A 72,089-nucleotide genomic window follows, 5' to 3' on the forward strand; every position below is an offset into this window, starting at 1 on the left:
CCACACAGACACTGCTGAGAACACTGAGGACACTCGTCACTTGTGGCCATATCTTTGGCAGCCACCAAATGCCAACATCAAGGTCACTCAGAAAACATGTGGCCCAGTGGGCTTTAAACCTGGCAGCCAGGCCCAGAGCCTGAGCTGGTTGCCAATGGGATAAACACATCTGGTGATGCTTTGCACATCTGCACAGGTGTGGGTGCTGGGCATTCCAGATGGGTGCAGAGGCTTTCTGGCTGCTGTCTGGGACCTGCTGGGAGAATGGATTTGTGATCAGACCACCAGATCCAACTACAAGGACACTCAGCCTACTGTGCGCAGGGCAGGCTGTCAGCCTCCCCCTCTCTTCACTCCTTTTTCCTTCTCTTCTTTCATTTCTTCTCTCTTCTAGTCTGTCCTATCCCATCCATCCCATCCTATCCAATTTATCCCATTTTACTTTTATTCTGAAACAAGTGATGTTAAAGTAAATGATTGCCCATACATTTAAAGATTTAGAAGATACACAATTTAAGAACTCACTTAGAGATAGATTTTCCCCAAAATCAAATTTTAAGCATTGGGCAACCTGAGTTCCCTTCTAAGCTGATTTCACTACGGGGTCATAAACCTCAATTTTAGCACCATTGCACTCGAGTTATTGATTTCATTAAAAACAAACGAGAGAGGGCGGGAATGTAGCTCAGTGGTAGAGCACTTGCCTCTAGCTGTCAGTTCAGCCTCTAGCACTCCCACCCCAAATAGACAGCCAATGGTACTGGAACAAAAAAAAACTGTTTTGTGCTGGACTCCATCCATGAACTGCCAATTTATGGCCTTTTCTTTAAAAACTTGATACACTGATTAGTGAATTGGTCGACTCAACTGCAATATGGGAGGAGGCAGGGAGAACTTCTTTGGCTTAGATTTTAATGAAAGCATGAACTCTAAGCATCTAGTACAGTGCCTGGCACACAATAGGTGCTCAATAAATATTTAAGGGCAGCTGAAAACTGACAGTTTTCCTTAGTTCCCTGGTTCTGTTGCAGGTCTCACTGGAGACGGGTATGGGGTGGAAAGGGATCAACATCCAGGTGGCTGGGCCCCGTAGCTCCTCACACTCCATTCTGCCCGCCTCCCCCTCCCGGACTCCATTTATCACCATCCTCATAAACACCCAGACAGGCTTTGTTTCCACATCAACCAGCATGGCCCTCCCCCCCCCCCCCCATCTCTCATTTGGCAGTGCTATTTGTTAAACTGCAAAAACATACAAAACACGGCTCTGTGGTTATAGGGTACAAGGAAGGAAAAGATGGAAAAGGGGGAGAGAAAAAGAGACGCTTTTTCAACTTTGCCTCTAATGTCTTCGTTAATTGAACTCATCAGCTAAAATCATTTGTGGAAATAAAAAAAAGAGAGAGAGAGAGAAAAGGAACTGATCATATGCAGGAGAAATAACTCAGATGTGAAAATCCTTCAGACTAGGAGATTGCACTATTTATTCACCCAAGTGTCCTGCTGTGTCTCTGAAATGCAGTGATTTAATGAGGTGCTGCAAAGGTATTTGTTATTAAGAAATTCTGTCTCTGCTTATTCTCCTCTGTGTGATTAGGACGGAGCCCGGCGGAAGCTCCTAACCGGCACGCTATTAAAGATTTAGGAGGCTGCTGCTCTCCCCATTGCCCCCCTCTCACAAGCGCCTTTTGAAATGGTTCCAAAATTAAATATTGTACAAGCCGATCAGCCTTGTTTAACGCAGATGCTGAGTGAGATTTAAAAAGAAATTAGAAAAGCATTTGTGTTAACAGATGTTCTTCCTTCTCTCTCTTGGAGCTGAGATGATTGGGGCTGGGTCCCTCCCGAGTCACGCAAGAACCAAGAGGCATGAGCCCCAAATTGGTAGAGAGAGGGGCCGAGCAGGCTGAAGGAATCTGAAAGGGGCACCTGGGCCCTCAGCCACTGTGTTAGTGAGGCCCCATGGGACACTGCAGGAAGCAACAGAGCAAGCCGCCTGGCTGCAAGGTTTTCCCCAAAAGTGCCAGGATCTTGCTGGGTGGAGTCTCTCCCAAGGTGAGGGCTTTCAGCAGGTGTTCTCTGGGAATCTGCAGCCACGCAAACACCATTACCCAGAGCTTCTGGCGAATCAGCAGTGGAGCAGATTTCTCTGTTCCCCAACTCACTCAGCTGTTGACCCTGGCAATCAAGTGCTCCTGAGACCTCTAATCCAGGCCCTTCATTCACACTAAACCAGCTCTGATCCAGCTCCCCAGTAAGTTAGATGCCCACTTCCTTTCTCTTCTACTGTTTCTTTCCTTTAACTCTAGTTCTGGTGTCTATTTGTGCTTGGTAAATTCTTGGTAAGTTCTGGCTGATGTCTTAAATCTTTCTTGAATAGACTTTTTGCTCTGTTGACTCTGAATAAATGGGGGCTGTCCTTCCTATGAACAAAATCATCCAAGTGTCCTGCACGCTGAGGCTTCTGATAGCACCTATGCCTGCTCTGTGGTTAGATCCCTCGACCTCCTCAAGGCACGGAGTTCAGTCATGGCAGTATTAGGAAGGGACAGAACTGGAACTAGAGCCAGGGCCCCTCACAGTGAACTGTCCTTTCTGATTTGCTGCAAATATGGAGTGATATTGTTTCAATCCTTGCAACGTTGGTCTTATTTGTTGTTGGGGAGACACGAGACACAGAGGTGACTTGTTCGTGAGTGCCCAGAGCCACAGAGACAGAATCAGACACAAACCTCCTCCCACAGGTCCCACGGGGTGCTCCTCCCAGTGGTCAGCCTACTGTTCCCCCTACAGGTGTTTATCAAGCACCTGCTCACTGGCTGTGCAAGAGGCACTGAGGATTCGGAGAGGAACAAACTGGACCCTCCAGGAGGCCCCCATGTCTGAGAGGAAGCAAACTGTGCTTAAATAGTGACAAAAGGATTTTCAAGAAGTGGGCACTGGTGGGAGTGTGTAAGAAGAGAAGTAGAAGTCTGCCTCCACTGGCCCTGAGGTAAGGTGACCGAAGAAGTGATGCCTTTCACCACAGCCAAGACACTAACTGCAGAGCGGGGTCCAGGCCTGCTGCTGGCCATCCCTACCACCCCGGGGCATCTTCGCCATATCCAACCGGCTCCTAGGGGAGTGATCCTCTGGGTCCCTCCCACCAACCCCCGCCCCATTAGTTGTCAAACACTGACCTTCTTATCCCATCCCTACCCCCAAACATGGATGGCCTCCACCTCACCATCCCCACCATATTGGGTCATTTCTTCTCTGCATTCCCAGCCCTGCATGCCAGCCCCAGGAGCAAGGAGAAACGCAAGCAAAAATGAGAACCCGGCAAGTTCCTAATGAACACTCTTGGGAAAAGCCGGACCTGCCCCGCACACAAATGAAGAAAGGCACCCAGAGTCACAGAGTCTTCCTCCTTGTTGTTGGCTGTGTGAGGTTTTGCCATCGTCTGAGTAACTGGCAGAGGGCGGGGTGGTGTGCTGACATGGAGGTGGCTTTGCACCAGGCTGGGTGGGGCAGGGGTCTGAATGACAGTGACGCTAGAATAAGCTGCAGGGCCTGGACAAAGCTCTCCATTCTCTGGGTCTTATCTGTTCATCTGAAAGTGAGGAGTTAGTCCTATGCCACCTGAGATCTGGTGACTCAATTGTCCTATCAGGCCTCTCCCTGCACCCCAAGGCCCTCCCCTTGTGCTGGGGAGTTGGGCCAACAACTCCAGGCAGGCACCCTCCTCTTCATCTATGTCAGGGCTCACTCTCCTCTTCCTTGGCTCTAAAATACCTCAGGGGGTATCAGAATCACTCAGTGAGCTGTCACTAAAGGCAGGTGACTGAGTGCCACCCGCAGATTCTGGACCCCAGCATCAACTTTGCTTATCTCAGCTATTGTAGTGGCCTAAAAACATGGAGAACGCTTAACAAGTTAGGAGGACTAGAGGTCCTCCCTGGAGGCACAGCGGACCCTTCTGGGTGTTCCTTCTTTGGGTCCTCCTACTGACACCTCTGGAATTCCATAATAGAGCCCAGGGCAGGGAAGAATTAAGAAGCAGTAAGATTCTCAAGCTCCTGTATGTGCTTTCTTCTAATCTAGATTACCTTGTCTCCTCAATCTCTCTTCTTCAAAGAGTTCTCCCATGAGGTCTTCCACAACCCCCACCCCAGCCAAATCCATCGATCTTTCCACAATGATTGCCCCTTACACATCTGTCACCCTCAGTGCCTCCTGTCTTGCCTTTTAGTTAGCTGGTGATGTATCTGCATTTCTCTCTAGACCATAAATTCTCTAAGAGGGAAACTGTGTCTTATTCATCTCTTTATCCTCCTGACACCAAAGCCTTGCATAGTGCTTTGAACATAATAGGAGTTCAGAGTCTTTAGTTGGGGAAACAATAGTCACACACATGAAATGAATAGAAGACCATATGATACATCATTTCAGAGAGGCAAAATAGCCTTAGCCTAGGAGTCAGGAAGGTGGCATCCCGGTTCTGTACATTCTGAGCAAACCCAGAACATCTCCAGGTCTTGGCTTTTTCATCTATAAAAGCAGGAGGCTGGATTCAACCATCTCTAGGCTACTTTTCCACCTCTCATATTTTGTTTCTCTCATTCCAAGCCTCCAATTGCCTCTAGACATTCAAAGAAGTAGCCCAGACTTGAAGATTGAAACAAAAATCACTGCTTCATGTGTTTGCAGCTTGGGACATGACTAGAAAAGTACCAGGACACTGGGAGTAGAGGTTTCCCTTCTCTTAAAAAAATTAAATCAATAAACACACACGTGTTGGCACACACATATCCATCACATCTGTCTTTGTCTATATTAAATCTCTATTCTCATGCTCTGCAAAATCAGGACGTCACCAAGTTAACACCAACAATGTCTTTGAAGTGGACCAAAATGTACCATGCTAGTGGGATTATATTTTAAAAGTCTCAGGATACAAACTGTTCCAGAGATGAAGTTCTCTGCCTTTGTCTGAAGAAGAACAACAAAACACACGGAAACTTGTTTGTGTACTAGTAAAGACCTGCAGCCTCAGGTGCTTTCTGGACAGGGAAATCCTCAAGCTGAAGTCCGGGAGGTATAGTCTGGCAACCAGTGTAGAGATGAATGAGTTATGGTAAAGGTGGCTGGTTGTTTCCCAATAGATCTTTTCTTCTGTTTTCTTAGTAAAAGAGCAGAATCTTGACCTTTAACTAGACACCTAGATAAAAGATGACATTTTCAGCCTCCCATTTAACTAATGTGATCATAGACTAAGCTCTAGCCAGTAAGTCATAAGTAGTATACGAAACCTCCAAACGTGTTCTTAAAAGGAAGGTCCTCCTCCTTCCAGCTGCGGGATGTACTGGGTAGAGCTCCTGGGCACCACCTTAGACTACAAGGTGAACTTGGGAAAGAAGCCTCCCATGGCAAAATGACATCACAAAGAATCTTGGTCTCTAATGCTATGAAGTTGCCATACTTCATTTATTTTACATCAGAGTGGTCTTCCATATTGATTTTCATTTATTTCCCATCTGATTTGCTTGTTTCTGATTTATTTTTCATCAGAGAGTAGTCTTATATTGTACAATCATGGTTTGGGGGTGTATGCTACTCAAACCAAGTCCTAATTGATACTGCAGATGAAATGGACAGGACACTGGACTGGGAGAATCCTGGGTCTGCCATTAGAGAGTTGGCTATGACCTTGGGCCAGGCTCTACATTTTTCTGGCCTGAGTTTCATTATCTATAAAATGAGTCCAGGCAGAAAAGGGAATGAATTACAATCTCAAAGGTCCCTCCAATTTCTAAACTTTGTTCAAATCTCAAGATATTCCTGTGACCTGGCATTGACCAGTTGGAGGCCCTGCTCTGAAGTCTACCGTGAGGATATTTTCTTACACAAAGATGCCATGAATATGTCTAGGGCAAGACACCACCAGGGGCACTCAGGAAACCCAAGACAACAGACTTCAGTATCAGATCAGCTCAACCTTGTGATCTACTAACTCTGGGACCTTGGACAAGTCACCAATCCTCATTCTTAAAATGGGACAAATTATACCAAATATCACAGGAATTTCTGGGTAAATTCATAGGTATGCAAACATCAAGCTCTCCCAGGACATCAAAGTGGCACAGTTCATCTATGTAGATTGTGCCAAAGCAAACTGGATGCCTGGAGAAAATGCCAGTTACACTGGGCAAATGTCCTCGGTTCTCATGGGTCCCCAGGATGGGACCGCCATCTGCATTGAGTCCACACAATGTTAATGGAGAAGGACAGCCCAGGTTTCATTTCTCTCCATAATGGAAAAGAAGGGGGAAAATCACAAAGAGAGAAAGAGATAAAATTGAGGAGCTGAGATTTGGGTTTGTGAGCACTTGGGCAAGAAAACAAATATCTTTATTGGCTCTGGACAGTCTGCCAATCAGCTACAAAATTACCAGCTTCTCTCTCCTCCCAGAAGGGCCTCGCCGCTGCACACAAAAGCTGCCGAAGGAACTTCGGGACCTGGAGAATAAAAGCCCCTCTCTGCCGAGCACAGACTGATTTGCAATGCATTGCTTTAGCATAATTTCCCAACTCTGCAACCACACAAAAGCATTTCTGTCCCTATCTATGAGTTTAATAATTTCTATTTCCTACACCTCACATTCATAATGCATCCTCCCAACATGGGCTTGGGCTGGGCGCTGGCCTCGGGCCCCGGGCATGTCAGCCGCCCTTTCTAGAAGCCCTGGACTGCAACATCATTTATAAGACATTTATTTATCTTCCCAGGTGCAGCAGCAGAAAGCAGGCTGCCTGACCTCCTGGAAATGTAACTTGTGCCTACCTTGCCCTTCACAACTTTTTCTTTTCATTTTGTTAATTAATTAATTAATTAATTAATTTCATACAGCACCTACTTTGTGGGAGACATTGTTTTGGGCATTCTGAAACTGTTTTCTTATCACCAATTGCACAGCACTGATAAAGTGATAGAGATGTTGATATAGTATAGATAGATATTGCATAGATAGTACATGTATATCATATCCATATATATACACATACATATGTAGTCATGCATTACTTAATAACAGGGATGTGTTCTGAGAAGTGCATCCTTAGATTATTTCATCATTGTCTACATCATAGAGTGTACTTAGAAAAACTAAAATAGCTACAAAGTCACTAGGTATGTATGGGGCCACCATCATACATACAGTTCATTGTTGATCAAAATGTCACTATGTGGTACATACCCACATCTAGAGAGAGCAAGAGTTGAGATTCAATATGAGAAATGCACTTGACCATGACTCTGTGAGTATTGTCACCAAGTCTATTTAGGTTCATTTTTGTTAAACCTAGGACTTGATGATACCTGAACATAAGAAGAACTCAATTATAGTTGATGGATATTGAGTGAAAATATAATGAATGCCAAAACCAATAAGTGTAATAGAAAACAATTGGTTTGGTTTGGTTTGGTGGGGAGAAAAGCAAGGGAGGAGCAGGTTACAGGAGCCCTTAAAAGCAAAAGTTGCTATGAAGCTGGCCCTTATAGAAATTAGTTGCACAGAAAAAAAGGGCTTCCAGAAGACACAAGAATAACAGGGTATAAAAGATATAAAGGCCCTGGGGCTGCTTAAACTGGGTAGGAAAGCAAGCTACAGGAATATGTCAGCCCCAGTGATGCTGGTCTCACTCCCAGCAGGCCAGGAATAAGAGAGAAGTCAGATAAGCCCACGTTTAAGTTTCAGTTCCATCACTTACCAGCTGCAAGCCTGTGGTCAAGACATCAAACCCTGCTGAACCTCCGTTTTTCCACCACAGAATACAGTCATTACCAGTACTTCAGCTTCCAAATGTGTTATGAGGATGAGGAGAGATGGTAGCACACATAAAGTGTGGAGTACAGCACCAGGCATAGCAGGTTGGTAGGTTTCAATTAGAAGCCAGAACCTGCTTTTAGAGGGAGCCTGACAATTCTGATTCAGGTGTATATTAGTCAAGGTTCTCTAGAGAAACAGAACCAATAGGATATACGAGAAATATACAGAGAGAGAGTTACCACGAGGGATTAGCTCCTGCAATTTTGGAGACTGAGAAGTTCCACAATCTACCATTTGCAAGATGCAGACTCAGGGGAGCTGGTGGTATAGTTCCAGTTCAGGCCCAAAGGCCTGAAACCAGTGAAGCCAGTGATATAAGTCCCAGTTTGAGTCTGAAGGCCCAAGAAACAGGATTGCCAATGTACAAGGTAGAAAAACTGGATGTCCCATTTGACAGGAACTAAATTCACACTTCCTCTACCTTTTTGTTTTAATTGGACCCTCAACAGATTGGATGATTGCACTAGAAGGGAGACATTCTTTCCTAAGTCTATCAATTCAAATGCTAATATGTACACAGAGACAATCTCTTGGACATAACCAGATATCATGCCTTAACCTAGTCAAGTTGATAAAAAGTAACCATCACAAGGTGGTTCTGAGGCTGGGTGGCAAACTGCATGCCACTCATGGATTCTCATCTCCCCTTTCCTTTGGCAGACACCAGCAAGATATATTACCATACCCCCAGCCCTATAGGAAGAGTCAGTTCAGCCAAATAACAGTTCCAGGCACAAAGGATCTGAGCAAACCAAGAGCTGGATGATACTATTCAGAGAAAATACTAGTTGGGGGATCATGGCCTAACTTCTGGGGATTCATGCAACCCAGGCACTTACCTTAGCAGGCAGCCCATTCTTCCTTTCTCAGATGGCTTTCTTGTGCACACTCTCCTTCTTCTGACAGAGGGAAGGGAGACCCTCTTCCTCTTGTCCTCCATTAGCCATATCATAGACAGCTTTCTCTGATTTCAGTGAGCTTTTCTCATCTTTTTTTGTACCCCTCATGGTGGTACAATCAATAAAACTAGCCCACTGCTGAGCAAAATGTGAAGCATTAGATCTGAAGTGGATCTTAAATCTACCTTTATGTGCAGAAGAGAAGACTGAAACTCAGAAAGGTCATGTGATCTGCCAAGGTAACACACTGACTTAGGGGTGTATTTGCTAGGAAGCTTCTAGACTTCGAGGACTCCACTGCAGCCCCCATGGTGCCTCATGGGTTAGAATAGACCTAGTGTGCTTGGTTGGATTGCTGCAAGACTTGCCCTCGGAGTCTGAGGGAAGCCAGCTTTCCCTGAAGTGCATGGGTGCAGGAGAACTAGACAAAGGAAAGGTTCTACTAGTGAAGCAGAAGCTGGGGACCAACTGGAATGCAGGCAACCAACAACCGATGTGCTGCCTAGTTGCAATTGCTGGTTCCCAGCTTCCAGAAGACAATACACAAACAACTTTTGCAGGCATGCAGGGGTCTGTCATCACTTGTTATAGCCTATGTTTTTGCTTTGCTCCTTCTTTACCAGGAACCGAGGCACAGAGCTAAACCACCAAATGCAATGCTGTCTGAACTTGTCCAATTGAGCTAGCACCTTTTCATCATAGAACAGACTCCGCAGCCTACCCCACTCTGTACCCCAATCCTTAGCACAACACCCCAACACATACAAGATGCTCAAAACTGTTGTTAAGTAAATGAATAAAATCCATAAGCCTAGGGTGATTATTCCTCTCTTATAGGACTATAACTGGAATCCAGTGTGATAATGTAGAGAAAAGCACTTTGTCAAACATGCAAGGAGGTGTTCATATCTTCATGATTCCCCTCTCTTCTCTTTCCCCTGCACCTCAGAAAGTATGATTCCATATAGAAAGCTCCACCAGGACTTTCCTGGCTCAGGAAACTTAGGTGATTCTGAGTAGCGTAGAGAATATTAGAAGACAAGTCCAAGGTCAAAGTCTGTCTTAGTTGGGCTCAGGCTGCCATAAAAAATACCACAGATTTGAGTTTAAGGCTTAAACAACAAATGGAATGTCTCAGAGTTCTGGAGACTAGAATTCCAAGGTCAAAGCACCATCAGGGCTGGTTTCTGGTGAGGCTTCTCTTCCTGGCTTGTAGGTGGCACCTTCTTGTTGTGTCTTCACATGGGTTTTTCTCTAGGTGCACATGGAGAAAGGGAAATCTCTGGTGTCATTTTCTCTTTTTATAAGGCCACCAGTCCAATGAATGAGGACCCCTACCCTATGACCTCATTTAATCTTAATTAGGTCCCCAAAGGCCCTGTCTCCAAATACCTTGGGGTTGGGCTTCAATGTATGAATTTTAGAGGAACACAATTCAGTCCATAACACCAGTAATACTGGTTTAGGGCACACTCTAGTGCCTTAATTTTAACCTGACTACCTCTGTAACTACCCTATTTCACTAGGTCACTTTCTGAGGTGATGTGGTTAATACTTCAATGTGTGAATTTTGAAGGAACAGAATTCAGTCTACAAAATGGTCTAAGAAGGCTCCTAGGATTGTTCCTCTGACCTTGAGACCTTAAACATAGCCTGCTATGCTTTGATCTATGTTCTGCAGAACATCAGCATGACAGTATCATATGACCCAGCAATATTCTCAGATTTCACCAACTAATACTCTTCCTCCTGTTATCACTCCTAGGCTCACTCGTCCCCAGCTCTATATACATCTGCTTTTTCTCTCCTCAGGCCACTTATACAAGGGTCCAGTAGCCCAACCAGACTCCAGTTTTTGGTTTGCTAACCTTGGTCCTCTCCTGAAGCAAAAGGATCTGCATACTCCTTTTTGTCATCATTCATTAGGATAGATTAGATTGTGCTATAGTTATTAACAAGTGCAAAAATCTCAGTCACTTAAGACAGCAAATTTATTTCTCACTAATCTCTATATCCAACACTGCTGGGCATGGGGCTGTGCTCCACACAGTCATTTAGGGATCCAGGATAATTTAGATTCCACCATATTCTAACTATTATCACTATTTTAGAATTCTCTGCCAGGAGGGTAGAGGGAAGTTGAGAAATACACACTAACTCTTAAATGCTCATATATTGTTCCTTTTATACTCTATTGGCTGGAAGTAGTCTTCTATTCCTGACTCTTTCATGTAAACAGGAAACGGAGAGATTTGGAAATTCTGGTGAGCACTAACAATTTCTATTACTCATATCCCTGAAAATCATGATCCCTCCCCAGCCAGGAGAGCCTCCACACTCCCTTCTCCCCCTGCCAAAAGCAGAATGCATATTTAACATGCCCAACCAACAGGCAAAGACCCATCCGTTATTTCTGAGTCAATCATTTCAACATATTTCTAATTTGCCTCTCAGTGATGAAAAGGGGCGACTCTCACTCTCACCTGTCCAGAAATGGGAAGTGCCCTGCCTTCCTAGAGACCTGTCCTATAGCAAAGAGCTCAGTGGTTGGGAGAACCATCAAGGAAAATGTCTCCAGCCCTGATGCTGCCCCTCATCCCCAGGATAGCCTTAGCTGGGGAGCACTAACATGCACCCAGTTTCCCCTCCTCCCAGGGACCCAGTCCCACTGGGTCAAGGGACCCAGAGATAAATAATTCAAGCCAAGACATGCTGCTGTGCTGCTGCTGTTGCTGGGGGATTTAGTGCACACATCGCTCACGCTCCTCTTGCTGCCACAAGAAAAATTACAAATTGATCCACCAGACACAACTCCCTGCTCATACTTCTCCTGGGCTGCCATTGCTTCTTCTCTCAATAAGTAATGGCTAAGCTGGTGACAGTAGGATTTAGGTCTGGTATGAGGATGGGGAGATGCTGGGGCAGTAAGCAGAGAGTATGAGGGCAGACAGTGAGAAGGGGTGAGGCTAAATAATTAGTTGACCACAGTGCAACATGCTGGGCTACCCAACCGTGAGTTCCCATGGAGAAATAAGGAAAGCACCTTGCTGCTCAGTGGGCAGAGTCTTTGTCTTCTGCCTTCTTTAGAGTGAGAACTAAAAATATTATTAACCACCATTTCTCCAGTCTTAATTTTGTGTTAAGAACTGTTCTGAATACTGTATATGCAACAACTCATTTGAACTAATTAGAATTGGGCTTGGCTTGGAGTGAGAGCAAACCCAAAATAACAGTGGTTAAGCAAGATAGACAGCTCCAGATGTTAAGCTGTCCAGGGTTTTTATATGCATCCCAGGGTTCAGGACCAAGGTTCCTTCTCTCTTGTTGATCTGCCTGCCTGCCCTCCATTTCCAAAGTCATTTTAGGTTCCAAGGTGATGGTTCCATCTCTAGCGACAGGATGGAAAAGGAAAAGAGCAGGATCCCTCTTTGTAGGGCACTTCCTGGAAGGTGCACATACTTCCATTTGAATTACATGGGCCTGAATTATTCCTGTGGCTGCACTGGCGAAGGGGAGGCTGGGAAATGTAGTCCTGATTCCCAGCAGCCATAAGGTCAACTAGCATTTGGGATTCCTATTACTGTAAGAGACATGGAGAGAACAGTGACTGAGAGACAATGAACATCATCAATCATATCATTCATTTCATGACAACTTTTTGAAGTGGTACAGTTATTATAAATGCCTTTAACAGATCAGGTAACTGACACACAAAATTTCTGCATGAAACTCCTTGATCAAAATCATTCTTATCTTTTAAGTTACTTAATAAACATTAGTAACATTCTCCTTCGTATTAATATTAAATGTTTAACCATCAGCCACCAGGGACTCTGAGGTGCTTGATGGAAGGGCTATACATTTAATTCACCTCTCCCTGGTGCTTAATATCATGCTTAACATAAAGAGAATGTTCAGCAAATGAACATTTGTCATATTAGATCAAATGCAGTCTTTTTCTTTGCTCTATCATCATGGCCCTCATTATCAAGAACTTATTAATTAGCTGTTCCATGCACTGAGCTCTTAACTAAAGATAAATAGACATAGTATCCACTGTCCAGGAACTTCTAAATTTGGGAGAATTTCAAATGGAAAGAATAATATTCACTTCTTTCCCCACCCCATTATCTGGAGAAATGAGACCCTGCTCTCCTGGTGGAAGAGTCCTCTGCAGGCTTTCTAGCCAGAAGGAATGAATTTTTGCCTCCCTAGGGTGAGAAGCAGGGTTGCACCCAAGAATATGAAACTGCAGCTCAGCAGGCTTTTAAGACCCGCCACCCCCGGGAGCTGACGAAGCTAAGCAGTTCAGGCAGAGTTCATCTTAAGTGACTCCCTCATCGCCCCACTCGCAGCCCATTCTTTGCGGCATTTGCAATTTCTCTGCTCCGGGGGTCAAGTCTCCAGTGTGCCCTCCCTGAGTAATTGTGAAATTATTATGGTTGGTGATTTTAATTTAAATTGGATGGAGAAATGTCATACTGCGGTCGACTCATTTGCTATGGATTTTCACTTAACCAAATTGATTAGTCAACCAACTAGACTTAACTTGAGAGTTGTAATCATTCATTATTAGATCTCATTTTTCCCAACGCACCCAGATGATGTCAAGAAATTAAAACTGCAGCAAAAACTTCAGCAGTGTCTTCTCATCAAGGCAGTGGGGCCTGCCTGAAAGGCCTCAGAGATGGAAAAGGCTGTGGAAATCTATGGGAAGCAACAAGGGCCACGTGCCTGGGCGAAAAGCGCCACAGAAGAATGGGCAAGAGAAATGAGGTGGCAGTTCATCAAGAGGGAGCCAGGCTCTCAGGGACTGGTCTGCCCTCCTCCTCCCTGATTCACTTCAAACTTCCACTCACCCTCTCAAATATGCCTCTTCTTTGAAAACTTTACAATTTCCCTACAGAGTAATTTCCCAACTTTCTACTCCTATAGTGCATCTCTATCACAGAAATTGGTATGTTTTCATCTAGTTGTTCTTTAAATATCTTTTCTCTTTTAAACCATAGCTTCTTAAGGCCAGGCTCAGGTTCCATACTGTAGTGTAGCTTCTATCACTGTGCTTCACACATAATAGGCTGTCAGTCCATCTTTGCTTTGGATTGAGTGAGTGAATAGATTGCCTAAAAGATAATTCCTGTGTTTAGGCACTGGGATGAGCTCCATGGGCAAAGCAAGACTCATCACTCTGGAGTCTTGAAACTGCCCAAGATTGAGAGAGAAATGGCTCAGCTGCTACAGGTAGAAATCAAGCCTGTAGGTCAGCATGGACCTTCTGTTGAGTGTGACTCACCTGTGTGCACTGCCGTCCTGTAAAACTAAAGTGATCATCGATTGCTTCAATAACATGAAAGGATATATCCAGAAAAAAAATTGTTAGCCTCTCTGCTTCTTCCCTGGACAGACTAACCCAGAAACATTAGCTTTGAAGGACACTACTGGCAGAAACCTGGACAAAAGAGCTCCACAGGGCAAGGGTAGCTTCGTAGGCATGCAACCTGGGTAATCTCTCACAAGAGTCAGCTGTTGATGCCATCCTGAAATTATTAATGATTACTGAACAAGGGGACCTGCATTCTAATTTTGCACTAATTATGTGCATTTGATGTAGGGACTTGAGGCCGTGTCATATGAGTAAAGGATAAAGACCTAAAGTATTTCCTGGGAGAAGGGAAGCCTCAGCATGGTAACATCCTACCTTCCAATGCCTAAAGTCAGTCATACAAGAAAATAAGGCTGCCTCTGTGCTTTCCCAGGGAACAGAGCCAGAACTATTGGGTGTGAAGGCTCATTCAGGTATGGTGTTGGCATTGGCAGGAGGAGGGGGAAGTACTCCTCACTAACTAAAATTACTAGGAAAAGGCACCAGGATGGTGCTGTGCAGTCCTTGGCCAGAGAAATTCAAACCCTGACTGTATTTGGCATAGAATATTATAAAGCATGAAGCATCAGACAGGGGTTGGACTGAAGGATCATAAAGTTCCTTCCCGTGCTTTGACTTCATGCTTCTGTCTTTGTTTGTGCAACTATAACACAATCCTGCAGACTGGGTGATTTCTAATGAACAGAATTTTATTGGCTCCCAGTTTTGAAGACTGGGAAGTCCAATATCAAGGTGCCAGCATCTGGTGAAGGCCTTCTTGTCACTGCATACCATGCAGCAGGTTTGACAATGTTGGGAGGACAAAAAGAGAAAGCAAGAGGAAACATACCACTCCTGCTATGACAGCACACTTCAGTCATCAGGGTGGAGTCCTGACCCTAATCCTGCTGAAGGGCCTGACTCCCTGCATCGTTGCAGTGGGAATTTTGGAGAGGACAAATGTTCAAACCACAGCAGTTTCCTTTCTTTTTCTTCTTCTTTTTCTTAATCGACGTATGATAATTATACATATTTATGGGGTACAGTGTCTATTTATTCCATACATGTATACAATATGTAGTGATCAAATCAGGGGAATTAGCATTTTCATTTCCTTAAACATTTATCATTTCTTTGCATTAGGAAACTTGGAACTCTTCTAGTTCTCTATAAAATATATGATAAATTGCTGTGAACTATAGTCACCCCACTGTGCTGTAGAACATTAGGGCTTCTTCCTCCAAGGTAACTATATTTTGGCAGCTGTTATCTGACCTCTTTTTATCTCCTCTCCTGCTTACCCTCCCCAATCCCTTGTGACCACCATTCTACTTCTATGAAATAACTTTTCAAACTTTCGAGTGAGAACATGCAGAATTTGTCTTTCTGTGTCTGGTTTATTTCACTTAACATGATGTCCTCCAGTTACATCCATGTTGCCACAAATGGCAGGATTTTATTCTTTTTTTATGGTTAAACAATATTCCATTATGAACATTTCTTCCTTCCTTCCTTTCTTTCTTTCTTTCTTTCTTTCTTTCTTCTTTCTTTTTTTGTACTAGAGATTGAACCCAGGGTATTCTACCACTGGGATATATCTCCATCCATTTAAAAAAAAAATTTGAGATAGGCTGGACTCAAACTTGCAATCCTCCTGCCTCAGCTGCTTGAGTTGCTGAGTTTACAGGAGGCTCCACCTTGCCCGGCTAACATTTTCTTGATCCTTTTATCCATAGATGGGCACCTTGGTTGATCCCATAGCTTGGCTATTATGAATAGCAGGCCACCCATTTTCTGAAACAGAGAAGAGCCAAGTGAAAGGGAGTGGAGTGGAGGCAGAAAGAATCTACAGTCTGGGGTAAGTAGATACGGACCTCTGACCCTTGATTTATGACAGGTACAGCCAGAGGTGGAAGGTGATAGCCTCATAATTTATATATATTATATATATAAATATATATATAATATAAATATATATAAACTATATATAGAGAAAGGGCTTTCTCAACTGGGTTCTCTCCTGATGTCCACATGGGAGCTTTAGCCCCCATGGATAGGGTTACTGGTCAGTGCTTTTCTACCGTGCTGCAGTCAACAAACACCCCCCAAGTGAATTTAATCGCCCACCCAGGGTATATCTAGGAGGTGAAAAGGAGCTAGCTAGGAGTGGCTAAAGATAAGTTATGCCCATGATGGGCCCTCAGAGTTGCCCTAAATGGCTGTGATCCAGAAAGATCCAGGGAGTCTCAACACATGAAAAATAAGTTCCGGGCCAATCGCTTCCTTCCTGGCTCCTGGAATCATTTTTCCAGCCCCGCTGTCTGCACACCCCATGGGAGCTATTCATTAACGAGGGTGAGAAATGCCTAAATTACACCTCTGGTTCATGTCCAACTCATTCAGATGGTAAGAAAGTGAGATAACTCACTCCTGCATCATTTCGATTATTATCATCGAGTCATTTCCCCTTCAGCACAGAGAAGCCATTGACTGAAGGACCAAAACTGCATCCCTCCCCCCTCATTTCTGCATCCCACCTCTGACCTCTGGGTTCCTCCTTTTCATCCCTACGTTTTTTTTTAAATGAACAGATCCTGTGTTTCTCTTTCCTACCTGGACACCTGATCTTGTCTGTCTCTGCCTTGTTACATGATCAACATTAAGCCCCTTCCTTTCCATGATCTTTTCCCAGAGGAAGGCAGTTCCATGCTCCCACTCACTGGGAGATTGACAATAAAATTGGCACCTGCTTCCTTGGCCCCCCCACGCCTCCACCACCACTCCAACTTCAGATGGACTCTGAAAACGCACCACCGTTTAGGGGAAAGGAGAAGGGGGGCTCTAGAGAGGAAGGGGTGCTGAACAAAGGTTTTATTCAAACTCTTGCATGCTAACATCTCCAAAAAGCTTTTAACAGAGACCATCATTTCCCTCCAAGAATCAATGCATTTTAATTCATACGAAGATATTTGTCTGCTGTTCCCTTCCTTCAAGGCGCAGAGGCGCGTTTAACAAAACAAGTCAGCCTCGCGTGGAGACAAACGCGCTGGCTTCTCCCTGAAATTACTGGAAGTTCATTTTCAAAAGCCGTCCTGTTTTCTGGGAATCAATGCATATCAACTAAAATCAATAGCTTCTCCGTGCGGATGGGCTGAGACACCAAACTGATCTAGCGTTCCAGTGCATTTGTATCCAAATCTAGACATTCTCAACAAGTCAATGAATTTAAACGTCTGCCAGTGTCTTTTCACTTAAAACTAATCTGTTTGCTGATCGGACTGTACATTTCCAGAGTGCGTAGTAATATACTCTGTGTGTTTACCAGATCCAATGTACATTAACTCAAATCAAAATATTTCCACTTAACTTAAATTGAGTTTGTCCCAACTTCAGCAAGGCTCATGGGAATTAACTCTAGGCCTGCTCTCCAAGAGGACAAGGCTCCATTCCCTTCTTCTGGCCCCAGGGGGTGGTCTTACGGGTATGACTAATAGGTTCTGGAACAAAGTGCTTCCTGCTTCTCTGGACCATAAAACTCTAGGATTAGAAAGAACACTGAGGCATTCATTGGGTCTCCCCTTCTGCCTTCCAAACTCCCCTCTTCTGTCTTTAGAAATCACCTAGGAGAACTCCTGGGTGGCCATTCCTGTATGACATGATGTCCAACCAAGGACTGTCCTCGTCACCACTTGTTGAACACCTACTAGATTTAAGGCTCCAGGAGATCAAGGGAGTGAAAAGCTGTCCTAAAGTTCTGGTGCATTTTCTCTGTGGTGGAGTGCCCCATCCATGTTTCCATGGTCAGCCAACAGATATTTCTGGAACACATACTTGTCCAGATTCTGTGCCAAACACAGGGAGCCCATGATAACAAAGCCCAGACAAAGCCCATTCCTTGCCACCCCCTCCAAGAGAGGGCATGAAGAGAATCAGCACAAGAAACCAATTGTGTGCAAAGGACCACAGAGGTGGGGACAGGGACAAGGTGCTGGAGGAGTAAATAATAGCATCTAAGCAGAAATCAGGCAGGCGACAGGGCAGGGGCCATACCTACAACACACGGGAGCTGAGCCAGTACTGCCACCTACACTTACAGTGATTTCTTTACCTTCACAAGTCAGAAGGAGTTTAGTAACTCCTTATATCCCATTTTGCGGGTGAAGCAACTGAAACTCACAGGTTGTTTGACAGCTCTGTAAGATAACCGGCAAGTGGCATTTGTCCTATGGGGACACATTGGTGAGTGGCAGATCCCAGAACTATCAGACCCAAGGACGCACACTGTCCCCACTATGCCACCCACCTCTAACAGGTGAAGTGAGTTAACACAAGCTTTCATGTGTTCGCACGAGCAAGCCTGACCACAGAGGCAGGGGTGTGTCTGGATGTAGAAGAGGAAGGGAGCCTGAGGGCTCAGGCAGGTATCAGACAAGACTTCCTGGGAAACACGACTCAGGAACCAAGTCAGAGAAATACTAAGGAAGGGAGCATATATGGCAAGAGGCATATATGGAGCAAATTCACAAAGATAGGAATCAACACTGTCCTCGGGGAGGGCGTGAGGAGGGTGGGGGAGTCACAGGAGATGAACCTGGATAGGAAACATGACCCAGGTTCTGGAACATCTTGACCCTCTCAGTATGGTTGTGCCTTTGATTGGCTCCCAGGCCCCACAGCTGCTACTGGTCTTCCAGAAGCAGAGAGGCCAAGAAAGTACTGCAGGTCCCCAGGCCAACTCAACCAGACCTCCCTCCATTCAGCAGGGTCCCTCTTCCCCAACTACCCAGCAGCCTGGACCAGCAGCCGAGATGCTGCGAAGGAAGCCTGCTACCAGCTGCAGCCTCAAGGCATCACCATGGAGACACTACACAGGCCGCCAGCCACACAAAAGGAGCTGTGAGGCTCCTCGCTCACCTGGGACCCCAGCTAACGAGGAGGTGGCAACAGTGTTTCATTTTCTCTCTTTTTCTTGCTCTCTCTCAAAAAAGAAAAGGCAATTTGCACAGGCAAACAAACCCCACCCTGCCCCTGGAAGGAGATGGGGAAGCCCTTCCATGGTGACTACCTCTTTCTGAGAGAAGGGAGAGCCCTGTGTCGGGTCCTACAACAGGACACTCCTGGAAGAGAAAAGGGGTGGAGGGGCCAAAAGGAAACCCCTGGTCACCCCACTTTCTTCCACCCCCTTGCAGGGCCAGCTGAGTCATGTCAATTTAATGTGAGTATAAATTGAAATCTTCAGCCACTCTCATTGGAGTTTTATAATTGACTATGAAGCTTGGATCTCTTATAAGAGGATAAACAACACCAACTGGTATCTCCAATGTCTTCAGTCTCATCCCCACTCAATGGTTCCATCATGGGTCAAACATCCCAACACAGCCAGTCCCTGACGTGCAGCCCAAGAACTCTGCCTGCATGTGGAGAGGCCAGGCATGTCCTCTGGATGGTGGGAAGGGACATTTGAGAAAAGGGCCAAGGTGCCAGGACACCCAGGAACAGGCAGGGCGACCAGATGTGGAAAGCAAGGCTGTTGCCTGCGAGCAGGAGGGAGGCGCTGGCTTGCTCAGCCAGCAAGCAATCTTCACACATGCATTGTCGTTCTCCTCTGCAAAGGGGTGAGAAGAGGGGCGGGGGAGAGGTGGCGCCAAGAGAGGGAGCAAGCAGAGAGGTGAGAAATCCAGCATCTTCAGACCTGCCCACACTGCTGGCTTCTCTGCTGCGTACAATACTTCATCTCACAGTCATTAGAGAGAGCCCGCAGGATGGATGGAAGCCGGACACCCCAAAGGGTGGGAAATGAAGAGAAGGGATGCAGACAGACAGACGTGAGCCTGAACATCTTGAGAGAGATGGGCACCAGCCTGGTGCAGTCCCAGTCCCCAAGACCCAGAATCCTGGGAGTGGCCAATGGACAGGCTCGAGTATCACTCCAAAAGCCCCAGGGGCACCAGTGGCCAAAGGCCCCATGTCTGCTCTGAAGTCTTACTCTTTCCTGCTTTCTCCCATAAAGAAAGGGACTCGACTTCCCCTCCAGTGTGATGCAGACCCTTCTGTTCCCGAGCAGAGAGCTGTAAAGTGGGAGGGGGAGTCAGGCATCCTCTTGGTAGGTGGAACGCTTGCTACCAGCAACACCAGTTAGCTCCCGCCTGCTCAGAATTGTGCAAATGGTCCCATTGCATTCTGGCAAAAGCCAGTGCTTCCATTAAGGTCCCATAAAACACCCCTTTAACACATTACCTTTCTGAACTCACTGGGTGCCCTGCCTTTCGCCTGCTCTCATCCATTCGCAGTGCCAACTCTGTACTCATCAAACACATCAGACACTTTTGGGGTTCAGGACCTTTGCACCTGCTTCACTCTGCCTGGAACACACCCCCCATATGTCTTTGCACCTCATTCTTCAGGTCTGTTTCAACCCTTCTTGATCACCCTATCTAAAACTGCCACCAACCCCCCATTTCTGATCCCTCTTCCCTGGTTTGTTTTTCTTAGCTTTTACCGTCATCTTGATTTACTTATTGACCTAGTTGATTGTCTCTCTTCCTCACTGGAGTCCATACTTGCTCAAAGGCAGAGTTTTTTAACTCTTTTGTTCACAGTTGTATCCTCAGCACCTGGAAGCATCTTAGCAGATGGTAGGGGTTCAATAACAATTCATCAAATGAAAGGAACACTCTCAAGGTTGCTCCCTTGACTTCTACTCAAACCTGTATAAGCAGTGCCCCCTCTAAGTGCCTCTGAAGGTACCAACTTTTCTGGAGAATTACTTGTCCTTTGATCCAGTTGAACCCAAACAGGTGCAAGATGGCAGAGAACAACAAAATGAGGATCCAGAGGGGGCCATGCATGGGTGGGGGAGATATTTCCCCAAAGGCATCCTCACCACATGTGAACAGCCAATTGGACTTGCTTACTAGTCCCTCCTGCAGTGAGGACATACACAATTGCACACATGTGCACCCACACAACTCAGTTTCCTCCTCTGGTCATTGAGACTTGAGGAAAAGAGCTGCAGTCAGCAGACTTGGGTTCTAGTTCCTGAGTCATCATCCTCAGGCCCCATAGCCTTCAGCTCCTGAGGCCGGCAACGACTGCTCACCCTACCTGCCCATCCAAATAGGTAAGGGTCCAGGGTGGTGCCAGGTGGGAGCACTTTGAACAAATCATCCACTGAAAAGCACTCTTAATGCCTGCGTGCTTGCTGTTTGCTGCCTATAGCTGGGCTGCAGTGATAAAGAAGCAAGTGGTTCTTGTGGTGGGGGAGTGATCGCCACCCAGAATGCAAACCACGAGGCAAAGCACCAAACAGATCCAGCTGGGCTGACTTCCTGCTGGAGCAGATGCCTTTTGCAAATCTGGATTAATAATGAGTGCCACAAGCTCGGGACATTGGCTCCCAGGCGTGGACGCAGCACCCATCTACCCACCCCTGGGCTGGGCTGGTGAGACCAAAGACAAGGGCCCTCTCCTGTTTCCAGACAACTGGCAGGTGCTCATGATGCTGGAAGGTGGCTTGGGTCTGGGAGGCGCTGGCCAGAGCCTGCCTGGCTGCAGCCGGCACCCTTTGCCAGCTGGGCTAACTGGGCATTATTTATAATTGAGCTTATCGTGTGCGACTCTCACTGTCACTGTCGGTTAGAACCATTTGATGTCGTTGAGCCTTTGGAAAAAGGAGAAGGGCGGGAGGAAAGAGGCAAAGGCAAGAGAAACAAAAGGAGTTTCGTAGCAGGACTTCAAAAAAGCCAAGTGTTTGAAAAGATCTTCGCTAAGGTTCTGACCTACTTTGCATGCGGATAAGCCATCTTCTTCGCTTTAAAAGAAAAAAAAATCCCGCACAAAGTGGCCGTGGCTCTATTCAGGAGAGCCAGGGCTGTGCTGCAGAAAGGGGCTGTAGTGCTGTAATCAGAGGCCATTTAGGAGCCATGATTTGGGTAATTATATAAGATTTCAGCTTCTCTTCTTCCAGGGCCACGCATAGCTCTGAAGATGGGGCTGCCAGAGCGAGACAGCCAGGGCTGATAGAGTCAGTGTCTGGCAAACTGAACTGCAGGAAGCAAACCTCTGTGCTCTGGAGTGAGTCACGCCTGGACCAGGTGCAGACCTGGCTCTGACACCTCCTGGCTGCACAGCCTTGGGTCTTCACCTATACGCAGGGGGACTAACTTTTTCCATCATATGCATATTAGATAATGAATCAATGTGCACAAGTGGGTGCTCTCAGTCCAATGTCTGGCACATACTGGGTGCTCAGTAATGGTGACTCTCCTCCCTATTTTCTAGAATGAGTTGAGAGGAGCTATCCCATCCTGCGACCAGAATGGTCAAGGGGCCATCTCCACAGCTGAAGATCCATCCTGAAGGGGGCCCCATGGAGTCTGACATCGGAGCAACAGGAAGTGTGAGTAAGGAAGGGGACCTTCTGCAGAAAGCAGGTGGCAGTGGTGACCTTCCTCCTCCACCCCACCGCTCCTGCCTTGTGGCTTTATACCCCGAATGGTCTAGAGTTCAAAACCCTGAAGTAGAATTATTAACAATATTGAAGGAAAAAAAAAATGAGAGGAATTGAGATAGAGATTAGAAGGAACTGAGAAGGATGATTTCTGAAAGGTTGGGTTAAGTTAGCTTTATTGTCAGTTAAATAAGGCATGGCATGAATGACTTATTATTAATCCTCATAACAATCCTATGAGGCTGCACTGTTAGGAAATATTAGCATTCCCATTTTGCAGATGAGGCAGGAGAAGTTTTGAGAGAGTAAATTGTTTACAGTCCCATGGCTAGTCCATGGGGTCTGTGTCTGAATGAAGAGTCTGAGCTCTCAGTGGCTTTATATTATCTCCAAAGCCTTTGTTTACACTCAACAAATATGTGATGAGCGCCTTTTGTGGGTCCCAGGCTCCATCTCAGGCACTGGAGATGCAATGACAAACACCACCACCACAAGAGTCTGCCCTGGTGGTGCCCTCGGAATCAGCATGAGGTGGGGTGTTAGCACCACACCCCAGCCCACTCCCTGCGAGGTGTGGGCCTGCCTCAGAATGTACTCAGAGGATGCAAATCAGCCCTTCTAATCTCAGTCAAATTCAAGCATCGAAGGGTAGGTCAATCTCTTTTGAAAATCTAATCATTTCATGAATTCCAAACAAAGATGAAATTAATTGTGGATTATCCTTTGGCTTTAGGTTCCCGTGGCCTCCAAATGCAGTTATCGAAAGCTTCTCTGCCAAGGGGCTATGACTGTCTCCCTGGGCCCTGGTCAGCAGGCTCTTGAGCATTAGCCTTCCTGGCACCTGCTCAGGGCCCTTGACTAGGCTCCGGTGACTGCCCTGAGGTCCCCCGGCCCTCATCTCTTTGCTTCTCATCTAGGGGGCATCTGACCCAATGGCAGCACAGAAGAGCCAGAGCTTGGTTAATCCCTACCCCTCCAAATTCAGGCAGACTCAGCCCCCAAACAAAAAGCTCAGAGTAAATGAGCAAGGATGTCCCAAGCTAAGAAACACACGTGCTTCTTGATTCAGAATTTTTTCAAGGAATTATCAAATTAAATCCTTACATACTCTGCACTAAGACATATGTGTAAGGATGTATGGTTCAGCATTGCTTATAACAATAAGCAGTGCAAGCTCATAATTACCTATGATGAGGGAATCATGAACACCATAGTACAGCTGTACTGCAGAATAATAGACAGCTATGAAAAAGAATGAAGATTAAATAATAGACACCAATATGAAAAATCTTCAATACACATTCGGTCAAAAAAAGGTAAGCTGCAAAACAATATGCTTGGTTTAGTATTGTATTTAAAATAAACAAAACCTGTGTATGAGGGAGCATATACTATTTCAACTAAGATACATATATCCTCACTTATAACCCTCGGCTTGCTGAAGAAAAATAAATCCCAAGTTTTTGACTGCTTCCCCCTTGGCTTGGTTCTCTCTCTCTGAACCAGGTGGAAAGAGTTGACAGATTCTAAAAGAAGAGGACTAGCTGGGCTGTAACCCTTGACCAGAACCTTAGTCTTTAGTTCCCTGGCCTCCCCAACTGCACCTGAGAGGGCTAGGGTAGAAGGAAGAGGGGTTCAGTTCCTAGAAGCCAGCCCCACTCCAGCCTCCTTCCCTGTCATTGCCTGAATGCTTCCACCTACCCTGAAAGGGGTCTCCTAGCCACCTGTCAGAGGATCAGAGGCCCAGCCCATGATGTTAGCATGGGGCAGCCTTCAGCAGATTACCCCTGGAAGGTCTAGTGAGGGCAGAATGTGGATACATCACAGCTCCCCGGATGTGCCTCTGGGCAGTGAGGAGAAGGTTCTTGGGAGGCACATGGGGGACAGATTGAGCAATGGCAGCCCTTGGCCATGGATGACCCTGCTGCAGTGAGAAGTCTCAGCTCCTGGCTCAGACACTTGGCAGGACCCCAAGGGAAATGCAGGTCTCCAGGCTAGTCTTTCCTGGTCTGCTCTGTAGCCAAAAGAAACAGTTGGCTTTAACTCGTCATGGGGAAAAAAAAAAATTTAAAGCATCTTCAACAACTTCAAAATTCTTCCTACTGTCTTCATCGTATCTCACAGTGGGTGGATACGATGATCCCATTTATAGGTGAGAAACAGTGGCCTGTGGTCACACAGGGTCAAGGGCAGAAATAAAATCCATAAAAACTGACTCTTGCTCCTGATTCCTTCCCCCCAGACCAGGCCTGGGCTCAGCAGAGTGTTCCTTTCCTGACCCAGGCAATGAGATTGCACTGCCAAGATTATCCCTGCTATTGTCTAATGGCACCGAAGGGATCAAAGCACAAGATATTCTTTAAAAAAGGACATTAACGTTTTTCCAAGGGCTTAGAATAATAGAATATTCAAGATTCTCTGATCCTGTTATTTTATATTTGAGGGATGTAGGAGCCGGAGAGGTTAAATAACTTGTCCAAGGTCACAAAGCAAATAGAGCTAGGGTTTGCCCTTGAGTTGGATCAAAGTACTGGATTGTGGGCTCAGAGGAGCCCAGTCTTGCCCCCTCTCCTGGGGAGCCTGGGCAGGGCCGGTGGATGGCACTTTCTCGCCAGTCATCTTGGAGCATGTGGCGGGATGCGGGAAGAGGCAACTTTGCACTCCTCTCTCTCATTCTCACACGCCTCCTGCAGCAACGGAGACGTGTGAAGGATTTTCAGCAAGAAGATCGTAAGTGCCTGACAGTGCTCTGTGATGAACCCCACCCTCTCCAGGCAGGCCTGCTCCGACGATGCCAGGAAGCTGGGCAGAGGAGGAGGACATCCCACTCCTGTCCCACAAGCTGGAAATCCGCAGGCAGAGATGGAATTCGAGGTCCCCACTGCAGTCTCTACTTCAGTTCCTGCTCTATACTAACTTCCACTCAAAACTCTGAGACCTCCTGGGAAGAGCACTGGATTGGGAGTCCAAGAGGCCCAAATGCCAGCCTCAGCTCTGAACCTATTCTTGGGAAGCCTTGGCCAAGCCATCTAAACGTTCAGGTGTCCGTGGTCCCATCTATGAGGTGAGGTGGTCAGACCAGGTCATCTCCAAGGTCCCCTGAGCTCCACCACAATGCTCTGCCATTGTGGGAAGAAGAGAACACAAGAAGTAAAATGTAGGCCTCCGACCGGCTGGACGACGGGCATCACGTAGCCTTCCTGAAACACTGACTGCATTCTGGGAGCCCAGCTAGGGGCCTCCGCAGCCTTCCCTTTGATCCTCACAACAATCCCTGAGATACTATAATTATCTTCATTTTCTAAATGATGCAACTGAGGCTCAGAGAGATTAATAATTGTCTGAGGTCATACAGCTTGTAACCAGGGAAGTTACCACTCCCTGCTCCTCTCACTCACCTTCCCATAGCACCCACCACACACGCACGCACGCACGCATGCACGCAATACACAGGCACACGCACGCACGCGCACGTACGCGCATGCTACTTGAAGCCTGAACCTTCCAGCTGGTGGCTGCACAGATGCAGTCGAGACTCCCTCCTCCCCTGGTCAGCCTCTAGGATTAGTGTGGCCTCCCTCAGTCCTCCTCTGATATCAGTGTGGCCCTAACTTTCTGGCATATTCCCAATTTCATAGGTTCTTGCCCAAGCACAAGTCCCAGAGGAAAAGGCTCCATTCCCCTTGATCTCATTATTCCCTTCCTACCTTTTGCTCCAAATCTTCCCCTGACCTCCTCCAGGCACCGCTCATTCCTGACTCCAGCTGGTGGCCTCCCGGGAGCTCACATCTTCCCACCTGCTCCATGCTCTCTCGCCTCTCCCTGATCCTCTGATTTTAATTCCCTTCCGACTGTCTGACCTGGGTTCTTGGGCTCCTGGCTTCTGGGTGTGCCGATGCCTCCAGTCTCTCTCGGTGCTGTGAAAGTGCCATCTCCTTCTTCCATATTTTCTTGAATATGGTCCCATATGAAGCTTGGCCCTGGAGACCCAGGGAGGGGCTGACTGGTGGGCCCCGGCAACTAGCACCTGGTGAAACAATAGTGGGGAACAGGCGACCATGTGGGCTCAGCAATGGTGACTGACACATAGGGTAGGCAGCGAGGAATGGCCTTGGAGGACTAGGACAGACGCCAGCTCTATCTAAGGATAGCAGAGGGGACAGGGGCGGAAACCCCTAGGGAATGGAGAGAAGAGGAATTTTAAGGGAAAATGCCACAGGGCTTTGTTAACAGATTATAACCTGGGAGACCAGAAGGGGAAGCAGAAGATGACCGAGGCTGTGGGGGAGTCTGGAGGGGGGAGTGTGTGTGTGCGTCAGAGAGAGATGGGGAAAGGAGAGAGTAAAAACTCTTGTTTCAAACACCAGCTTTTGAAATGGCAGAGGGATTTTTCAAGTGAAAATCTGTCTGGGAGGTTGGAAAATGGGCACGAGCAGCAGGGGAAGGCCAAGGGCCCGCACCGTGCCCTGAACACTGGCTGCCTGAGGGAGAGACCCAAATCTGCTCCCCCCAGCAGAATCCACCCCACCAGGGGCCTGATTCCACAGCCCTCCATGCAAACTTGCTGAATGGAGGCAAATGTTCACCCTGAAAGTGGCCCCTATGCAGACCCCCAGGGTGGCCAGGGTGGCCATGTGATCACTAATGACAAGGTGGGCGTGTGGGACAGACCCCACAGGCAATTGCACTGAGGGTGGTCAACAGGGTCAGTCAGATCCATGGGAACTGAGGAAGGGAGAGGAGCCCAAGGAAGGAAGCAAGGAGATGATGGGTGACCTTGGAAGAGGCTCAGTGGGCAGAGGACTAGAAGAGAATGGATGCGAAGTGGCAATGGGGGATTCGGGGGGAGAGAGGGAGAGGCGGGTAATCAAACGTTAGCTGAGAAAGGTAGTCGGAAAGGTCACGATTGGTTGGTGCTTTGTTCCACTCAACTGACACTTACTGGATGCCCATTATACGCTGGGCTCTGCGCCAGGTGGTGGGACCCAGGGATGAATCAAATCCCTGCACACAGCAGGAGGAGGGAAGTCAGCACTCGTGAGCCAGGGGATGCTGCACGTCTGGGGAGCAGGGGTGACGAGAAAGGGCCCTGAAGATGCCAGGATGGTCAGCATGGTGCTTGGGCAACCAAGGTGCACGCAGGGCACAGAAGCCTCTCCCTGCCACAACCCAGCTACCTTCAGTCTTCATCAGAACGTCCAGACAACGTCTGCTTCCCAAGGCCTTAATGTGTTCCAGAGCCTAGGCAGGAGGAAAGAGTGTGGCCAACCCTCTACCCTGGCTCTTGATCTCTTTCTCCTTGTGGCAGAATTTCTCCCAGATCAGTGAACATTGTCTATGTGATGTCCCCTGTCCTCTGTGCATGTGCACACACACATGCACACGTGCACACATGCACACCTGCACACACACAAGGGTGCACACAACATTGTAGCTTAAGAGCAGCAAGAGCAGAAAGCAGAGACACTTCTACCCTGGAAAATGTCTCTGAGCAGACGTGGTGGGTGGGGAGGAGGGGAAGCGGCCCCTGGACCTCCAGAGCCTCTGTCCCCTCTCCAAAGGAAGAAAGGCACCTTCCCTTCCCCTGCCTGTCCCCAAATCAATCCTGACATCTCCTTAAATCGAAGTCAGCCACAATGAAAGGGTGGTGCAGAATTTTGTTTACCAATCCTGTCGTCTAATTAAAATTAGCTGATGGTTCTTCTAGTTGGTTTTTGTTCTGACTATTTTTAAGCCAGAGCTGCTAGATCAGTGCAGCCACTAGTAAGCTGTCAAATCAAATTTTCAAAAGCAAATTGCTTTTATAATTAATTTAATTATTATTACGGCTCCCAGTTTTGTGTTGCCTTAATGAACACAATCAGGTTTCACCCTCTGCCAACCCCCCCACACACTCTCAGCACCCCCTGCCTCCCCAGACCCACCTCCCACCTCTCCAATCCACCTCTCCAATGGAAAGGGAAGGAAGAAGAAACACAGACACGTCTGAGCCCCTTCCCCTCCGCCAGTAGCCACCTCCCCACTCACGCCCTCGCCCTCAGAGTGAGTAATTAAAGTTGGGCTCCCTGTTATGGAATCAATGGTACATGTTTTAATTACCCCCGAGCCTATCCAGGCATCCTCACACCCCCGCCCAAGCCTGTGAGTCTGTGTGGGTTGGGGGGACAGTCAAGAGAGAGAAAGCTCTTCGATGACAGTGACAGCGGTCTGTCACCTGGGGTCTGGCATTCACTGGGGAACTGTCAGTTACTAAGGAAACTAGGAGAGAGGAAGGGAGAGAGGCGGTTAGATCCAATTTTGGGTGGCAAGTGTGAGGCATAAAGATTTCAGCCCCCCCATGCATCCTAGCCTAAGTGAAATCTTGGGGGCTGGACAGGGGGTGTCACAGAAGAGACAACACCAGGAGGCCCCTCCTTCTCAGGAGCCCAAGGCAGGGCAAGGGGCTCAGGTGCAGCAGGCACCCAGCTGCATGTATGTGCGTGGGGTGGGGGTCCACGTGCGCTCAGCTGCTCATGCCCAGGTCTGGGTACACCTGCCTGTGTGTTTGGGGCATTTTCTCTTACTTGTCTTTTGTTTTCCTTTTGTTTTGTTTGCAGTGTGTCTCACTCCCATCCTTTCCTTTCTTTGTAATTTTTTGATCTTCTGTCTTCCATTTCTTTTCTCTTTCCGCCTCTCTCTCTCTCTCTCTCTCCACCACCCTGCCCCCCCTCCTCTTCTGTCTTCCTCTTTCCCTGCATCCCTGACTCCTCTTTTTTCCTGTTTGTTCCTCCTCCCTCCTCTCTAGCGCTCCTCTCCCTGCCTCTCTGGATTCCTTTGTGGCTTGTGGCCTCATTCAGCCTTGTTTCTGTGGAACCCTAGGCACGAGAGACCCCAGGCAAAGCCTGAGCATCAGTGGGTGCCCTGTGTCACTCCCCAGGTCCCACAGAGGCAGGGGCCAGGCAGGTGTTGACATGATGTATCTGAAAAGAGTGCCCTCAGTCAGATGCTGCGGGGGTGGGGAGCATAGTCTGCAGCACACATAAGCCACTGCTCTTTCTGTCACTGGAGTCGAAAGCCAAAGCAGAGACCAAGAAAGGGGTGAGGACTAGGGTGGAGACGGGATGGGAGCCACTCCAGGTCAGGGGAGCACAGAGCAAGGCCAGGGAAGTAGGGCTTATTTCTGGGCCTCTGGACTTTTGGGAAGGCACAAAGATGCCACAGAAAGAGGTGGGTGAGTCACCAGCTCTGAGCTGACAGGGCAGGGCATTCTGGATGCCACTCAGGAGTTCTAGGAGGCCCCAGGCTCCAGGAAGAACGGGTTCTGCCTGAGGCAGAGGTGCCAGGTATGGGTGGGCCTCCCCAGTCTTCCACAGACCCAAGGTCTCCCACTTTTCCCAGCAGGCCCAGGCCAGGGCTTCACCAAGTGCCCTTTCTCTCACTGCAGTCTCTTCTTTTCATCTCTCACTTTCATTCTCTCCTTGGCACTTGATCAACTATGGCTTGGGTCTTTCCCTATCTTCTCCTGGTGCAGAGAGGATCCTGGGCTCAGGGGCAGCTGGACCCTGTCTCTAGGTGTCCCCAGGGAAAGCCTAGACACTGAAGGGATCATGCTACCTTCCTCGGAGGTCAGAGGGTCGGGTCCTGTGGTAGGTGGGCCTTGGGAGAAAGTTCAGGTGGTAGATGGGAGCAGGTGAGGCACCACAATAATCAGGTATTTGCTATGCCTACAAACAGGGCCAGCTGGCTAGAAGTTACCTTTCCTTCCAGAACCAGGGTTCTGAGAATGCTTCCAAAGATATTAGATCCCTTTCTGCTCCACCCAATCCACGTACAACCCAAGAGGCGAGTCAGCCCTCTCTACTCCAGGGGGCGCTCGCCGTCCAAACGCCTGATGGGCCTGGAGGCTTTTACAGAAGATGGAAGTGCTCTTGGAACCGGAATCCACAGGAATCCAATGCCAATTTGAGAAGTCTCAGCCTCGCTTCTGAAGCCACACACACTGATCTCAACCATCACGGTACCGCGGGTTGATTTGGCATCCTCTGACCCCTCTGGCCATTGCCAGGTAAATGCTCCGGCCAAGTCATCTCTGTAGAGCAAGCCTGCCACCTGGTGGTGAGGCCATCCAACTACAGGCCAGGGCTCCTGAGGGTGGCTCTGTCCAGTGCTTTGGGTCTGCAACCTGGGTGCCAACTGGCTCCCCCAGTACCAACTCCTGAAGGCAGCACTGTCTCATTGAGGCAGCATGGTGCTCCTCCAAAGGCCCTCCTAGGCTGTTCTGAAAGAATTTGTAGAGGCAGAAAAGCAGAAGAGAGGAGTTGGATTCAAGGGCTGAGGCACCGGACCTGGGGAGATGGCCTGAATAACGAATGAAGTTTTAGGCTTCTAAGCCTGCTTCTGTATCTCTCCCCTGTACACTGATGAGAGAGCAGCGTTCGGAGCAGGGGAGAGGCCAGAGCCTAGATTGCACCCCTGGATCCACAACTGCCTACTAATGGGGCAGATGGTGGCTCCTTCTGTGGACACAGAGCCCCTCCACAGGAGCAGGGACACAGACAGGCCAGAGGTGGCCCTGGTCTCAAGAGGTCTCAGGCTAGAGCCAAGGTGGATCCAACAGAGCCAATTCATGAATTGATGGCGTAGGTCAGGAAGTTCCTTGGAGTCATCTAGTCCAACAGAGGCTGCACCAGAAGTTTGGTGGGACCTGGGCACTTTTGTGTTCATGGGCTTTCTCCATACCCACAAAACTTCATATTAAAAATTATACTTTATGACTGCTTCAGTATAAAGATTTACTATTATATATTGGAACATTTTCCATCATCAACTTCAGATTCATGGTTTTTCTTCTGTTTTCAAAAGAAATTAGATATTTTTGTGTGCCTACTTTGCTTAATGAATGAGGTGACCCTGAATCCAACATCCTCTTATCACATATGAGGAAACCAAAGCCCCAAAAGGGTAAGAGTCCTGTTCAAACTCACAAAGGGGTAACAGCAAGCTGAGGCTAGAAGCAGGTCTTTGCCTTCCAGGGTAGGACTCCTTCCATGACCTATTTAGCCATTTTCAAAAAGCATAAAATATTTACCCCCTAACACCTCAAACCACAAGTCCCCTCATCCAGCCCCATAAGGCCCCTGAATTGCCCACGACATGAAAACCCTGGTTGAAATCTTGTCCCTCATTCTGGGCAATAACCCTCCCTCCCAGCCCTGGGTCTGCAGCCAAGTCACCACCACCACTGCAGCTCTTTGGCCTGCTGTCTTATTAATTCCTAATTTCCAATTTGCAAGAAGAGAGAGACTTAAACCTCCATCTCACCAGCCCAGCAATCACACAGATGATCCAAGTATCTCTGGACAGCCTTTAATTTATTTCCCAGCGCACGCGGGCACTGCTGAGAGACTTGATGGCACCAGCTTAAACATAATAAATTACTCAAGTACCAGAGATTAGTTAATAAAGCTCCAGGCTCCCTCCCAGCCCCTGCTGACTTGGTCTGCCACACCAAAGATTCCTTTGAAGATGCCCAACTGGAAAGGCGGGGGGCTCAATGGTGCTTGTCCCCAGGTTGGAGTCAGCTGTCCAGCTGTCCTCAGGACCCTTGGTGCCAGGCAGAAATATAACCAAGCTGGAGAGGCAGGATCCCTGAAAAAACTCAGGGTGAACTCATGATTCTTCTACTCCAGGTCTCAGCACATTGTTGGAAGTCATCATCCAATGGTGGCAAATCTGGCCTTTGTTTGGACACAGCTTGGAAAACCAGGAGTCACACCCATGAAGGAAGATGCTCTTTGCCTTTGGAACCAAAAGAAGGGGATGCAGAGACTTCTCTTGGAGACACAAAGGGCCAGGAATAGTCTTCAAGCATCTGAAGCCTACCCCTGCCCTCACTCAGTGCCCTCCCAGGGGTCTTCACAGGGCCCAAGCACCCACGCTATCTTCTTGTTACCAGTACCTTTGTCTGCCATGCAGCCCTTTGGCAGTTCTGCCTCAAAAACACAGAAGCCAACCCCACTTCTTCTCTGATTATACATTCCTGGAATCCTTCCATTGCCTGCCTAATAAAATGTGGAGTTCTTTGTTGTCTTCTAATGAAGGCTATGGAACTGAGGAAGATATTTGAGGGGAAGGGGTAGCTCAGCTTCTGAGTCTCAAAAAGGAGATTCTCCTGGCTTGAGCTGCTCAGCAACACCCAGAAAGAGTGAGAATAGACAAGAAAAACAGGATTTAGTCTTAACCTGTGAGGGCTTCAGCAGCGGGTGGAGGGAGGTTTGAAAAGGGATGCCTGTAATGATAGGCACTAGGGTGCCAGAGCTGTCTGTGAACCCCATCCTGCCCTGGATCTCCCCTGCCACCTCAGCTCAGGTGTCCAAGCCGAGTAAGCTCAAGACAGACACATCCTCTTCATCTCTGCCTCGTTATGCCTGACTCCAAAGCTGGAGTTCCTGGCTCCTTGCCTCCTGAGTACTCCCAGTCCCACACACATGGCTTAGACCCAAGTCGGACATATGAACAGGGAGCCTGACTTCTTCCCCAGCCTGCATGGCATCACCGTGCTCCTGAGGCTGAAGAGATTGTCATCCAGTCACCTTTGTTCCTGGGCGCTGGTATAGCTCATTGTTATCAGCAATAAAACCTCTTCAGTATCTCTTAATTCTTTCCTTCCATAATGCTCAAAATACTGCCTACACATGCTCTTGTTTATGCAGAGAGAGCTTCCCTTCACACAATGGACGGCTTCTGAATATGGTGTAAATTGAATCACATTATAAACGCACTAGGGGAATCCTAACATGAATCCTTTTATAAAGTGAATAATCATCCCCTAATTTATCATTAGTGTAAGCCCAGGTTTTTATATAACAAGTTTGTTTGATGTGAGCAAAACTGGCATATGTACACATGCATGCATATGTGCATGCACACACGCACACATACATGCACACACATACATTCTGGGGAGTGAAAGCTGTCCAGTATAGTGCCAGTTGCAAATTAGTCTTAATAAAAACTTTCTGAGGCTGATTACTTGTGAACAGAGTACCAAGAATTATACAAGAGCATTTTTTTTTACTCAAGAAAGGGAAACTGAGGCCCAGAAAGGAGCAACAGCTTTGCTGCACTCATTCATCTCCCGAGAGATTTTCAGGTTTTTATAAGAGTGTCAGGCACTCCTGGGTCACAAGGAGATGGTGAAATGGGAATAAAGGATGATTGGCAGCTGGGCGCAGTGGTGCACACCTGTAGTCCCAGCGGTTCAGAAGGCTGAGGCAGGAGGAGGATCATAAGTTCAAAGCCAGCCTCAGCAACTTAGCAAGGCCCTAAGCAACTCAGCAAGATCCTCTCTGTAAATAAAATATAAAAAAGGGTTGGTGATGAGTGAGTTCTCTCCAGGTGGAAGGAAATGCCAGGAGTGACTGAGAAAATCAGGCTGTGTGGGAGATAGATATGAGCAGTACCCACCCTCCAGAGTCTGCTCGCCTGGGAGTTCTTAAAGGGTTGGAGAGCAGGGCCCCTTCTGCCCACTCACAGACACCTGTCAACTCCCCACCCACTGCCCCTGGGTTTGGAAGGTGCCAGTGCTGGGGAAGGTGGCTTTATTCACCGCCTGCAGTGGGGGAGTCTGAAACCTTTACCAATTGGTAAATTAGAGCTAATGACCCACAAGGAGATGAAAGAAGACCTGGGGAACCTAGTGCATGGCAGAGGGCACTTCCTAAAGGAACTTGTCCTTGGGGATGATATGTGTCCTTGGCCCCTTCCTTTCTCTCTCTCCCTGCTTCCTCACTGCCATGAGATGAGCAGCTTTCCTCCACCATGCCCTTCCGCCATGTTTTTGCCTCAAGCCAGACAACTGTGGACTGAATTCTCTGAAACCATGAGTCAAAATAAAGTTTCCTCCTCTAAGCTGTTCTTGTCAGGTATTTTGGTCACAGCAATGAAAAGCTGACTAACACAGGAGCCTAGGAGCATGGGCCCCCATGGCTTCAATGATGATTGCAGTGAATCTGTGCAAACTAGAAGCAGTCATTATATCACAGTTACGGGACTCACAGAAGAGGATGCAGAGCTCTTAACTTTGGGAAGACAACACCACACGCCAGACACCAGTTGGTGGCAAATAGCCTTGTTACCGTTAGTGGTAAACTAGATATAGAAACCAGAGTGGATTCAAGAGTCTCCTATCTAAAATATTCCTTGTATTACTTGTACTTCAGTGTGCCCTTGGGTGAGAAAGGGGTAGCATTATAGTTAGTACCACCGGGGATGCTCACAACCCACAGCCAATCTTATCTGTATCTGTGATCTGTGTAAATTTAAAAGCCATCTGTCTTGGAAAGAAAGGCGAAGAATCATGGAAATAATGTTGCAAAATATCCTTGTAAAACTAAAAAGTGATTTTATATGCTAGCTGTTATCTATTATCATGATCATTATCATGGCTTTAGGAAAGAAAGGGCCTTTACTTTGAATCCGGATGAGGATGAAGCCCACATGGGCCGCTCCCACCCACATCTGACTAAGATGCTCCCAAGGTTTGTCCTGAGCAGTCTGGTGGTAATTGGTGACCATAGATTTTGATGTAACCTAGACATCAGCTGAGGCCTCTCTCCTGCAACTCTGCTACCCCAAACATAGGTAAACTTGACCCAAATTGCCTGTGGGAGTGCAGGGTTTGCCTCTGGGTTCCCTGAGTTCTCTACAGACAGGAAACTCGGTTCCGTGCTCTTTGCATCTGCACCCACAAGCACTCACTCCATTTCACTCTGCTCACCACAGCACAAGCCTTGGCCTTCTGCACAGGCTCCACAGAAAACACGTTTCCCAGAATGTTCTGAATTTAGCAACATATCTGGAAGGTGTGGTGGCTGGGGAGGGCCATGGCAGATGAAGTCTTCAGTAATCTCACTGGCTCTCTCGTGACCCCCCTCTTCTCTGTTCTCCTCCTGAGACAAAAGCTCATTCTTCCCCACATTCTGCTTAACAATTTCCCTGACATCCAGTTCCTGGGAATCCCAACTTCTCCCCTACTAAAAACTAAGAGAAGGAAATGCCCTTCCAGTGACTGAGCTAGAAAAGAGAGCTACCCACTCAACCTGCTGGTAAGCACTGTGAGATCAGAGACAGGGTCTTCAGTCCTGCTGAGACCCACAGTAACCAGCCCAGAGCTCAGCTAATAAATACGATAATTAGAGTCAATTCTCATTACTGGTAATACTTAAGTTCTATGAAGTCCCCGCACGCACAATGAATGAGCAGACACTGAGCTAGTGCTCCTAGGGGAAATAAAGGGTTCGGTTCTGCAAGGCTCTGGTCACAACATTTTCATCAACTGATCAATATATAACCTTGTTTTATGTTTGCTTCTGTTTAAAGACAACATATTTAATACACGTTGTGGATTCATTAACATTGAACTCAAGGCCAATAGCACTTAAACCCATGGCCAAAAAGAAGACTTATCTAACACACATATCTTCCCCACAAAGAGGAACACTAGGCAACATTTCAGCACTATGCTTGGGCTCCTTTTGAACAGCAAATTTTTTTAAAAAGCACAAAAAATTCAGAAAAGGGTGCTGTTAAACACAGACCACAAAAAGGACCCTTTCTTACAGTCTGAGAGCTGAAACAAGAAGGTAGTTCACCTTGTTCAACCTGAGCAAGGAACTCAAATTTTTTACCACTCCGCACATGTCTTCGAGGGTCAACAAACACACCATACATATTGATTCAAGGGTGATAAATTTTAACAAATAGGCCAGTTGGGAAATATGAAATCCAGGAATGATGAAGATTAACTATAGAGGAATACAATGGAGTACTATTTGGCAATAAAAAAGAACAAACTATGGATACAAACAACAATCTGGAGGACTCTCAAAGGCATCACGCTGAGTGAAAGAAGCTAATCTTGGAAGCTGACATGCCCTGTGATCTCATTTGCATTACCTTCTTGAAAAGACGAAACTATAGTGACTCAGCAGATCAGTGGTTGCCAGGGAAGAGGAGTACAGCTATAGGAAAGGGGGAGTGCAGGGGAACTGGGGGAGAGGATCACACTGTGCTGTGTCCTGATTGTCACAGTATTAACATAAATATGGAGATGTGTTAAAATTCACAAAATTTTAAAAGAGAAAAAAGTTGTTTTAAGTGTATGATGACTTATGAAATAAAATACATGCATACGTCCATACCATTATGAGGAACCAGAGGTGAGATGCCCCTGGCTTCCATCAGGGCTGCCCTGCGGCATGAAATGGGGCCCCACAGAAAGGTGAGGGTGGCCATTTGAGGCCTTTGTGTCAGCCTTGTCAACTGCCACCTGTATGCTGGGATTATGACTTCAGGCTACCTTCAAGTGGCTGAAACGGCCTGCTAGTCACCCAAAAGGGGAAACCAGCCAGTCCTGAGGTGTCTCCGTCACTTTCCATTTATTTATTCCTCTGGGAGAAGACCCTACTCCTACAGGGGCCCAGGGCATTGGTTTTATATCCACACACAGTGATCCCCCCTTAGAAGTTAGTGTTGCCCCTAGCAACCAGCTCTCTCTCCCAACTGCTTTGAATACAGACTGCCTTAGGAAGACTGCTCCTTGCAACTGATTTCTAAAAGACCTTTCCCATCACAATGTGAACAAAACATTTTTAAACAAAAAATTTAACAAGATTTTAAAACAAAGATCCAAAGTATTTTTATCATATTCTGACGATGTGTTTGCTGAGTGGCTTGAGGGGAATTCATTGTACTTTGCAAAGGAAGAAAAAGAGAATAATGGTGGCAGATCATGAAATGCTACCTGTTCTGAGAGACCTGTGACAGGTAAAAATGAGATAATGTGATATTCCAGTAAAACCCCCTAGTATAGGTCTAAGCCTGTACGAGGTGCTTAATAAGTTCCAGAGGAAATCAAGACAAATTCCCAAGTACAAAAGGGCTGTACATTATAATTACTAACACCCACAAACTTATTAAACATCCTCTATCTGGTGGGATCTGTACTGGGTACCACAAATAATACAGCAATGAGCAAGACATGGTCCATACCTTCCGGGGGTTCCAAGTCTAGTGGGAGAAAGATATACATAAAAAATTAAATTCTTAAATTTAAACAGCTAAATTATAATTGTTGTTTAGCCCTTATAGCCCCTTTTCATCTCCTCCATCTTTCCTGCTAATTCTCAGGCATCACTGTACTACCAAGTAGAAAAATAAATGCTGGAATAAAATATAACATGTATGCTAGGGGGAAAAGAGAAAGAGGGAGTGTATTAATTGAGGCCTTTGGTTGCAAGTGACATAATCCCAACTCATGAACATAAACAAAATAGCAAGCACTTAGATTCACATAATCTAGAAAAACATGAGACTCAGATGGATATTGACAGGAAATTCTGTTCTTCTGTGGGACTTTGTCCTTTTCAGCTTTTATTAAAGAAGTCTAGCACCAAGTACCACTGGCTATATTTAGAACATTCACAGCCTAGGGCTCAGTCACCCATGCAGATTCAGCAATAAAAAGAATTTTATTGAAGCTACGGTGAGGAGCAGAAAACAGGTCTGACCCTTTCAGGAGTCCATCTGATTGAACAGTTGTTCAGGGTACTGGCCTCATTCAGGAAGAGCCAATGCCTACTAGATTGCCACCACTGAAGCCCAACAAGATGATGGATTCGAAGGCCCTGCACATTCCTTGCTCCCATGGGCCTCTGAACACAGGCAGTGTGGACTGCAGTAAAAGCTCAGCCCTGGACATTGTCAAACCATGGAAACACGCAGTGATGTAACACTGTAAAACAGAAGCAAAAATGTTCAGGGTAGAATGTTTGAGACTACTGAGATGTTGCCAATACAGTGAAAAGAATTTGATCTTTGGAAATGAACCTGGCTTAAATCTCACTTCTGCTACTTACTGCCTGTGAAGTTTTCTGAGTTGACAGCTTTTCTTTTGTTAAATGGGAATAATGATACCTGTCTCACAGGGGATAAATGGGAGCTAAGGAGGTAAATTTCATTTTATATATATACGTAGTTTGTTTTGTTTTGAACTCTATGCCCTCTTTTCATCTCCTCTACCTTCTCTTCCAATTCTTAAGCATCAATTTTTTTTCATTTGTCCTTCATACATCCATCTAATATTTACTAAGCACCTGCTCTGTTTCAGGAAATATGCAATATATTGAATATATTGAGAATACTGATATTAATAAGATAGGCCTCCCTACCCTTTAGTTAATTATAGTTAAATAAGAGTGATAAAACAATTATGAAACAACATGTAGGAGAAGCACACAAAAGTACAAATAATCCCTTAAATCTGCATACTAGTTTTCTATTTTTATACCCAGTACAGTAGTCCCCTTTATGTGCAGTTTCACTTTCCATGGTTTGTTATCCACAGTCAACTGTGGTCCAATAGTAAATGGAAAATTCTAGAAATAAACAATGATAAGTTTTAAATAAAGCACTATTCTGAGTATCATGATGCACTCTAGAGCCATCGTTCTCTGTTCTATCAGTATGTGAACGATTCCCTTGTCTACTTGTCAAGGCTGTATATACTACCTACCTGTTAGTCATTCTGTACCCCCTCGGTTATCAGATTGACTGTTAATATACCACAGTACTTATGTTCCAGTGTCCATTATTTTACTTAATAACAGCCCCAAAGTATAAGAGTAGTGATGCTGGAAATTTGCATGTGCCTGAAAGAAGTCATGAAGTGCTTCTTTTAAGTAAAATGTTGAGTATTCTCAATGAGAAAAAAAATATGTTGAAGTTGCTAAGATCTAAGTAAAAATGAACCTTATTTCAATGAAATTGTGAAAAAAGGAAAAAGAAATTTGTATTAGTTTTTCTGTCACACCTCAAACTACACAAGTTATGGCCACAATGTATGATAAAGTACATAGTAAAGATGAAAAAAGACACTAAATTTGATGGTGCATGTATAGGAGGAAACGTAGTATATATGTATCTAAGGTTCAGTCCTATTTGTAGTTTCATGCATCCACTCTGGGACTTAGAACACATCTCCTGCACATAAGGGGGATCACTGTATCTCATTAATTCTACAAAAAAATACACCAGTGACATTATTACTCCCATCTTCCTTAGGAAGAAACTGAAATGATGTATCAGTAACACAACTAAAATGTTCCACAGTTGGTTAGAGGTAGGAACAAGTCCTACTACCCATGTTAGAGTGCCAAGGACGATTAAGAGTTTATTGATGGGGCAGTGTTTTAATAATACTTTCGAATAATAGAAATGACTAACAAAGTTGCAACCACTGCAACCAAAACAAAAAAAAATAGGAAAGGAGTTAAGCAAATGATACAAAGTATACCATCAAGGGTAGCGGAGTCCTTGCACAAGCCCATGCAGTTTGCCATTTGGGCAGAAATGTCTAGAGTAATGCATGAGTAGTGCAGTCATACCAAAGTGCTCCTAAGTTTTCTTTTCAATCTTGCTAAAAATGTTGTAGTTTAGAACTCTGATACACTACACAGTAATAGGCTGATTCTCAAGTCTATAGCCTGTCTCATATTTATATTTTTTATTTCTTTGGGGCATCAAGATGGTCTTTGGCTTCTACTCCCTCAATCACCATAATACATTTCTTTGAAGCAAATACTGTATGTGATTTTCCCAGGATGACACAGCCAGTGGCAGTAAACTGCAAGGAGAGGCCAGGTCTTGAGATGTCAGTTCTCCTGCCTGTTGCCAATCACATGGTGCAGTCTGTTCAGATGCCAGAGGCAGAAAAGGATCCCTAAGTTCCTAGATGCCACAGTTGGGTCTGACCTGCCTGGAGGACTCTCCTGTCACAATCTGAACTTTTTCCTTTTCCTCCCTGATCTTCATCAGGGCGAACCTAGACAATATTCAGGTCCTTTAATTTAGAGGAGTGAGGTGAATGTGTGCCTTCATGCTGTGTTAGACCAGTGGGAGAGAGACTGGAGAGGAGTTGAAGATGGGGGTGGTTTAGGACTGACTCCCAAGAGACAGCCTACGCTACCCACAAGCACAATGATCTCTGTCAGTCAGGAACCCATGATCCACCCTGACATTGCCAGAATCAAAAACACCTCCTGTGATGGAGAGAGACAGCCTCTTCCTGACTGGGTGTGGGTCTTGGAGTGTTAGAATAGAGCCCCTTGCCTGAGCTGGGTTTGAGTCCCAGCTCTGCCACCGTCTAGGTGTGTGATCTAGGCAAACCTCTTAAATGGAACTTAGTTTTCTTTTCCACCAAATAGGGGCAATGATGGTAATAATAACATCTGTGCTGCTGAATTGGTGTGAGACACAAATGAGTTCATTTATGCAAATACATTTTGTCAACTGTAAGAGTAAGTAAATGCTTTTCTTGTTATCTTTGTTATTATTGTTGACAAGTGAGCATTGGGGAGGAGTGTGTGAATGTCCTGGAGATCCTGCAGGAAACTTCCAAAACTGCTCTAGGTAGAGAGGGCAGGAAAGCTTTGTGTGAAATAAAGTCATAGAGAATTCCACAACCAGGGACAGAAGAAAATTCTGGTCTTTGAGATTGGACTTTTTTTTTTTTTAAATCTCAGAAATTGTAAAATAGTTATAGAAAGAAGAGTAGATAAAATGGGGGAACAAATGGGACATTTTCCCAGCTGGGCAGGAGGATGCTGATTGAGTACAATCAATGCCACCAGCCTGCTAACGAGACCCAATCAGGCGGGGCGATTAGAGATATTCTTCGAGGAAAGAAGCCTGACAGCTGCAGGAAAGTTTCTGCTTTTCTGTAGGAGAGAGAGCTGGAAGACAGCAGAGTGGTGTGGCAGAGAGGGAAGGAAAAAGGGGAAATGGAATCATCCGAACATGAGCACCCACCCAGCCCTTCCTTGAAGTCAAAGAAGAGAAGAGGGTAAAAATTCTCTTCTTTGACTTCCTGCACAGGGTAAGGACATCCTGCACTGACTCTGTTTTCTTAGACATTGATGTTCATAGTCATTTCCTCTGGTTTCTCTCTTCCTGCCAGACAGGGGGTCTACCCTGGCTCTACTGCAGTTTGCCTTGAGACAGGAAAGGATAAAGTCCCTCACAAGAATCCCAGTTCCACCTGTTACAGATTACAAATGTTACGGGTTCCTCCTGTATAAGATCTCATTTGGGCCTCACAGAAACCTATGAAGGCAGGAGTTTTTAATATCTTCCCTACCTGAAGGGTGAATTTAGTGCAGGTCATTTCATTATGTATGTATTGAGCATCAACATTGCACACAGCTTTCATGTTAAGTTGGATTACACATAGTATCCGCTCTCAGGGAGTTCAAGATCTAGTGGGAGAGAGAGATATACCATGTCAATGGTGTGTGGTAACTCTTCCTTTCAGTAGAATGGAAAGTTTAAGGCATGCAAAAAGAATTCAACTTTAAAAATCATTTTGCAAAATAATTGATTCAAAAAAGAATCACCAATAGATGCTAAAACTGCTCAGTGCAAAGTAAATGAGGACTAGATTATTTATAATCTTCAAGTATCAATCTCAAAATATCTCTCAATACACTTCTAATTAATGACCAAAAAGGAAATGATGAGGATGATACATCACCAAGAGATCAAAGTAACTCAGACTAAGACTGGAGCAAATTGATACCATGTGCCTCTTAATATAATACATTGAAGAAGACACAACACAATTTACGTAGTTCTCCAGCCCAAAATTCTTAGCCTGAAATTAACCATGAGGAAACTATCACACATATTCAAACAGATGGGCATTCTACAAAACAATTGGCCTGCACTCTTCAAAACTGTCCATGTCATGGAAGATAAAAGCTGAAGAACTGTCCCAGTTTAGAGCCCAAAGACATATCATAGCTGAATACAATATGTGATGTTATATTGGGCCACAGATCAGAAAAAGAACTGCTCTATAGGACATATCAGCAAAATGGAAAATTTGCAAAATTTGAATATGAAATACATAATAACAGAAGTCTGTTTGGAATGAGTAGATGAGTGTGTGGCATAATTCTAATGCCTGCTTGGCATCTGCATGTTGATGTCTGAAAGATTTCTCATACTTAAGTATTGATTCTTCCCACTGCAAACCTGTAACTATCTTATTTTCCAAGTGGGTCAATATCATCCCCAACTACACAGTTGCTCAAGTCAAACACCTAGAAGACATCCCTGATTTCTCCCTTCCTGTTACTCCCATAACCTGTCAGCAGTTCCTCATGACTTTACCTTCAAAGTATATTTCATATTGATCTACTACTTTTCATTTTTCTACCACTCTGGTCCAAGCCACCACTATCTTATGGGAGGATCACAGCAATAATCACTTTAATGTCCTATAGAAGTCATTATTAACATGGAAGTTAAAGAAATCTTCTTTACTCGTGAGTCAATACATGTCATTGCCCTGCCTAAAACTCTCCAAAGTTCTCTTAGAGCTTAGAAGAGAATCCTAAAATCTTCTATCTATTTCCTGAAAGAATCCTTTACTCCCATAGCCTCAGGACTGAGAGTTCTGATAATCAAACACAGAGTATCATCATACAAGTGACTGAATTACAACACAAGTTGTATTCTCCACCTTGCAGAGTATCTTCTGGTAAAATCATGGCATTGGTTGAGAAAAAAAAAATGGAATCATGAAAAGTGAAATGGGTACCTATAGGCAGAACTCAATTAATCTGCAGAGTTTTCTTTGTAGACTACATAATCTGCAGAGACCTTTCTACCCCTGCCTGATGAGGGTGCATTCTTTGCCTAAAGAAACTTCTATGGCCTTCCCTAAGGTAGTTATCTTGCAAGACATTGATGATGCTTCTCAGGACCTATGCCTTTCAATCCTCTTTGCTTCCAGATCTACAACTAAACTCAAGTTCCAACCTGTCTCAAAGGATAAAAATGTTAGTCAACTTTGCATCACTGTGACTAAAATACCTGACAAAAGCAACTTAGAGAAAGAAAAGATTTTTTGTTTGTTTGTTTGTTTGTTTGTTTTTCTTTATTGTTGTTGTTTTTGTTTTTGGCTCACCATTTTAAAGATTCAGTTCATGGTAGGCTGACTCCATTGCTCTGGGCCCAAGATAAGGCATAACATCATGGCAGAAGGACATGGTGGAGGAGCACTGCTCTGCTGGTTATGGTGGCCAGAAGCAGAGAGAGAAAGGAGACAGGACCACCAGGAAGATAAACCCTTCCAGATCATTCCCCCAGTGATCCATCTTCTTCAGCCATGCCCCACCTACCTACAGTTATCTCCAGTTAGTCCATTCAAAGTAGGATGGACTGATTGGGTTACAGCTCTCATGATATAATCACTTCATATCCAAACATTCCTACATTAACATGGCAGCTCAGAGGAAACATTTCATAGCCAAACCATAACAGTAAGGTGGCAAGTAGGAGCTATGAAAAGATCTATTACACATCAAAAGAGCTACATTACTTTCCAAACCTCCACAGAAATCTGGAAAATATGTGTAGGAAGACATATTAAGAGTATGGTGGGGGTATAAAATATTGTGGAATGAGACAGACATCATTACCCTACGTACATGATGATTATGTGAATGGTGTGAATCTACATCATGAACAACCAGAAATGAAAATTTGTACCCTATTTGCATACAATGAATCAAAATGCAGTCTGAAAAAAATAAAATAAATCAATAAGAGCATGGGATCAGGTAGAGGAAATATAAAGTTGAACAGGTTAAATTTATTGATGTGGACTCACTAAGCAGAAAGTTTGGACTCAAGTTTAGCTTTAGGGGGTAGAAAGGGTTAGGAGTAATATTCCATTGTGTACATTCACCACATTTTCTTTATCCATTCATCTGTAGAAGGGCACCCATATTGTTTCCATAGCTTGGCTATTGTGAATTGAGCTGCTATAAACATTGATGTGGCTGCATCACTGTAGTAAGCTAATTTTGAGTCCTTTGGGTATAAACTGTGGAGTAGGATAGCTAGGTTAAATGGTGGTTCCATTCCAAGTTTTCTAAGGAATCTCTACACTGCTTTCCAGAGTGGCTGCACCAATTTGCAGTCCCAACAGCAACCTATGAGTGTAACTATTTCCCCACATCCTCACCAAAATTTATTGTTACTTTTGTATTCTTAATAATTGCCATTCTGACTGGAGTGAGATAGAATCTCAGTTTAGTTTTAATTTACATTTCTCTAATTGCTAGAGATGTTGAACATTTTTTCATATATTTGTTGACCATTCATATTTCTTCTGTGAAGTGTCTGTTTAGTTTCTTTGCCCATTTATTGATTGGGTTATTTGGTTGTTGGTGTTTTTTTTTTTTTTTTTTCTCACCCTTAAGTTTTTTGAGTTCTTTGTATATCCTGGAGATTAATGCTCTATCTGAGATGCAGGTAGTAAAGATTTTCTCCCATTCTGTAGGTTCTGTTCATGTTCTTGATTATCTACTTTGCTGTGAAGAAGGTGTTTAGTTTGATGGCATCCTGTTTATTGATTCTTGATTTTCCTTCTTGTTGTTTTACTGAGGACGTCTCTATTCAGTAGGCTGAGGCAGGAGGATTGCAAATTCAAAGCCAGCCTCAGCAACTTAGTGAGGCCCTGTCTCAAAGGGGACAAAGTGTAATGAAGGCAAGGAAGGGGAGATGGGAGTAGGAAAGAGAGTAGAATGAATCAGATATAACTTTCCTATCCTCATCTATGAATACATGACCAGTGTAACTCCACATCATGTTCAAGAATGGGACCATAAGAATGGGATCAAAATTGTAAACTGTAAAGGATCACACACCATGTCAAATGTATAATATGTCAAAATACACCCTACTGTCATGTATATCTAAAAACAACAAATAAAATAAAGAAAGGGTTTGGCCATTTTTCTTGTGGACTGAACTACAGACCCGGACATGGCCTGTACTGGTTGAAGTTGATGTGCCCAAACTGCTTTGGTATACTGTAGAGGAAGATATCCAAAGACATGGGGAGGCTGGGATATGTGAGTAAATTTATCATGCAAAAACCTATTCACCCACTCCAGGAGAGTCCAGAGGACACACCTTTCCCCAGAACTATAAGAAATAAACTTGTGAAAGGAGCCATGGCATCTTTTAAAAGTTCACTGTCACTCTTTTAAGTAGGTCAGAAATTATAGTGGGAACTGCTACCATTGAGCTGGGATCCCTAAAATCAGTGGGTATCATAGAATTATGGGTAGTAGAGCTTAAGTGGTGGTACTTAATTGCAAAAGTTCAAGTGGGCATGTTACTGTAAGGGACAGAAATGTCAAAGCAATAATCAGAATAGTCTGACCTCGAGAACTATGGAATTGGCCAGTTGATCATGGTGTCCCTAGAAAACAAATAGATGTGCAGTCTACTAAATCATTACCTGATAGGTATAAGCAAAAGAGTTCTAGGTCAAGGAACAGAAGTCTTATTTTAATCACAAAAATAGTCATGGCCCTTCAGTCAATTCCCAAACTTGAGCCAGTTTATAGATTCAGAGTTCTTTGAATGAAAGGGAATCCAACTACTTTTAAGGAAAAATCTTGCTACATTGCCAAAAATGCATACTGTAAATCTTTCTCCCAGCCTTCTCCAAGAGTATCTATAGCCATTTTCAGGGTAACTGCACACTGAAGAAAGAGAAATAATAACAACTTTGAGGGATTATTGAACATTGACTCTAAATTAAATCTTAGAGCTCTAAAATGTCACTGTCGTCAACCAATAAGGGCAACATCTTATAGCCAATCAACAAAATTTTAGCTCTTTTCCAACTCACCAGTTGATCTGTGAGCCCATTTTGTTATTTTCCCAGCTTTGGAGTGCATAATTGGAGTAGACACACTCAGCAACAGAATGCTTACTTTGGTTCTTGGTCTGGTGGAGAGGACTATGATGGTGGGAAAGGTAAAGTGGAAGCCATGATAACATCATCTACCACAGATGCAATAAAACAAAAGTAATAAAACATTCCTGGAGAAATTCCAATATTAATGCTGTAGAAGAGAGAGAGTAATACATTTTCCTTGCCTATCTCAAGGGCCATGCTAACACCACCTGCCATAGCAACACAGATTAATAAGAGAAAAGCACAACAAATGTATTTAACTGATGTTTTATATGACCTGGAACCTTCAGAAATGAAGATCATGAAGGAAAGTTCAGGAAAAACTGCATAGTTTTATGCTAAGTAGATAGCTCTAGGTAAACATAATTGAACACAAAGATGGTATGATCTAATGGTAACAATTAGCGGGAACTTATCAAGGCCTGGTTGTTCAGATTCTCCTTGGATTCCAGGTCTAAGGCAAAGACCCTCTGAAATGAGGTTCTTATGACTGGCTTTCAGACAAAGTTGGTCAGAAAATTCCTTATGACCTGCTTCAGAGAGAACAGTGGGAGAAGGTCAGAGTGAACTTCTTGTTCTGCAGTTTTCTCAACTGCCATGGTGTGATATTTTGGGATGTTTTGTTCTAAGACCCAACCATGCCATTATTAAGGATTCAAAAGATGCAGGATGGTTATTACCACCAGATGCAGAAGAAAGAAAGATCCTGGAGAATGACATAGGGTTATCATAGTTATCATAAATTTGGTTTATGGTGCCAACTAGATGGCAATACCATGAAGAGCTGGGGCAGGTTTCTCCGGAAGGCTACATATGTTCTAAGTCAACATCACATATGTGATGTTGTTTCTCATATAGTCAGGATTCCTGTACCTAGAAAACAAAGAATAGACATGGGTGAGGGCAAGCTGTTAGACCACTCAGGCCACATGAACCAAAGGCAGAGAGAGGTATCTAAAGTGTATGGCACTGTTTTATAGAATCTTTTGCAAGCGACAACTGTAGAGATACCTGACATGATGCTAGGCCCTACAACAGGTTAAGCCCATGTGAAATCAAAAAAGTGTGTACCTGGAGGTGTCTATTATAATCTGAATGTTATTCAATCCACCAAGTTCAAGGTTGAGTGGCATAATAGCAATCCATGATACAAAGGACATGACGCATTTTGGATGGAAGCACAGTAGGTCTAGAAGACACAAGTGAGGAAAAGATTATTCTATTTTCTCTACTCAGAACACTTCTGACACCACATGTGTACAGGTTTTCCACAGCAAAAACCAATTATCCAACTCTCCAGACACCAAGCCGGGTCCTACCATCCAATTCAATTCTAATGTTGTCTACTTAGAGTTAGCACGAGAACCCACAAGTTAAGGGTTCAGTCTCACAAGACTGTCCACATTTTGGATGTCAACTACAAGTCCCAGGCCTCTGGAACATCTGACTCAATTGGTTACAAATCAGAGATCCCCACAACCTCCTCCTTGGGTTATATCATTTGCTATAACAGCTCACAGAACCAAGGAAAACACATTACTTACCATCGCCATTTTATTATAAAGCGTACAAGTAGTTAGATAAAGATCACATTCAGCAACGTGTGTGGGAAGAGTTTCCAAGCACTCTCCAGTCATGATACTCCCCTAGCATCCAGACATGTTGACCTACTCAGAAGTTCTGCTTAGGGTTTTTATAGAGTTCTCATTATGCAGACACAGTCGATTAAATCCTTGGTTCATTGGTGACTTAACTCAATATCTAGCTTCTCTCCCCTCCCTGGAGGTCAGAGGACAGGGTTGAAACTTCCAACTTTCTAAGTTTGGTTCTTCTGGAGGCCAGAATCCAACCTGAAGTTGTCTAGGGACTTTTAGTCACCATTACCTCACTGACATATAAAAAGTACTCTTTTTTAAATAATTTATTTATTTTGATTCATTGTAAACAAATGGGGTACAACTTGTTTCTCTAGTTGTACATGAAGTAGAGTCATACCATTTGTGTAATCATACATGTACATAGGGTAATGATGTTTGTCTCATTCTGTTACTTTTCCTTCCTCCCACTTGCACCCCTCTTTTTCCTCTATACAATCCATCCTTCCTCCATTCTTGCCTCCCTCCCACCCCCTGTTACATATCATCATCTGCTTATCAGCAAGATCATTTGGCCTTTGGTGTTTTGGGATTGATTTATCTCACATAGCATGATATTCTCCAACTTCATCCATTTGCCTGCAAATGCCATAATTTTATTCTTCTTTAAGGCTGAGTAATATTCCATTGTGTATATATACCATATTTTCTTTATCCATTCATCAATTGAGGGGCATCTAGGTTGGTTCCACAATCTGGCTATTGGGAATTGAGCATCTATAAACATTGATGTTGCTGCATCACTATAGTATGCTGATTTTAAGTCCTTTGGGTATAGGCCAAGGAGTGGGATAGGTGGGTCAAATGGTGGTTCCATTCCAAGTGTTCCAATGAATCTCCACACTGCTTTCTAGAGTGGCTGCACTAATTTGCAATCCCACCAGTAATGTATGAGTGTACCTTTTTTCCCCACATCCTCTCCAACACCTATTGTTGCTTGTATTCTTGATAATTGCCATTCTAATTGGGGTGAGGTGGAATCTTAGGGTAGTTTTGATTTGCATTTCTCTTATTACTAGAGATGTTGCCAAAGTACAAGAAATAAAAGCAGGAATCAATAATTGGGATAGATTCAAACTAAAAAGATTTTTCTCAGCAAAGGAAACTATGAACAATGTGAAGAGAGAACCTACAGAGTGGGAGAAAATCTTTGCCACACATACTTCAGATAGAGCACTAATCTCCAGAATCTATAAAGAACTCAAAAAACTTTACACCAAGAATACAAATAACCCAATCAACAAATGGGTTAAGGAAATGAACAGACACTTCACAAAAGAAGATCTACAAGGAATCAACAGATATATGTAAAACGGACTCTTATCTGGAGGTCCCTAGGGTCTTAGAAGCTCAGTACCAGGAACTGAGGGAAGAGACCAAATGTATATTTCTAATTGTGCCAGAAGTACATTAGTAGATGGACCCAGATTTCCATGGCTGCTGCCTCTATTCACTGATGCCTCTCCCTCAATTCACATTTGTTACTTTTAGGCCCATATTACCTACAACCAAGAAAAAAGAAAGACCTCAGGCTTGTTTGTAAAAAGTGTAATACTTTAGTTTTAGCCAAAAAATGTAGTTAGATTAAAGTCCTACTTAAGAGTGACTAACGGAAATTTTCCCAGTGGTAAATATTCATAGTGGGCAGGCAGGGAGCATTATACTTAGCCATTCACTAGAGATAGAGGAAAAGAGACCTGAGTTATGGATATATAGACTCCTTAGTGGCCAGTGGCTTGGCTATAAAAAGCCTTGGAGGAATATAACCAGAAGATAGGAACACGGAGGTCTGGTGAAGAGATATGTAAAAAGGCCTACACAATAGGCATAAAGCTGGCAGACCTTTACTTCTCGTGACAACCAGAAATCATCCACTACCAAAGAAACTCCCAGGAGTCAGAATGATTTGTTCTGTGGAATGAGCCGCCCAGTCTCCTCACAACAACCAGAGCTCATGCAAGGACCCTGTGAATACAGTAACCATGGCCGAGGGATGGAAGCTACACCAGGTCCCAAGGCCCAGGCTCTGCTTACCATGACTGGTTTAGCTATTTCTACTGCCTGACTTGCCAACAGCAGAGACCCACCCTGAGTCCTTGATATGGGACAACTTCTCAAGTAAATCAGCCAGCCACTTGGAGACAATCTGTTACACCAGATCCTTTGGAGGGGACATCAATGTGTCTTCACTAGAACCGATTCTCTGGTTCTGAATTTGCCTTCTGTCTTGGTTCATTATCTGCTATTTTAACAGAATATCACAACCCATGCAATTTATAGAGAACTGAGGTGATTTATAAAGAACAGAGGTTTTACTTGGCTCACAGATCTGAAGGTGGGAAGTTCAAGTGTATAGCAGCAGCATTAACCCATTAATCCCTCTACCTCTCTCCCCATAACTCTTCCTCATGACCTACTTACCTCTCAAAGGTCCTGCCTCTTAATACTGTTACAATATCAATTGAATTTCAACAGGAATTTTTGAGGAGACATTTAAATCATAGCACCTTCCTTGCCTCCACTGGTATCCAAAGGCTGACAGTATGCATGACCTATCAGCATGATATCTCGTATAATATTGCTTTGGATCAAAGCTCTCATTTTATGACAAAGAAGGAGAATGATAAGCACATGACCATGACCATGGGATACAACAAGTACCCCATCAACCAAAAATAGCCAGTCTAATTGGATAGTAGGCTATCCTGTTAAATCTCCAGCTAAGATTCTAGCTAAGGGTCAATACCCTGTGGAACGAGACACTGTTCTCCAGGATGCATTACGTGCACTAAAATAAAGGCTCATATATAGTGCTGTGACCCTAGAAGCAAGAACTTATGGGAAAATAAATCAAGGTATAGAAATAGGAATGGTCACTCCACATATGGAGTGTGTCCTTTCTAACTCCACATTAACTAAGTCAGGTTTGAGGCCTGGTCCCAGGGACAGAATACTGGTATCAGGGAACCAAATGAAGGTTTCATTGAAAGCTATGACTATCATCTAGTTTATTTGGGTTTCTCATATCAATGGACCTCTTAGGGGGAAAAGTGTTAGTGATTTCCGTGAGGAATTATAGTTAATGCTACACAGTACGGGTAGGGAGACTGTCTGGTGCACTTGGTGCTTTCATTTCCAAAGATAATATTAAATATGCAAGTAGAACAACCATGGTCCAACAAGGGCTACCAAAGATTTAGACTTCTCAGTGATGAAAGCTTGGGTGCCCCACCAAGACCGGTCAGAATGCTTAGCTGAGGGTGAGGAAAATCTAGAATGATTAATGGGGAAAGAATACATAGAATATTAATCACAACTTTGAGACCAGTCAAAGCTACAGGAACCACAGATTTTGCTTTGCTAACCTCTTGCTTGGGGTCTTTTCAGAGATTGTGACTAGACTCTTCTGGCGGACTTTATGGTTTCTGGGCACACAGTGAGGTGGTGCACCATGACAGAAAGGGTGTGGGGGAGCAAACCTGCATACTTCACGTCCACCAGTAAGGTGGATTTGAACTTCCCCTCAAGGAAGACAGAGGTATCTTCTTTCATCAAAATGGGGGAGGAGGGTTCACAAACAGAAAGAGGGAAGCAAGAAATACCAAGTAGTAGCATGGTGCTTGGGCAGCATAGGGGAAGAACTGAGGGGAGGTGCACCAAGACCTGTCTGATGGAACATGAAGACAGAGCAGAGCAGGAGTCCTCAAACCCTGGGCTTCTCTTCCTAACTCTCCAAAAAATCCCTCTATATTTTGTCTCTGTTGATATAAAAGTGTATACACCATGCCACTCTGGAAGACTAATTTAAACCTGTCCTCCAGAAAATATAAATAAGCATATATATTCAAGTGAAGAAAAATAACACAAGAAAACCAGATATAAGTGCCAAGAAAATTTATTACACATCATACAGGGCTACTAGCGCTCCTAAAGAAGAAATACCTCCCATACAAGGGGCAAGCCCCACCTGTTCAGCTTGAGCATGACCTTGGCTTTACCAATACCCACTGTATTAGAAGAAGAGGTTGGGGGACGGTCTTCCTTGCAGATACAGTGACCTTTAATTTGGGTATGAGTGTTACGCCAGCTAAGAAGCTAGACAGATACTTGTGTGAATGCTCACCAAAAAGCATCACATGCACATGAGGCTCAGGGAGAGAATAACACATGCTTGGAGAGTAGGTTTCTTCTCTAGCTACCCCAGTGCTTGCTCAAATGGCCTGGCTACAAAATGGCCATGATGACATGAATAAAGGCCATTCATGAGCTTGACAACTTGAATGCCCTCTCACCAAGGATGACTTACCTATCACCATTGCAAGTGCCTAACCTTCCAAAAGCAGACACCACCACTGAGTCACTTATGTGACATCATTTCCCTTGGGGAGCAGTGAGCCATGTGGTGGCAAGTTGATGACACTGGAGCTCTTCCAAACTAAACTGGGATAGTTTGTTAATCAGTTTTCCATTTCTTTGACAGAATACTTAAGAAAAACAACACACTGGAGGAAAGATTTATTTGGGCTCACCATTTCATAGGTTTCCATGCATGTTCAGGTGGGTTTATTGTTTCTGGGACCACAGTGAGGCAGTGCATCATGACAGAAAGGGTGTGGCCAAGCATACCGCATAGCCACCAGTAAGCAGAGAGAATGAAAGAGAAAGGGGCCAGGGACAAGTTATACACTTTCAGGGCACGCCCCCTGTAACCTACTCCCTACAGCCAGACCCCACTTCCTACAGTTTCCACCATCTTCCAGTAGTCCATTCAGTTATGACTCCCTCCCTGGATTAATCCATTGATGAGATCAGAGCCCTCGTGATCCAATAACTTTCCAAAAGACCCACCTCTGGATATTGCTGTGTTGGGACCAGGCTTCAATACATGAGCCTTTGGGAGACCTTTCATACCAAACCATAACAAATAGAGATGTATTCTGGGTTATGGATTCATTGTCCTTGCTTGTAATGCTTTTGCTAGCACCACTATCCATGGGCTCACAGAACATCTTATTCACCATCACGGTATGCCTCACAACATTGCTTCTAATCAAAGAATTCATTTCTCAGCAAAACAAGTGTGGCAATGGGCTCAGGCCTGTGGAATTCACTCTTATTATATACCTCATCACCCAGAAACAACTGGCCTAAAAGAATGGTGGGATGAGCTACTAATGTCTCAGTTGTGGTTCCAGTTGGGAGACAACATTGTAAAATAATGGGGTTCTGTCATACTAAATACAGCATGCACTCTGAATCAAGGACTAATATATAGTGCTATTTTCCCCATAGCTAGAACACATATGAATCAAGGAGTGGAAGTAGGAATGGTTCCTCTTATCACTAAAATGAATCACTCACAAATTTTTGATTGCCATCACCACAACTTTGAGCTCTGTTACTCTGGAGATCTTGACTCCCATGGGAGAAAAGCTTCCACCAGAGAAAACAAGCCTGGTTCCATTGAATTAGGAATTGAGGCTCCTCTCTGGCTATTTGTGTTCCTTGTGCCACTGAATCAAGAGATAAGAAAAGGGGATTACTCTACCAGTTAGGGGTGATTGATCCCAAAAGAAAATATGTTCCAGAAATGATTATGTCTAAAGCCCAGGGGATTCTCTGGGGCATCCTACACTACTCCTGTGCCCAGTAGTAAACATTAATGGAAATCACAGCAACCAAAAATACACAGAAACTCTAAGGATTCAGACCTACAGGAATGAGAATTTGGGTCACCCCAGCAGGTCAGAAAGGCTAACCAAGTGATGTCCTGCTTGAGAGTAATAAAATCGCAAAACAGAGTGGGAAAAGAATGACTATATGCACACACACCTTGAGACTAGTTACATCAGCAAGGATGGTAGCAGTTATTTATACTTTCTTCTTTTTGTGTATGGATCATTTTTATTTTTGCCCCCTTTCTCTTAGTATATTATACAAGTTGTTGGGAAATAACTTTGCAATTGCAAGGAATAAATGTATTCTTTAGGAAAAGATATTCAGATAGTGAAAAACTGTGACTACCTTCACAGAGAAGAATTAATATGATCTAGTAAAGAAATAGTGTGACAGTCTCCCAGAAATGGATAAAATGAGTGTTGAAACTTTACTTCTTTTCATTTCAGTGAGAGAATAAAAATGCCTTTCTTTGTAAAGATGGTTGCATCTTATTAGGTCAAAAAACACATTTTTTTTGGTTGTATGAATTTCACATCTATTATGTTGGTCAGCTTTTTGTCACTGTGACCAAATATCTGACAAACTTAGAGAAAAAAACTTAAGTTGGCCTCACAGTTTCAGAGGTTCAGACCAGTCAGTCAATTCAGTTGTTCTGGACCTGAGGTGAGGCAGAACATTATGGCAGAGGATAGGTGTTCAGCTCAGGACAATCAAGAAGAGAGAGAGAGAGAGACAGAGACAGAGACAGAGACAGAGAGACAGAGAGAGAGACAGGGAAATAGGAGCCAGGGACAAAATATATAATTCCCAAGGTATGCCCCCTGTGACTCACTCCCTCCAGTCACACCCTACTTGCCTGCAGTTACCATCCAGTTAATCTATTAGAATTATTGATCCATCAAATGGATTAACCCCCTGATTAGGTTGAAGCTCTCTTAATGTAATTATTCCATCCCAGAACACTCCTGCATTAGCACAGGAGTTTGGGAGGATACCTCATATCCAAACCATAGCATCTTTGTACAAAGGAGTGGATGGAAGTTAAGTATCTGAAGGGATAACTTGTCAACCAGTTGTCTCCTTGATTTGAGCCCATCCTTCTAAATTTTATTTTAGGATACTAAGTTTTTGGCTTTGCTACTGGCTCCCTATCAGTTGAGGCTCTGTCAATGAGACTCTGGAGGAAGTCTGCAGAACTGAAAACAATCCTGAATGTAGTCCTTCCTGTTGGAGTCTCGTTTGCTTCCTTTCTCTGTCAGATTCATTTACCCAGGAGGTATAGCAATTTGTTCCACAGTAGCAGTGAATACAGCTTGAAGGTTTTCCAGTATAGTCTTGCTATGTCCCCTCAGCCAACTTCCCTCGGACCCCTCCTGCAAACTCAGAAACACAGCTCCAGGCAAGAGGTCCCCCTTCAGAGGTTTACCTTTTGGCTCTGTGGATCACCCAGTTCTAGCTAGCATACCTAGATACCTTTATTTGCTTGATACTGTCAATCAAGCAGGAATAAAATGGAAGCCTCCCAGGACAAGCTTGCCTTCCATTTACCCCACTCCACTATAAAAGTGAATGGTGAAACTTAATAAAGGCTATTATAAAAAGAATGTAGGTATAGCTAAAAGATTCCTTTCAAAAAGAACCATCAGAAACAGAAGGAAGAACATTTAAGTAAGATCCCATGTAGGGATATAAAAAAAAAAATTGAGAAAACTATAGTAGTAGATAGGAAGAGAACCAGAAAAAGTTTTGTGAAAACCTAAAATTTGATCTTGGTTTGGAAATGTTAGTAGAATTTGAACAAATAGGGATAGAAAGGAAGAGCATTATAGGCATAGGAAAGGAAGCACAGAATGAGTAAAGGAATGGAGACCTTGTGGATGACTGATAAAGGATCAGTGAGATTATTTGGATGGAGCATAATGTGATCAAGATGACCCTCACCCTTCTATCTCTGGCCCTCAAACATTCCCCAGCCTCAACCCCTGCTCTAGCCTTTCCATCTCTTGCTACTTATACCTTCCCATCTCTGCCCCAGGGAACCCTCAATCCAAATGGAGGAATTTATGAGCAGCAATACTCCCTTTCTCGGATCAATGGTCAAAGATCAATAGCTATAATGCAGAATATTAATCCATATTCATTAGAATTGAATTGAGCAAATGATATTACAAAAATTCCCTTGGAAATCTATAGAAAGGAATTAAAGAGAAGGTTGTTCTGATGTCACCACTGTTTGCACAGCTTCAGGCCTAAGAAAGTTGGGCAAAGAGAGTTCCTGCTCACTTTTGAAGATGGCCTAAAACAACCCTTAAGGTTTTATATTTGCCACTCAGATGCAGAGGGTGTGAAGATGGAAGATATGTTTTCCTCCGAGTGAATTTGTAGACCTAGGAAGTATAATTGAACAAATGAATAGTAGGTCACCTCCAGACCTAGAATCCTGTCCCTCTCAGAATCCTTCCTGACATCACAAGGAGGCACAAATGTGCTTGAGGACTATCAGCCACAATCACTAACTTAGAAGATCACGTTGGCCCTTGAAGACCATTCTGTCTTGTGGTCCTCTTTCCTGTCCCAAAGTCTTTGGTCATTCTCACAGCTAGCTCCTCAGTCTCCACCCATCATGTAGTTCACAAAACAAGAACAGACAGGAGAGCCATAAGAGAGCCTTAGGTTGACATAGCTGTCAACCTAAGTGGAGGAGACTCAAAGGAAAGACACAGCACAGCCTGGGGAAAGGTCATGTGATGCAGGCTGGGGGCCTGATTCCAGTTCTAACTTCACCTCCTGCAATCTGCGGGAAGCTGACATAATCCCTTTGAGTTCCATTTTCCTTATCTGTAAATAAAAACAATAACATAATAATTCACAGGGTTATTATGAAGATTACCACAATGCTTGGTGAAAGTGCTCCTCAAACTGCAAAATGCAATTCAACATTATTACATTGTTCTAAAACTCAAAAATGTTTTTCCAAGCCAGGTATCATTTCAATGAGCTCTTTCACTGGGTTTCCTGAGGTCCATAAAGGCAATGAAATTATATGCCAAACTGTACATCTATGTACAATACGTGCATTTTGAGTAGGAAGAGGACCAATGGCTTTTAACAGATAATCTAAGAGTTGCATAACTCAATAGAGATTGAGAATTGAGGACCTCTGACATACTAAGAGGTCACCCCAATCTCTGGGCAAGATGGGACCAGTCTTCTATCTATTTCAGCAACAGATTTTATTTAATCAGGAGTCACTATGAGATGAAACATCAAAGTCATAAAGGAAAGCTGTAAAACCCTGGTGGTTGGGCACAGTAATAGTCTGGGTGCTGACATGCCCAGAGCTGCTGGAGTGGTCTTAATGGCTTCTTGGCCAAGTTTTCAGCCCTTCATTGAGAGCCTCTGTGCAGCCACATTCCAGGGAGCTCTGTTCAGTTGTGTATGACCACAGCCCTTTGGAGCACAACAGCAGGGCTCGCTCTTCATGTACTGTAAGTGGTGCTGCCTGGAGATGGATAAAGAGGTGGTACTCCCTCCATTGTATCCTTGTCTATCCTCCTTGCAATGTTCAATTCTCATAGCTAAAGAAATTGGAGATTCTCTGACAGCCTCTTCCCCTCTATCAAACTCTATTCACTTCCTTCTGAGCAATCTGGAAGATTCCTGTCTCTGTGATGAGGGAAGTGGGCATCTAGATTACATTTTACTTTATATTATCTCCTTTAGGAATCGAAACCCCAGGTATAAATATAGAGTGGCACCATATCCCAGGCCTGTCTGACATCTCGCTGGAATGTGACATCTCTCTGGCATTCTCCAAGGGAAAAACTGATCAGGGCTCCATCTCACTGAGGAATGGCTGGTCAAGAGTTAGCTTTTTCTGTTTTAATTTTTCATATCACTTTATTCTCCACTAATGCCACATGCAAATCCTGAAGGCCTCTAACCAATGTCTTTTCCAGTACTTTTATAAGATAAGGACTGCTGTTGTCTGAATGTCCCCCAAAATCCATGAGTTAAAACTTAACCCCCAATGTAATAATATTAGGAGGCAGGGCATTTAGCAGTTGGTTAAGTTATGAGGAAGAGTTCTCAGAGATAGGATTAGGGCCTTATCAAAGGGCTAAAGGGAATGGGTTGACCTCCTTTCTGATTCTTCTGCCATGTGATGTCACAGCTTTCGTCCCCTCTGGAAGATATCCAAAAAGCAGCATCCTAGAAGCCAGAGACAAAGCCCTGAACAGATACTGAACTTGTCAACACCTTAATCTTGGACTTCTCAGCCTCTAGAAATGTGAAGAATAGTTTTCCATTGTTTATAAATTACCAAGTCTATGATATTTTGCTTTAACAGCACCAACAGAACAAGACAGGGGCTTAAAAGAGACCCCACATTGGAAGGAAATGAGGATGTCATCTTGTCTTTGCCCCTGCCTCTGAGAACCTCATCTCTCTCTTTCCTGAAAAGGCCCCTGGGATGGACATTTCACACACTCCCCTCATCGGAAGACCAAGAGCTTCCTCCAGGGTCTGAGCCAAGTCCCATTAATGGTGCTGCCTGATGTAGGACAAATGACACCCCTCTCTAGGCTCAGCCCCTTCCTGCTCCAGATTTCTGCCATTTGCAGGGCCTTTTTAACTACTCTGAGTCTCTTTTCTTCCTCTGGGATGTATGTATCTTTTTCTGGGAAACTGCCAAGCATTTGAGGCAGGCAGAGTGGGCAGAAATGACCACAAAGCTAAAGGGAATGCTTAAGGAGTCCAACAACCATTCAACATGGATTTATTGAGCATCTGTCATGTTCTAGGAACTATGCAAGGCATGCAGGAGAGACGGGCTCTGCCTGGGAAGGCCTCTCCCACAATCCAGCTTCTGAGGCATAGTAGCGACCCCATAAATCAGGCCCACAAGCTTCTATTTTTGTGGGATTCATTCCAGGCTTTCCAATAAGTAGCAGGCTAATATGTGTAAAGGACCTACTCCCTACTGGATGCAAATGTCTGATGGGTGAGGAGAGGGTACATAATTGTGTTGCACTTATTTGTTGAACTAATTTTAAAAAAAGTCCATTCCCTGTTCATTTACCCCTCGAGGTAGTGGGAGCAAAGTGAAATAGGAAAAGAGCAATGAACATACACAAAGCCCCTGAAGACTTCTGCATTAAGCACACACATCCATGCACACATGTGAACCTGCACACGTGCACACACCTACACGTTCAGAAAAGCCTCTCAGCTCCCTGCTGCTTGCTTGAAAATGCAGGCTTCAAGAGACAATTAAATATTGATATCTTTACATCTCAGTATTTTCTTTTCAAATCCAAACAGCCCCAACAGGAGCCATTGCTGATACTTATTTAACTCCTTAAAAACATCCACCAGGGGTTTCATCCTTTTAAAATTAAGTCGATAAGAACAGAGAAGATTGCACCAGGCTGTGAGGTGGGAATGAGCTGAGTCCCCTGAAACAGGCCTATGGGAAGCCCCAGTGCACTTTCTTAGTCTCCACCCCTGGAGGGCCATCTCTGTGGGCCCAGCCAGCTCTGCTAGATCCTGAATTGGTAGTCCAGCCTTTCAGTTCCCCACTCTCAATGGCCTGAAAGGGACAAAGGGGTACTTTCTTGCCAGCTTTTCCCAACAGGCAATTGAACACCCTGCAATCAGAGGTTTGGCAGAGTTATACAAATTGCCTATGCATAATGATGTCCTCTGCATAGATTAACCCTGAAGGGGAACTGGACAGCCATAAGCAAGTGCTAACTGCTGGGCCCTGGCCCGCCAGGCCCAGCACCAAGAGTGGGCACAGTGCTTCTGCAGCATGTGACTGGTGTCCTCACCATGCTGCACCCATGGCCTCCACCACAGACACACTCACTTCCTCTCCCAGGCAGTCCCAGCAGCCTGCCTTCTAGAATTCCCAAGGTCAGAGCCGGAAGGAAAGGCACAAAACCTTTCCCAGGAGTTGTTTTCTACTGAGGGAAGGGAAGAGGGATTTCAAACGGCTGAACCTGCTCAGCCCTTGAGTCACTGACATATGTGTTCAGGTCTCATTCCCTGATGTGTGGGCAGGACTCATGTCCTCATTTCCCCACGGGGTCTGATCTAGGGCCTCCAACACAATAAGCACTGGCCAAATGCTTTGTGAGCAGAATTGAATTCCAAAACTACAGAACTGGAAAGCATCTTTGAAGTTGTTTAAACAGTCATCAGATGTATTCCGATTTCGATCGATGTGCCATGTCCTGTGTAAACACTGGTATGGGAATTCTAGCCTTGCTTCTCTTCAGTTCCTTGAAATTATAAGAGAATTATAACTTTCAGTGCTTTTTTTATGGGAAAAGTGTCCATGGTTTTCACCAGTTTCTTCATGGGGTTGTGACCCCTAAAAAATTGTTAACAACTGCTAGTCTAATGGGAAATTCAGACATGAAAGTTGACAATCCAGTACAAGATGTACTGAGGACATAGAGTAGGGTCCAAAACATAGAATACTGAGTCTTAAACCATGATCATTTTCTTCTAAGGTAGATATTATTAGTCCCCCTTCACTAAAAAGGAAAATGAGGCCCAGAGAGATTAGGTTACTAACCACAGGTCACACATCAGTAGAGCCAACATGGAAATCTAAGTGTGATTCCAATCTTACTGCTGTTTTGACTCACCTTCCTGCAGCTGCCTTGGCATTTGACAACCTGGTCTTAAGACCCCCTTATGTTCTCCCTGGCCTGGGACCCCTGCAATGGCTGCCTGAATTCTGAACAGCCATGGCACAGACTCATGGGCTAGGCCTCTCCATCCCTGGTGTGCACATCTTTGCATGCTTCAGCGGACTTTGTGGAGTCTATTTACCACATCTAAGACCAATTTCCTTCCCTTCAGTTGCTTTGAAGATAATTGAAGGTACTTGCATTGTCTGCCTGGGAATGTAAAAAGCCAGCTAATGCTGCAATCGATGCTTCCCGCTTAATGCTGTGCCTCCGCCCGAGCCCGCCCTGAGCAGCAGCTAACAGCCTGCAATGATGGCTTCAGCAGATCTTCCCGGCCAGCTACTTTGTTAATCAGAGAGGGGCTGGGGGCTGCGGGGGCCCTCAGGATAATGGCAGGCAGATTGAGTTGTTAAGCCCGAATGAAATATTTAGCAGCACCATTTGCAGGATCCGGCTGGCTGGTGGGAGCAGTCCTCTCAGCACTGCCTGGGGATGAGGTGGGGGAGGGCGGCTGCCTTGAGCTCCCCAGGCAGGGGCACTGATGAGCCTTTTCCAGCCTGCAGTGAGGCAGAGAGCGGCAGCCCCCACCATGGCTGAGAAAACGCTGCAGAGAAGAAGGAGGGGACAACCAGCCAGGACCTGACCTCCTGGATGGCGTTCACAGAGGGCAAAATGCCAGCCTCGGCAAAACCTACACCTGTGCCCCTTGGAGGGCATGCAGCAGGATGCCCACCACCACAAAGAAAACTCCCATTTGCCTCCATCTATCCACATCTCCACTAGGCCTTTATGTTCTGCACTGGAGCTCAGCTTATCACTGAAGTTTAACAAGGATTTTTAAGGTTGGCTGGAACTTGGGTGTGAGAGGAGGAAACGGAAAAGATCTCCTTGTTCCTCTCCCTAAACTACTCTTGGAACACAGCATTCCAGTCCTGTGTGCTCTGTATGGCACCATATTGACTTCCTTACTTCTGAAATCATGGAATCTCAGCATGAGATTAGACATGGCAGATCACACGTTCATTAACATTTATTGAGTTCCGAACTTACTACAAGTAGAAATATTCCAAGCCATCTAGTCCATCCCCTGTCCAATACCTTAGTATCCTTTGTAGTATTCCACCCCAACTGGGCCATGCTTGAGTGCCTTCACAGAGGAGGCATGCATTATTTCCCATTGATCTTCATTCCAACCAGCTGTTGTTAGAAATACTTCCTTTTTATCAAGCCAAAATCGATTTCCTTTCAACTTCTATTTATACCCTTGGCCCCTGCTCCCTTGTGTCCCTCCCCCATTATTGTCCAAGCTACACTAGAGTCCTTCAGACTCTATAAAACAGCTTCCAAGTTCCTTCCAACCTAGAAGCAAGCCCAAAATGTAATTACTAATCTGAGGAACAAGGAGGACTGGCGGTGCTAAGCCTTTTGGATGTCAAGTAACTTAATCCCTTTCGAATTCTTCTCCCTCACATTTATTTGATCCCTTTTCTGCTTAACTCCAGGTCTAACACAAAGTAGCAGTCACAAGACTCTTTCATAAAAGCAGGTTGCAAGATTTCAGTTCTTGTCTGTGATAGACTGGCTCATATCAGATGGATTCTTCTTCTGGTGAAAACTTTTTTAAAGCAAGTTTTAAAAATCATCAGACAACCTCCAAAGCATCCAGGACTTAGGAGCCAAAATCCTCAAAAGAAGTGAAATGAATTCAGAAGCACCCTACATCCACCACTGTTTCCCCCTTGATATGTTTACTGAGTCAGATGTGGCAGCTCAGAGACTAAGAAAACAACCATAAATAGTAGTTTTGACACTGTCAATCTGATAGGAGCTGTTGAAATGAAGCTGAGAAGACCCAAATAGGAGTCTAAATCTCCCAAGGCAGCCAGGACATAAGAGGTTAAAATCCTGAAGGAAAGAAAATGTCAAAGAAGTAATCACAATACTCAATGGCAATTTCCCTTAAGGCATTTGTGAACTAAAATCATCAGCTCAGGGACTGATAGACTTAATCAAAAAGTACCTATGAGACTGAGAAATTTTTAAAAAGTGTTTAGTAGTTTTACACTGTTAGGAAGACAACACTTGGAGATGACCAAGGAGAAGATCTGGTAAAACTTCTAGGCTTCCATTGGGGACCTATTCAATACTAAAGCCAAAAAATAAAAGTAAGTACGGTATCTACTAGTCTTCACAGAGACTGGAGCTCAACTTCAAATGTAGGCGACCTTATCCCATCCCACTTAACTAAGTAAACCTTAATTGGAAGATAGCATCATCCAGATGTTATTGGATCCAAGTCCACCTGCTCATCACTCAAAAACCAATACTCATAAGACAAGTTGGTGGGAAGGAAATCAGCCTTATTTAAGGGCTGGCACCCTGGAAGGTGAGGAGGGAGCACTCATCCATCCTACCAAAAAATAATCTTAGGAAACTCAGATAATCAAAACGGTTTTTATAGGGAGAAAAAGGAAGTACAATGGGACAAAAAGCAGGAAAACTACATGGTGACTGGAGTCTTCATCCTTAAAGGTGTAGCCTCCTTTTATTATTTCTCTGACCATAACATTGCAGTCAATTTTGACCTCCTGGAGCTAGTTATTATAATTTTCTTTAGACAAATACAGTACTTTTCTGCAGGTTAAACTTCACAGCAATTTGACTGCTTTATTTTAGTTGAGGCACAGGATTAAAGAATAAAGAAGGGCATTACATGTACTGATGTTATCTGAAAGTCACCAAATGTTCTGGGTCCTGTAAATTCAGAGTATTTATCAGTTAATATCTTAATTATTCAGGTATGGCTTTCCTTAGAATTAAAAATGCCAGGCAAACAGGGGAAACTTTCCTATCCTTGTATTTGAATGCATGCCAGAGTAACTCTGTATCATGTACAACCACAAGAATAGGAACCAAGTTAGAATAAGTTACACTTCATGTATGTAAAATATGACAAAATACATTATACTGTCATATATATCTAAGAAGAACAACAAACGAAGCAAATTAATTAAAAAAAAAAAGTAACTGCCATAGTCAACTTGCAAAGAAGTGGCTACAATGACAGGGAAACTAACATTTTTCATAACAATGTCTGGCATTCCATAATAAATGACTAGGCATTCTAGGACACAGAGCAAAATAACAAAGACCCAAAATAAAGAACAGATTACAGAAACAGATTCACAGTTAAACAAAATATTGATGTTTTCAGACACAGACTTTAAAATAGCTATGATGAATATCTTCAAGGAAATTGATTGAAAATGAGAAATTTTACTAAAAACAAGACCACCCTGAATCTATAAAAAGAACTAAAATATAGTTCTAGAACTAAAATATACACAGTGACTAAAATCAATTAATTTATTTGGGTTTAGCCAGAGTAAACAGTGCAAAGGGAAGAAGAGAGTGCAACGGTAAGTTGAAAGACAAGAACCAGACTGATAGGGAATGTTTTTAAAGATAGAAATATAGAAAAAAATATAAGTGACAAATGGACCATGACGATAAGATCTAACATATGTATAAGTGGAATCTCAGAAGAAAAGGGAAGTAAAATTGTGGTGGAAACAATGTTTGAAGAATGGTGGGAGAATTTTCTAAAACTGATGAAAAACCTCAAACCACAGATTTTCAGAGACCCTTGAACAGTATAGCTATAAACCCTAAGCATCTCAGCAAAACCCTTAAAATCCAAAACCAAGAGTAACATTTAAATCAGTCAGAGGAAAAAGAAAATCCACATTATTCTCAAATGAATAACAATAAAACATGAATAACTTCCCAATAGGAATGATGAAAGTGGTAAAAATCTTTCATCTATTATATACATTATAATGTATCAAAGGTGCATGTTATAATATCAGGGGTACCAACTGTGAGATTAGCAAAAGACTATACAACTAATACAATAATAGAAATAAAAAACATACTCAACTAACTCAAAAAGAGAAAAGAAAGATAAAGAAAAGGAGCATCTAATAGAAGATACAAAATAGAATATGTATGAAATAGTTAAGCCCAGATATGTGGACAATTAAATAAAAGATATTCATTTCCATGCTCTTAGATGTATCCAGATGAATACTTAAGGGATCATGAAGTTAAAAATGTACACATACACCCTTAAGAAATCAATAAAATGACAAAAGGAAATGGTATGGCTAATAAGTCATCATAAGTAATACAATGGAATTATAAAAAACACTCAGTACAAATAATAGCTGACATCTTAAGTAAGTCTAATAAACAAGTCTATTTATTATACAAATAGGTCATAAATCATGACTAGGAATGCAAGTTTAGTTTAACATTGAAAAATCAATGTAATTTACCATATGAACAGACCAAAAAGACAAACCAGATATTTATCTCAATACATGTATAAAAATCATTTGACAAAATTCAAAGCCCATTCTTCATAAAAATTCTCAGAAACCTAGAAATCAAAGAATTTCCTCACTCTGATAAAAAGTATTTACAAAAACTTACAGCCCAGGGGCTGCAATTGTAGCTCAGTGGTAGAGCACTTGCCTAGAATATGTGAGGCACTGGGTTTGATCCTCAGCACCACATAAAAATAAATAAATAAAATAAAGGTATTGTGTCCATCAACAACTAAAAAAAAAAAAAAAAACCTACTGCTCATATCCACTTAAAGAAAAACAACTCAAATATAGAGGGCTCCACCAGTGATTTCTACCATGTTTAAGAAATAAATAATGGCAATTCTACACAAACTCTTCCAGAGAATAGAAAGAGAAGTTAGACTTCCCCACTTATTTATAAAACCAACATAATGCCCATTGCAAAATATGATAAGGATATTACAGTAAGAAAAACTATAGCTCAATCTCTCTCATGAACATAGATATAAAAATCCTAAACGAGTTATTAGAAAATTGAATCTAGCAATAGATAAAAGAATAATGCATCACAATCAACTTGGGCTTATTCCAGCAAAGCAAAATTTACTATTTGAAAATCTATCAATGTAATTGATTATAATTGACCAATTAGCAGAATAAATTAAGGAGAAAAAAATTACATGATCAGTTCAATATACGAAGAAGAGTCATTTGATAAAAAAAAAATTCAACACCCATTCATGTTTAAAATTCAAAGAAAAGGTGTTCAGCAAATTAGTAACAAAAGAAAATTTTCTTAATCTCATAAAAGGTAACTAAAAATATTCTATCACAAATACCATTCTTAATGATGGAGATTGACTTGTCCCTGATATCAGAAATGAAGCAGTTACCTCCCCTAGTTAACACTGTATCATAGGCCCTTCACAGTGCAGTATGGAAGAAGAGGTTATAATGATGGAAAATGAAGTGTCCCTTTGTGTATTTGAAAATCCAAAAGAACATGTAGATGAGGGATAGACTTCAAACATTAATTTAACCAAGGCAAGCAAGGCCACAGTTTAATGTGCAAAAATTAATTTTATAATCCATATGCAACCAACAAAAAATAGCTTTAAAGTGCCATTTTAATCAAAACATAAAGTATCTAAAAATAAATCCTAAAAAAGACATGCAAGACCTCTAGACAAAAGAACCTATCCACCCTTTTATGGAGATAAATTAAAGAAGATTTAAGTGGGAGAGGTGATATATTTATGGATTGGAAGAATCAATATTATAAGGGTGTCAATTCTACCCAAGTTGATATGAAATTCAATGATTTTCTAATCAAAATCTTAACATTTTTATCAGTTTGTATAAATTGACAAACTGATTCTAAAACAACTTCGAGGCATTAAAAAAGTCAAGACAATCTTGAAGAGGAGTGACTAATTTGAAAGACTTTAACTACCAGACATTAAAATGATATTATAATGCACCAATAACTAAGACACTTGTGGAACTAAGACACAAGGCTAGCTGGCACCCAATTACAGAATCCAAAAACAGACTCACATAAGCTGTCATTGGACTTATTACAAAGGTAATGTGATAGAAGAGTAGAAAATGGACAGTCATCTAAATAAATGGAGCGCAATCATTTGAGTGTGCAAATGGTGGAAATTAATTCAAATCCCTATACCACAACAAACATAAAAATCAACTTTAGATATACTACAAGCACAAAGAGAAAGGTAAAGCAAAGCTTGTAGAACATAGGAGTACATAGTAATAACCTGGGAGTAGGCAAATATTTTATAAACAGAACACAAAATGCACCAACCATATTAAAAATAGTGATAATGGGGCTATATTAAAATTTAAAACTTCTGTTTATCAAATGATACCATAAAAGAGTGGAAAGGAAATTTACATAGTAGGAGAAGCTATTTGCAGCATATATATTTGACCAAAAATTTCTGTCCAGAATGGATAAAAGACTCCTAACAATCTATAAGAAGAGGCACAGAAAACAGAAAAATGTAAAAAAGATTAATAGGTACTTCACAAAAGATGATATCCATGTGTTCAATAAGCACACGAAAAGGCACTTAATTTCTTCAGTCACTAGGGAAGTGCAAGTTAATGAATGACAATTACCCAAAAACTAGTATAGAAAAAGATACGAATAACCAAGAATGTGGAGCAAATGGAACTCTGATGTATTGCTGGTACAAATATAAGTCGTTCAAAACTGAAGTCTACACCTAAGTATATACCATAAGAAATGTAATGTAGAATTGTATGTAGAGATCGTATATAGAAAAGCATACACGTGTGTACCAAAAGACATTCCTAATAGCGACACACTGGGTGGGTGGGGCTGGGGCGTCCATGAATAGCGGAATGGAGGAAATGTGATATACTCATATAGTAGAATACACAGCATGAAAAATAAACAAACCAGTGCCACACAAAGTGGCATGACTACTCCTTACAGATACAATGTGAAACAGAAGAAGTCACACAGGGAAGAGCGGATGCTGCGAAAGATTCTATTTATGTAAACTTCAAAAGTAGGCAAACCCGTAGGAATGGGAGTCAGAATGGTGTGTTGGTTGGGGTTAGTTCCTGAAAGGCATGAGAGAGGTCTGGGGGTATAGGTGACACTCTGCTTCTTGATTTGGATGGGGACTGGTTGCATTCCAAGAAAGTTAATTTAACCAAAGCAAGCAAGGCCACAGCTTTATATGCAAAAATTAATTTTATATCCATATAAAACCAACAAATAAAAAGTTTTAAAATGAAATTTTAATGGCATCAACACATAAAGTACCTAAAAATAAATCTGATAAAAGATATGCAAGACCTCTAAACAAGACAATAGAATTAATTAGATATAACTTTCCTACCTTGTATTTGAATTCAGAACCAGGGTAATTCTGCATCATGTACAATCACAAGAATAGGATCCTAATTAGAATAAGTTATACTCCATGTAGGTATAATATGCCAAAATACATTCTACTGTCATATATGTCTACAAAGAACAAAATTTTTAAAACACCTCTGGACAAAAGCTTATGTACTTTTTTATGGAGATAAATTAAAGAAGATTTAAATGGGTAGGATGATATATTTATAGATTGGAAGAATCCATATTATAAGGGTGTCAATTCTTCCCAAGTTGATATAAAATTCAATGCTTTTCTAATCAAAATCTTAACATTTTTATCATTTTGTATAAATTGACAAACTGATTCTAAAACAAATATAAAGCATTGAGAGAGTCAAGATGATCTTGAAGAAAAGCGACTAATATGGATGACTTTAACTACCAGACATTAAAATATATTATAATGCTCCAATAACTAAGACCCTTGTGGAATTGACACAAGGTTAGCCAGTGCCCAATGTATGCACTTCTTTGTATGCCTTTTATATTTTAATTTTTAAAATGCTTTTTGCTGTAGTTTGGATCTCCCAAAGGCCCAAGTGCTTGGTCCCCAGCTTGACACTGTTGAAGTGATGGAAACTTTAAGCTTTAAAAGGTAGAGCCCAGAGGGAGATCTTTGGCTCCTTGGGAGTGTGCCCCTGAAGGGTATTATAGAAACCTTGTCCCTTCTCTCTCTTTCACTTCCTGGCCATGAGGTAAGCTGTTTTTCTCTGCCACATACTTCTACATGATAAGCTGCTCCATCGCAGAACCAAAGCAACAGGACCAATCAGTCATGGACTGGAATCTCCAAAACTGTGACCCAAAATAAACCTCTTATCTTTCTAAGTTAATTATCTGAGGTATTTGTTATCATGACAGAAATCTGACTAACACACTTATCAAAAAATAAAATTGTAAACAGCATCTGTAGCATGATTTTATGTATGTAAACTTGCTTAAGGAATATATTACATATTACATAAAACACATTACATAAAACTACATATACCAAAATGCAAACAGTAATTGTCTCTGGGTGTGATTTATGAGAAACTTTCACTTTCTTCTTTATACCTTTTGGTATTGTCTGAATGAGAATGTATTACTTTCATAAAAGCTAAAAATAATAAAGCTTTAAATAAAGATCTCCCTTTTAGATGGCAAAATGGTTATGTTTAAAGAAGAAAAGAGTCCTTATCTCTTAGAAATGCATAATTGAATCATTTACTGATGAAATAATATGATGTGTAGCAGGGGGTTGGGGAGAAGTAGGGAATATAGATTTGTTTAAATGGCCATATGTGGGAATTGTTGAGGCTGAGTGATGGTCCGTGGGGATTCATTATACTCTTTCCTCCATCTATGTGAGTTTGAATAACAAAATGTTGATAAATAAACATTCTTGCATAAGCATAGAACTTATGCTTGGCAGATATTACCCACAGCAGAAGCTATGTGTAAACTCTATACAGCCAGAGAGGGTGAATTATTAGAGAATGTTTTCTCACTGCCTGAGGAAGACAGCAGTGGGATACCACCAAAAATAAGTCTGGCATGGAAACTGCATTTATGTCACATTAGGGTCCTCTTGGATCCAAGCTTTGGTTGGGAGTTCAGCTGATAGAACAATTTTTCCAAAGACCAGAAACTACTCATGGGATTCCAGTCTCCCCTCAACCCAGAGAAGAGACAAGCCCTAGTGGAGATACATACGCTCATCTTCCCCTTCTCTAAGTCTTCTCTGCAAGAGGGGAAGCAGACTGTTTCTTTTATGGGAAATCAAGACACACCTTAGAAGTGTTTTGCCTTTTAAAGCCTAGGAATAAAGTATCAGGGAAATGAACGGGTGAGGAGAGTGAGGAGAAGAGAGTTTTATTGCCTCACATGGAAAATGTAGCTGCAGAGCTCTGGCTGGGGCCAGAGACCTTGGGAGCCATCAACAGTGGCCTTTATATTCCAGCTCAGACTGTCTGGTTGACTCTAGTCCTGACTTGTCTGCTCTTGACCTAGGTCTGATCCAGCCCTGATATGAGTACAGTCATGCCTCACACTGTCTTTTTGACTTCATTGTCATGGACACTCTAGAATGCTATAGTCTTTCTACAACCTCTTTAGGTTAATGAATAATATTACCATAGCTGAAATTTCAAGTTTTCAGGTTAAAGACCTTAATTTCTTAGGGGGTGGGTGTTATGTAGGAGGAATCAGGAAGGCAGCCGAGAAACTTCTGAATAGGGGAAAGAGTACCACAATTCTTCACCAAAATCAGAGAAATTAGGCTGCTCCCTAAAATTTATGTCTCAGTTGGGTTTTTCTGTTTCCTTGTTTGTTCTTTAATTGACACGTAATAATTGTGCTTATTTGTAAAGAACAGTGTGATATTTTGATACATGTATAAAATGTGTAATGATCAAATAAGGGTAATTAGCATATATATCACCTCAAAATTCATCCTTTCTTTGTGGTGACAACATTCAAAATCCTCTCCTCTAACTAATATGAAATATGAAATAAATTATTGTTAACTATAGTCACCCTGCTGTGATATAGAACACAAGAACTTATTCCTCCTACCTAAGTGAAATTTTAACCATTAACCAACCTCTTCCTCTCTTCTCCCTGCTATACCCTTTTCAGTCTCTGGTAGCCATTATTATACCCTCTTCTTCTGTGAAATCAGCTTTTTTAGCTTCCACATGTAAATGAGAACAGACAGTATTTGTCTTTCTGTGCCTGATCTGTTAACATATGTCCATCAGGCTCATCTGTATTGCTGCAAATGACAAGACTTTCACCTTTCTATGGCTGAATAATATTCCATGTGCATTTGTACCACATTCTTTAACCCATTCATCTGCTAATAGTCACTGCGGCTGATTCCAAACCTTGGCCATTGTGAATAGTGCTGAGACAAACATGGAGTATAGGTACTGCTCTCACACACTGACTTCCTTCCTTTGGATACCAACCCAGTAGTGGGCCTGCCAGATCCTGTGATAGTCCCATTCTTAGTGTTTTGAGGAACTCAGCCCAACCAATCACTCCCTGCCTCCGGGGCCCTCACTTTGACTGACTGTTTCCTGCCGCCAGGACCCCCAGACCAACTGACTGTGTCCTGTCACTGGGACCCCAGACTGACTGATTTCACCCAGCCTCCAGGATCCCACAACCACACCAAACACACCCGACCTCCAGGACCCCTGCCTGACCAAATGCACCCTGCCTCCAGGACCTACAGCTGACCATGTCCACACGCTGAGCTGCAGCTCCCCATTTGCCAACACATTTGGAAGCCAGAGCGGCCATCTTGGATAATCCTGGAAGCTGTAGCTCCAATCTTTAGGTGCGGCAAAACCCATCCTGAGACGCCTGCTGGAGGCCTGAAGCTCATTGTCAGGTACCTCTCATGCATCAGGCTACTGAACACTGAGAGGTTTGAATACTATATGACTGTTATAGTGTAGGTTTTCTTTTTTCTCCTTATTGAACAATTTTAAGTTTTTATTTCTTTACTTTTCTTGCTCTCTTTTCCTTTTTTTTTTTTTTTTACCAGTTCCCTCAGAGTTCCCTTCATGCTCAAAAAAATCAGGATAGTAGGAACATACCTGAACATTGTAAAGGCTATTTATGCTAAGCCCATGGCCAAATGGAGAAAAACTGAAAGCATTCCCTTTAAAAATGGGAACAAGACAGGGATGTCCTCTTTCACCACTTCTATTCAATATTGTCCTCGAAACTCTAGCCAGAGCAATTAGACAAACTAAAGAAATTAAAAGGATACGAATAGGAAAAGAGGAACTTAAACTGATTTGCTGATGACATGATTCTATATTTAGAGGATCCAAAAAACTCCTCCAGAAAACTTCTAGACCTCATCAATGAATTCAGCAAAAGAGGAGGCTATAAAATCAACACGCATAAATCTAAAGCATTTTTACACACAAGCGATAAAAACATCGCTGAAAGAGAAATGAGGAAAACAACTCCATTTGCAACAGCCTCAAAAAAAATAAAATAAAATACTTGGGAATCAATCTAACCGAAAGGTAAAAGATCTCTACAATGAAAACTACAAAACATTGAGGAAGACCTTAGAAGATGGAAAGATCTCCCATGTTCTTGGATAGGCAGAAGTAACATTGTCAAAATGGCATACTACCAAAAGTGCTATACAGATTCAAGGTAATTCCAATTAAAATCCCAATGATGTACCTTACATAAATAGAGCAAGCAATCATAAAATTCATCTGGAAGAATAAGAAACCCAGACTAGCTAAAGCAATCCTTAGCAGGAAGAGTGAAGCAGGGGGTATCACAATACCAGAACTTCAACTATACTACAAAGCAATAGTAACAAAAACGGCA

Source organism: Sciurus vulgaris (genome assembly GCF_902686455.1).
Source record: "Sciurus vulgaris genome assembly, chromosome: 11".
Classification (NCBI taxonomy): domain Eukaryota; kingdom Metazoa; phylum Chordata; class Mammalia; order Rodentia; family Sciuridae; genus Sciurus; species Sciurus vulgaris.